We start from the raw sequence: 72,089 nt of genomic DNA, 5'->3' as shown, positions 1-72,089 counted from the left end.
AACCTAGCCCGGCTGGGCGCTTACTAAACAGGTTCTTCTCACCTATCTGACACTTATAAACACAGTGTCTTTCGCCTGGATATCGCAGGGTGGATTTTAGCTCCAGCAGTGGCTGTGCTTGCAGCTTCCTCAAACACACAGACTGTTCGTTTCCCTGGCTGAGAGCAATCACCTGCAGGCCCAGCAGAGCCTTTACCTTCCCAGGCTAATTAGGATCAAAGCTCACCTGATCCAAAACCCAGAACTGGATCGGGGGGTGTGGAATGACAGGTCCCTCTACCAAACCTACCTGCCATTCCATATAAACCCAGGCCCGGCAAAATTAAATAACAACTCAGCAGCATATCGCTGCTGAGAAACTGATCCATCCTGGATTTACCATCTCACACTGTGTAGCAACCTAGGTGAGATGTACACCCCCTCGATCACTTCTCCAGTGACATGTCTACATATCCCCCCCCCTCTTTTTCAGACCGGAGGGCTGAGCCTTTTGTCCCCACAGACAACTTACCCTTGACAATGCGTCAGCATTTGCCTGTAATTTCCCTGGCCTGTGTTCCACAGTGAAATTAAAGTTTTTGTAGGGAGAGAAACCATCTAGTCACTCTTGCATTTCTCTCCTTGTTTAACTTCATCCATGTTAGGGGGGCATGGTCTGTCACCAACTTGAATTTCCTGCCTAGCAAGTAATATTTTAAAGATTCTAGGGCCCACTTTACTGCCAAACATTCTCGCTCCACAATGGCATAATTTTTCTCGGCCGGGGTTAGTTTTCTACTCAAGTACGTCACTGGATGCTCCTCACCATTCACTACTTGTGAGAGTACTGCACCTAAGCCTGTGTTAGAGGCATCTGTCTGGACCAGAAATTCTCGCCTGAAATCGGGGGTAACTAAGACAGGTGGTTGGCACAAGGCAGACTTAAGGCTTTGGAAAGCCTTCTCGGCCTCTGGGGTCCACGTGACCATTGCTGTCTTTCCGCCCTTTGTCAAGTCAGTTAGTGGAGCAGCAACTGAGGCAAAGTTCGGCACAAATCTACGGTAATACCCCGTAATACCCAGGAAAGCTCTAACCTGTTTCCTTGTCAGGGGTCTAGGCCAACTCTGTATTGCCTCAATTTTATTTAGCTGTGGCTTAATCAACCCCCTCCCAATAATGTAGCCCAGATATTTGGCCTCTTCTAGGGCTAGAGCACACTTCTCGGCATTTATGGTCAACCCCGCATCACTTATGGCATTCAACACGGCCTGTACCTTACAGAGGTGACTTTCCCAATCAGGGCTAAAAATGACCACATCATCGAGGTAGGCAGCTGAGTAATCACGATGTGGTCGCAGAATCAAGTCCATCAACCTCTGGAAAGTTGCAGGCGCTCCATGTAACCCGAATGGCATCACTACATACTGGAATAGCCCATCAGGGGTGGAGAATGCAGTTTTCTCTTTAGCCTCACCAGAAAGTGGAATCTGCCAGTAGCCCTTTGTGAGATCGAGGGTGGTTATGTACCTGGCGTTACCCAACTTCTCAATCAACTCATCTACCCTGGGCATAGGATACGCATCGAACTTGGAGATCTCATTCAACTTTCTGAAATCGTTACAGAACCTCCAAGTTCCATTGGGCTTTGGGATTAGCACAATTGGGCTGGACCATTCACTCTGTGACACCTCAATTACCCCCAGAGCAAGCATACGTTTTACCTCGGCAGATACGGCTTCCCTACGTGCCTCCGGTATCCTATAGGGCTTAAGGTTTACTCTGCTTCTAGGCTCAGTTTCAATGTGATGATGGATGAGGTGTGTACGCCCTGGGAGGTCAGAGAACTTGTTTTTGTTTTTCTGTAAAAATTCCTGAGCCTCCTGTTTCTGTGACACTGATAGAGTATCACCTACCTTGACTGGAGGGATTGGTTGTGACAAATTATTAACAGTATTTGTCGCCACCAAGGATTCCCTGTCTTTCCAGGGCTTGATCAAGTTTATGTGATAAACTTGGAAAGGCTTCCTTCTACCTGGTTGGTGCACCTTGTAGTTCACCTCACTGATCTTTTCAACAATTTCATAGGGACCTTGCCACTTCGCCAAGTATTTACTCTCAACAGTGGGGACTAGTATAAGGACCCTATCGCCTGGGTTGAATGTCCTGATTCTTGCGGACCGGTTGTAAATTCTACTTTGGGCCTCTTGAGCCCTCTGGAGGTGTTCCCTTACCAGGGGCATTACAGTGGCTATACGGTCCTGCATTTGTGCTACATGCTCAATAACACTCTTGTATGGGGTGGACTCATTCTCCCATGTCTCTTTTGCAATGTCCAGTAGACCCCTAGGGTGACGACCATAGACCAACTCGAATGGTGAGAACCCTGTGGACGCTTGGGGCACCTCCCTAATAGCAAACATGAGGTAGGGTAATAAATGATCCCAGTCACGACCATCTTTTGCCACCACTTTCTTCAACATATGTTTCAAAGTTTTATTAAATCTCTCCACCAATCCGTCCGTCTGGGGGTGGTATACAGAGGTACGGATGTGTGAGATTTTAAATAGTTTGCATAACTCCTTCATTACTTTCGACATAAATGGCGTACCTTGGTCAGTTAGGATTTCTTTGGGGATCCCAGTCCTAGAAAACATATAAAACAACTCACGTGCAATTGTTTTAGATGCAGTGTTTCTTAAGGGTACAGCCTCAGGATAGCGGGTCGCATAATCCATGACTACCAAAATATACTGGTGTCCTCTAGCTGACTTTACAATGGGACCCACTAAATCCATGGCAATACGCTCAAAAGGCACCTCTATAATAGGGAGTGAAACCAAAGGACTGCGAAAATGTGACACTGGGGCACTAACCTGACATGTGGGGCACGACTCACAGTATTTTTTAATGTCATCATATATGGCCGGCCAAAAAAACCTCTGGAGAACCCTCTCTCGCGTTTTGTCAGTCCCCAAGTGTCCCCCAAGAACATGGTTATGTGCCATGTCAAGCACCTGACGCCGGTACGGCTTAGGTACCAGAAGCTGTTCCACAATCTCATCTTTAACCTTATTGACTCTATAGAAAAGATCATTAGTCACCGAAAAATGTGGAAATCTTTTTTCAGCATCTGGTTCCTGAGGTACCCCGTTCATAACAGCAACCTGCTCTCTCGCATTTTTGAGAGTGGGGTCCTGTAATTGTGCAGCCCCAAAATTATCGCTAGACACCTCTAAGTCTAGTATATTTTGCTCAGTGGGAGGAGCCTCCTCCTCCCCAGCCAGGACCTGCAAAGGAAAACAATCATTTTCATCCTGTACACTTTTATCATTCACAGTGGACAAGGCAACCACCTTAGAGGTATCCTCACTCCTTTTGGGGATTTTTCTTTTTTCCCAGAGAGCCCAGAATAATGGAAAATCGCGCCCCAATATTACATTATGCATGAGGTTTTTAACCACACCCACTTCATATTGTACGGTGCCTTGTTCAGTCCCGACTTTAGCCAGCACTATAGGGTACACTTTTGTATCACCATGTATGCACACAACACTCATATGCTTTTTAGACTCTAAGTCCCCAGTCACCAGGCTAGCATGCACCAAGGTTACGAGGCTTCCTGAGTCCATTAACGCTTTAACAGGAAAGTCATTGATTGTGATGTCGCAGATTTGCGGTTCAGTCTCTAGTCCAGGAACTGCAGCACAAGATGGTTCCGCAAATAGCGACTGACGCCGGCTAGCGTCACACTCCATGGGTTCAGTGGTAAGGGGGCAATGGGCAGACACGTGTCCCGCCTCATGGCATCTCCAACACTGGATAGGGCCTGGTCCCCTTGGCAAGGAGTCCTTTTTAGAGCCCCTTAGCCACCCGGGACCATCACCAGCCTTTTGTCCCTGAGACACCACTTGAGCCCTTTTCCCTCCATCAGCACCCCTCCACACTCCCCCAATAGATGGAAGTCTCTTACCAGCTGACGGCACAGATCTGGCGCTCCGGGGAGGTGAAGATGCTGCAGGAACATCACGGAGGTAGTCCTCAGTCGCCTGGAACCTCTCCACAAGGTTGACAAGTTCGTTTGCATTCTTAGGATCACCTTGTCCCACCCAGCGTTGCAGGTCAGTAGGAAGCGCTCGGAGGTAGCGATCCATCACGACCTTCTCTAGGATTTGTGCAGGAGTAGAAGTGTCTGGCTCCAACCACTTTCTTGCCAAATGGATTAGGTCATACATCTGGGACCTCGCTGATTTGTCCAGACTGTAGCTCCAGTTGCGTACCCTCCGGGCACGGACTGCAGTAGTAACTCCTAGTCGGGCAAGTATCTCCTCTTTTAGCCGAGTATAGTCCTTAACCTCTTGCTCACTGAGGTCATAGTAGGCCTTTTGAGGTTCACCTGTTAAATAGGGCGCAATTACCTCTGCCCACTCAGCGGCTGGTAACTTCTCTCGCTCAGCCACGCGCTCAAATACTGTTAGATAGGCTTCAACATCGTCCTCAGCAGTCATCTTTTGCAGCGCTTTCTGCACAGTCCTTCTCCCAAAAAAAATCTCTGGAGCGGCTCCCATCACTGTGGGTGGATTAGCAACCACAGGCGCCTCTCGAATTGCTATCAGGTGCTCGATAAGTTGTTGTTGTGCAGCCATGGTGTTAGGAACTTCAGGTATTGAGTCTGTCTTAGTAGAAGGGGACCTCTCTTACGGCTCTGGTTCTGGTCTCACTGGAATGGGAACAGGGAGACCGGAGCGCAGTGGGGTAGGAGAGTCCAGCCAGGAGCAGTAGCAGGTATCCGGAGATGAGGGTTCTCAGAAGCAGGGACTCTCTGTAGTAGGAAGGCTGAGGACTGCAGGCCACTGGATCAGGTTGGATGGGTCCTCAGGATACAGGGTAGCGATGCAGGAACAAGCAGAGGTGTCAGGTACAAGCAGAGTTCGGCAACAGGAGATCAGTTCAAGAAGGGTCAAACAAGCCGGGGTCGAAGCAGGAGAGGTCAACAAGGTCGGACGGAGCCGGGTCGGATATCAGGTAGGTATCAGGTAGACAAGCAGGTATACACAGGCACAAGCTGCAGACGAGACAGCACAGAGCTGCTGCAACTGTGCCTTTAAAAAGGGCTACTGGCGCCAATCGTGCTAACGCTCGCCCGTGCGTGCGTGTACCGCGCGCACACACGAACGGCGTGCACCCGCGCGCGTTGGAAGACGCTCGTACCTACGACGACCCGCTGCACGAACGTGCACGCGCGCACGGAGAGCCGATCGCGCAGGACGAGCGGATCCCTGACATTGCCCCCCCACAAGGGGCAACCTCCGGGTGCCCCTAGTAGCTCTTTTCTCTGGGTGTGCAGCAAAGAAGGCCTGTATTAGTCTATTGGCATGTATGTTAGTAGCAGGTTCCCATGAATTACTCTCTGGGCCATAGCCCTTCCATTTAATCAGAAACTGACCTTGTCCCCGTCGTCTTCTGAAATCCAAGATGGCCTCCACTTCGAACTCCTCACTGCCATCAATCAGCACAGGATCGGGTGGTCTTGTTCCTCTACCAGGGAAGGGGTCAGGTATGACAGGCTTAAGTAGAGCTACATGGAAGACTGGGTGTATTCTCATGGAATCGGGTAAAGACAACTCATAAGATACCTCGTTAATCCTCCTTTTAACAGGAAATGGACCCAGAAACTTTGGTGCCAACTTCCTGGAGGGACATGCTAATTTTAAATTAGAGGAAGACAGCCATACCTGGTCCCCGACTTGAAGGATCAACTCTCCCCTTCTTCCTTGATCGAAACTCTTCTTGCTGTCAGCCTGAGCCTTGGTTATAGCCTCCTGCAGGATCCGGTTGTTCTGCTGAAGAAAGGATACTGTGTCCTGAACTGCTGGTACATGCGATTCTGTAGGGATATCGGGAAGAAAAGACAGGTTAAAACCATAATTGGAAAAGAACGGGGACTGCCCGGTGGTAGCATGGCTGGCATTGTTGTAGGCGAATTCCGCCAAAGGTAACAGGGAAACCCAATCGTCCTGGACAAAGGAAGAGAAACATCTGATATACTGCTCGAGGGTTTGGTTGGTGCGTTCTGTTTGCCCGTTAGTCTGTGGGTGGTAGGCGGAGGACAAGGCCAATTCAATTTTCAGGGCTCCGCATAAGGCTCTCCAGAAACGGGAGGTGAACTGCACTCCTCTGTCAGATACAATGTTGGTGGGTACCCCGTGAAGCCTGATTATTTCCTTAATAAAAACGTGAGCCGTTTCGGTAGCAGAAGGAGTCCCCTTCAAGGGAAGAAAGTGGGCCATCTTAGACAGACGGTCACACACAACAAAGATGGCGGTACAGTTCTCAGAGGGGGGGAGTTCTACGATGAAATCCATAGTAATCATCTGCCAGGGGCGGTCGGGTGCAGGGAGAGGCTTAAGCAGGCCCCAGGCCCGATTCCTGGGAATCTTATTCCGGCAACATACTGGACAAGAGTTCACGTACTGCTTGCAGAACTCCCTCATGCCTGGCCACCAGAAGGAACGTTGTATCAGCTCTAAGGTCTTGCGGACACCAAAGTGTCCCGCGAGTGGATGGTCATGGAGGAGCCCCAAAACCTTAACTCTCACCTCCTCAGGAACGAAGATTAGGTTGTCTTTCCAGAGCAGGCCCTCTCTGGATGTTAATGAGATTCCTGGGGGACAGGAAGATGTGGAAGAGGCACTCTTGAGCAGAGAAACTAGGCCCGGTTGGATGAGAAGAAAGGAGTTAGCAGGGAGGATAGTGTCCGGAGGTGCAGAGTCCTTAGGATTGTCAAACATGCGAGAGAGTGCATCCGGCTTGGTGTTTCTTGATCCAGGGCGATAGGTGATGTGGAAACTGAATCGGGAGAAAAAGAGGGCCCAGCGGGCCTGCCGAGGTTTCAGTCGTTTAGCGGTGCGGAGGTATTCGAGATTTTTGTGATCCGTGTAGATGAGCACGGGGTGTACCGCCCCCTCCAGTAAGTATCTCCACTCCTCCAAGGCCGATTTAATGGCAAGTAGTTCCCGATCTCCTACATCATAATTCTTCTCCGCTGGAGAGAGTTTTCGGGAGAAGAACCCTACGGGGTGCATCAGGTCGTCTTTACCAAAACGTTGGGAGACCACCGCCCCTACTGCTATCTCAGAGGCGTCTACTTCCAGAATATAGGGTCTAGATGGATCCGGATGACTGAGGATGGGGGCAGAGGTGAACAAGTCCTTGAGTTTTTCGAAGGCGACCTGGGCTTCAGGACTCCAAAGAAAGCGCATATTCTGCTTAGTAAGCTGGGTGATGGGGGAGATAATGGCCGAGAACCCTTTAATAAACTTTCTATAGAAATTGGCGAAGCCCACAAAGCGCTGGACGCCTTTCTTGTCGGTGGGGGCTGGCCACTCGAGAACAGCAGCGACCTTTTGCGGATCCATCCTGACGCCTGCTGGGGAGATTTCAAGGCCAAGGAATTGGATCTCTTGTTGCTCAAACTTACATTTCTCGGCTTTGGCGTATAGTCCATGTTGCCTGAGCCGAAGTAAAACTCTGCTGACGTGCCCCCGGTGCTGTTCCAGGGACCTGGAGAAGATCAAGATATCGTCAAGATAAACGATGACAAAAATGTCCAAGAAGTCCCGGAAGACATCATTAATCAAGTGCTGGAAGGTGGCTGGGGCATTGCACAATCCAAAAGGCATCACCAGATACTCGTAATGCCCAAAACGAGTTCGGAACGCAGTCTTCCACTCGTCGCCTGCTCGTATACGGACCAAGTTATAGGCTCCTCTCAGATCAAGTTTGGTGAAGATAACAGCCGACCTCAATTTTTGAAAAAGTTCTGGGATCAGAGGTAGGGGATAGCGGTTTTTAATCGTGACTCTATTCAGTTCCCGATAGTCTACACAGGGTCGGAGGGTCTGGTCTTTTTTAGTGACGAAAAATATCCCAGCCCCGGCAGGGGATGTGGAGTGACGGATGAACCCCTTCTTGAGGTTTTCGGAGATGTATGCCTTCAGAGCCTCCTGCTCCTTCTCGGATAAGGGGTAGACACGTCCAAAAGGAATCTCAGCCCCAGGGAGGAGCTCAATGGGGCAGTCGTAAGGACGATGCGGAGGTAAGGAGTCAGCCCCCCGTTTACTGAAGACATCCAGAAACTGATGATAAGGCTCTGGAACCGATTGACATAGGTCCAGGTCTGGATCTAGACAGAGAAGTGTTCTGGATTGTGCAGGAGCCCCAGGGAGGCAGTGGTCTTGACAGTAGGCGGAGAGAAATCTTACCTCCCCAGAGGACCAGTCAATGGAGGGGTTGTGGGCTTGCAGCCATGGTATGCCCAGAATCACAGGAAAGAGTGGTGATGAAATGACATCAAGAGTTAGTAGTTCCGTATGTCGGCAGGAGGTGGAGGTGGGTAGAGGAAGGGTCTCATGGGTGACCCGGCCGGACTTGATCTGAGAACCATCGGCCAAGAAGATAGAAAGTCCATGAGATTTTGGCTGAAGTGGAATGGAATGCAGGTTGGTGAAGGCAGCGTCGATGAAGCAACCGCAGGCTCCGGAGTCAAGGATGGCGTTGACGTGAATCGTTCTTCCATGAAGCTGAAAAAAAAGCAGAAGGGCAACATGTAGAGAGTTGGAAGGTGAGTTAACGAAACTGCGGGACACAGAAGAGAGGCACTTACGAGGCTTCACAGGGCAGTTGGCCACATAATGTCCGGAGCCGCCACAGTATAGACACAAGTTCATATGTCGACGACGGGCACGCTCTTCCGGAGACAGAGTAGGTCGGAGTAGTCCAAGCTGCATAGGTTCCTCAGGAGCAAGAGAGGTACTGGCAGGCCCCTTTTGAGGGGGCGGAGAGAAGAACGGATTGGGAGACGGGGTTCTGGCGGTCATCCAGGCAGGTCTCAGAGGTTGAGAAGAGCGTTCGGCCTTCCGCTCACGGAGTCTACGATCGATCTGGATGGCTAGGGCAATTAAGTCCTCTAAGGCATCTGGGGTACCAACTCGGGCTAGTTCGTCCTTGAGGCCTTCAGACAGGCCCATGCGAAATTGGTGTCTAAGGGCCGACTCGTTCCATAAGGTATCTGCACTCCAGCGCCTAAAGTCCGAGACATAGTCCTCGGCCGTCCTACGGCCTTGCTGGAGCGCAGTTAATGCGGATTCTGCGGTGGCAGTCCGCTGGGGGTCATCATAGAGTTGTGCCATCCCTTCAAAGAAGGCAGAGAGAGTCTGTGTAAGAGGACTGTCATTCTCCAGGAGATGGTGGGCCCATGACTGAGGTTCTTCTTGCAGGAGAGAAATGACAAATCCCACCTTAGTTGCTTCCAGCGAAAAAGTCCTGGGCTGGAGGGCAAAGTAAAGCTGGCAAGCATTACGAAAACCCCGAAACTTGGAACGGTCCCCAGAGAATTTTTCCGGAATGGGAACCCTAGGCTCAGGTGGGAGCATCACGACTGCCGGATGAGTTGCAGGCTGGACTGGAGGAGACTGAGGTGCAGTGTCCGGGGATCCCGAAATGGAGAGATGTTGGACCCGCTCTTCCAATCTGGTGTAGCCGTCTTGAAGGGATTTCACGGCCTGGGTGAGAGCCGCAAGGTGAGAGCAAATCTCCTTCATGGCGGAGGCCCCTTCTGCAGACTCAGACATGGCTGTCTCGTACTGTTAGGAACTTCAGGTATTGAGTCTGTCTTAGTAGAAGGGGACCTCTCTTACGGCTCTGGTTCTGGTCTCACTGGAATGGGAACAGGGAGACCGGAGCGCAGTGGGGTAGGAGAGTCCAGCCAGGAGCAGTAGCAGGTATCCGGAGATGAGGGTTCTCAGAAGCAGGGACTCTCTGTAGTAGGAAGGCTGAGGACTGCAGGCCACTGGATCAGGTTGGATGGGTCCTCAGGATACAGGGTAGCGATGCAGGAACAAGCAGAGGTGTCAGGTACAAGCAGAGTTCGGCAACAGGAGATCAGTTCAAGAAGGGTCAAACAAGCCGGGGTCGAAGCAGGAGAGGTCAACAAGGTCGGACGGAGCCGGGTCGGATATCAGGTAGGTATCAGGTAGACAAGCAGGTATACACAGGCACAAGCTGCAGACGAGACAGCACAGAGCTGCTGCAACTGTGCCTTTAAAAAGGGCTACTGGCGCCAATCGTGCTAACGCTCGCCCGTGCGTGCGTGTACCGCGCGCACACACGAACGGCGTGCACCCGCGCGCGTTGGAAGACGCTCGTACCTACGACGACCCGCTGCACGAACGTGCACGCGCGCACGGAGAGCCGATCGCGCAGGACGAGCGGATCCCTGACACATGGACTGTTCATGTCGTCTATTGGCCTCTGTCTGAGCCTGCTGTTGTTGCAAACTCACTTGCATAAACTGCTTCAGCATCTCCTCCATGTTGCTGGACTGTTCTTGGAGTGTAGTTGCAGCTTTCACCCAGGACATCAGCAGCTGTAGCCAAGTCTGTCCACACCGTTGCCCCTAGCAACCGTGTTGCCCGCATTCTCCACCAATTGTAAGGGATCTTCCCGGGGTAGGGTGTGTTTGGACACAGTTCACAGCAGACTTGGACTTATAAAGCAGACCTTGGCGTTTATTCGTGGTACAAACAGTCCAACAAACAAAATATACAGCAACACCGTGCTTCTTGTGTATAACAGGAACAAAATAATAACAGAAACAAACAACCTAGCCCGGCTGGGCGCTTACTAAACAGGTTCTTCTCACCTATCTGACACTTATAAACACAGCGTCTTTCGCCTGGATATCGCAGGGTGGATTTTAGCTCCAGCAGTGGCTGTGCTTGCAGCTTCCTCAAACACACAGACTGTTCGTTTCCCTGGCTGAGAGCAATCACCTGCAGGCCCAGCAGAGCCTTTACCTTCCCAGGCTAATTAGGATCAAAGCTCACCTGATCCAAAACCCAGAACTGGATCGGGGGGTGTGGAATGACAGGTCCCTCTACCAAACCTACCTGCCATTCCATATAAACCCAGGCCCGGCAAAATTAAATAACAACTCAGCAGCATATCGCTGCTGAGAAACTGATCCATCCTGGATTTACCATCTCACACTGTGTAGCAACCTAGGTGAGATGTACACCCCCTCGATCACTTCTCCAGTGACATGTCTACAATATATATATATATATATATATATATATAATAACGATCCGGGATGATTAAGCTCTAGTGGTGCATCCAAGTTGAAGAAATCGTGTCAGTCCTGACTGCATTTTCAAGGGCATGGCAGCCCATTTTTATTCAAGAGAAATAAAGTTCAAAATTATACATCAGATTCCCTTGCAGGGGTATTCAGCATTACAGTCCTGCTTCAGAATGAGCATTCAGCCTTCCTGGCTAAAACAGAGCACTCCTGCTCAGGCCTTACACCTCAGGCCTTGGTCTGTCTTCCCCAGACCTGACGTTCAGCACCTCTCTGCTTGCAGCTTCGTGCTGCACTGGCTCCCTCCCGACTCCTAGGCCAGAACTCCTGTCTCTAAGGATAAGCACGATTCTTGGGATGTTTATGAACCCAGCCCACAGGTTGCAATTAGTATTCCTGCCAAAATTTAGGCATACACTGCTCATATTCGCCTGTGACACGGGGTCACATCTCCACAATTTATGACATATACATATTCATGCATGTACAGCCATACGAGTACACACATGCACGTACTTACAGGCATAGATACAGGTATACTTAAACATGGAAAAAAGAAAAAGAGACCCTCTCCATGTAATGGGAGTATAGCACTTTTGGAGGACCTATATACAGGCGACAATGACGCATACACAACATCTCACCCCCTCTCCACCAGTACAGCATACCTCCTTTCCGACCCAAATCTATTTTTAATCCCACTCGTGTTAAAGGTCCATATATTCAAAGTTTTTATCAAGTTGTTTTTTCTGATAATAAACGCATGTGCGAACAGGCCCCCACCACAACATTCAACCACAAACTTTCTCCTTCTGAAAGGTCTTCCCTTAAAGTGATTGTAAATACTTGCAATACACCTTATTATAGGCTTACCTGTAGCTACCCTGGATACCTTCTAAACCTGCACGGTTTAGGAGATATCCCTTGTATCAGCATGTGCCGATGTCATCGGCACATACGCACTGAAGCAATGGCTCATTTGTGCCATTGATTCAGCTGACATGCCGTTACCGGCAGCTCCCGTGCACATGCTTTGGAGTGATGTCATCGTGGCTCTGGCCAATCACAACACCTGAGCACGCGGGAGAGATGTCACCGGCCAGACCAGTGTACGGGGACTGCGGCGGGGGCTTCGATCTCAGGTTAGTATTTCATAATCATTATGCCTTTGTCTTGCAGGTTTTTCTTTTTTTCTTTTTTAGTGGAGTGGATTTACAACCACTTTAAGGCCTTAGCTGAAAATAACAACATCATCATAAAACCAGCTGGCAAGGGGGAGGGATTGTTATCCAAAATAGGGAAGCCTACTTAATAGAGACCCATAGACTCCTGTCTGACCAAAGTACACCAATACCTACACCAAGATATATATCTGTGTATGTGTGTATATATGTGTGCATACATAGGCATGCATGGACATAACTGTCATTGAGTTCCTTATCTACACACATTATTTGTAGATTTGTGTATGCAATAAAAATTCTTAAACCTTTTTATGAATAATTCATGAGATTTTTTATGGATATTTTTATAGATAATTTATTATATATATATCCTTTATATATATTTTCTACATGCCCTTTTGGTCATTAGTGATTGTCATGTTTCTGCAAACTCCGTTTGTAAGTATACCATGGTGGAAAAAATTATACAAGCAATCATGTTGATAATAATCAATAAGTTCCATTTTTCAACCAACTCATTAATTTTCTTGTTGATTTTATTATATTCATTTTTCGCCTTTTATATTCTTCAATTTGATCCCAATATAATTATTCTACTAATGAACTCAAACATGCTAACAGAGTGCAACATTACCATTATTGCTAGCACTATTACCCAATCAACTGCAAACCCGGCAACAAGTGACCAGCAGAAGATCCAGCGCTGACATTGGTCAGCTGTGAGTTATAGTCACAAGAACTGCCCCTCTTCAACCTCATAAAATCCCACACCAAAAATGGCTGATCCATATGCCTGATGAAGGAGCACGCATTCTCTGAATGCAAGCTCAACCTGTCCATCACCACTGACCTGATTGTTGTGTGACTGTCTTCAGCCTAGGAGCTTCGGGAGCCGACAGGAACTGCTGACCACTACCGCTGCCCAGCTGGAATCCAGGAGCCCAAGCTACTTATGCCATGCACATTATATCTTACCAAAATGTGAGCTGATCTTGGTTTTATTAAACATTGAATTTTAACTCACATACTGCACTCAGAGTAGCGCCGCCCCCCCTCTCTCTCTCTCACTTGCCACGTCACCTGCCAGTGCCACCAGATGTGGATTGTCACTTGCCACATCACCTATCAGTGCCACCAGATGTGGATTGTCACTTGCCACATCACCTACCAGTGCCACCAGATGTGGCTTGTCACTTGCCACATCGCCTGCCAGTGCCACCAGAAGTGGATTGTCACTTGCCACATCACCTACTAGTGTCACCAGATGTGGCTTGTCACTTGCCACGTCACCTACCAGTGCCACCAGATGTGGCTTGTCACTGCATTGGTGGCAGCACTGGTCTATTTAACACAGAGGTAGGAGGATAGTGATGCGGACCTCGCAGTGAGAGATGATGTCATCTCTTTGCTTCCCGCCACCCCTCCGTCATTGAAGAGGCTGACAGAACACGGGCTACGAGGGCAGAAGAGCGGTAATGCAGGTCTGGTGGAGATAGATGAGGTAATCTCTGCTTGCCTATCTGCCTGCTTCTCTCATGCTGCCTGCCCAGCTCTCATGCCTCCTGCTGGGCTCTCTCATCTGCCCGCCTGGTTCTTTCATGCCGGCTGCAGCCGCGTCCCAGCAGCAGAGAGACCATGGCCCGGCAGTGGGCTGCGGCCTAGTGGTTGGGGACCCCTGCAATAGAGCACCTTTGAGATGTGGTGAAGTGGGAGATTGGCATCATGGATGTGCAGCCGGCAAATCTGCAGCAACTGTGTGATGCCATCATGTCAATATGGACTGAAATCTCCGAGGAATTTTTCAAACACCTTGTTGAATCTATGCCACGAAGAATTAAGGCAGTTCTGAAGGCAAAAGGGGGTCCAACCCGGTACTAGCAAGGTGTACCTAATTAAGTGACCAGTGAGTGTATATCAAGGTACATCCAAGACAACAGTATTGTCCCATTAGAGTTCTCCATTTCAGCTATGGTGACAGCTTTACAAGGAAAGATATCATTTTTTTTTTTTATTTAATTTAAATGTAGACTTTAATGAAAGCACAAAATTCCTTAAATGGGTCTTCCTTGTGGTCATTAAACTATCAATTTACATCTGACTCATTCAGTAACCAAGGACAGCTCTAGCCATTTTGCTACCCGAGGAAAATTGTAATAAGTAAGTAGGGCATTTTTACAGTATGTATATTTGCTGCATTGCTGAATATCTCTATAAGCATACAGAAAAAAAATGAATGCTCCAAAAATTCCTTCCTTCTACATTCCTGATGAATACAGCCCACCGGAGATTGAAGTCTTTGTATTTTTCTCTGCAGGTGAGCTCACTTATTTTACTTGAGAGTAGGAGGCAAAGCGTCAGATCCACCATCATTATGAAGCCACGGGCAGCTCAATCTATAACAAAAATCAAACAGCACTATTCAAAGCAACAAGGGAAAGTTTTCAAAGGTTTTTTTTTTTTCAAGCAAATTTTGCCTAAGCAGAAAATATAGTGAAACTCTCTACTCATCCCTAGTGAGTAGTGTTAAAGCGGTTGTAAACCCGCTGATGTTTTGTTTTTTTTCTTCCCACCTGCAAAGGAAAAGGCATAATGAGCTAGTATGCACCGAATACTAGCTCATTATGAAATACTTACCTTAGAACGAGGCCCTGACATCTGGCGCGATCCACGCCGAGGGGTCCGGTGTCTGCCGGGCTTTCAGACGAGAATCCCCTGTGCGCATGCGCCGCTGCAGTCAGGCTCATTGCTAGGGGGATATCTCCTAAACCGTACAGGTTTAGGAGATATTTTTTTTACCTACAGGGGAGCCTTATTATAGGCTTTCCTATAGGTAAAAGTCCCAAAAATGCCTATGCAACCGCTTTAAGAACTACATTTTGGGTCCAATACAAATTCAATCAGAATTTCCAGAATGTGATCAACATTTTTGAATTTTGATTGAAATTATGGTTGTCAGATTTTTAGGGACCCAAATTCCCTGCACACCCAATGACTTAAGTCCCATACACCATCCGATTTTTTTCCGATGGAAAATCCACTCGTGTGTATGGGGCATTAGAGCAGCCAAGAAAACTTTTGATTAGCAAGACCCATCCCGATGACATTGCATTCTGCTAGACCTGATGGTGCTTCATGCAAATGTGACTGTTTCTGGTCAAAAAAAGTAATATTTTTATTTTTGTAGCACTAACCCCCGAAGGAGCTGCTGTTTATTTTTGGGCTTACCGTTACCTTCTGTTCTCCTTGTTGCACCTCTAGGGGATGTCCCGTGGTAGATGACACAGTAACTTGAGACTGACAAAAGATCCACTTGAATGGATTTTAATTGCAAAAACTCAAACCATTGAACAGTCTTTCAACTTGGGATCAGAGGGTTGGGAAGGAGGTTCAGGTACTCTCAATGTCAAAGTCTATAAACGTTAAAGAACTTGCTTACTTTGCATCCAGAGAATAGCCATTCGCAGCTGGATGATCACTCAGGTTGGACAGTCCCTCTCTCACAAGGCCTAGCAGCCAACAAGGTGCTTGTTCAGGAATAAAGTCTTTGTCACAGATGTTGTTGCAGAACACGTAGGAAACTAAGCTGTAGAACACTTGTAGGATACCTGGATCTTTCAGCCTGCTTGGCGATATCCACAAGACCGGATTCTCTTGGTTACATCAGCCCTTCCAGGCTCTTGTTAAGAAAACCAAACTCACACGTGGTTTTCTTCTAAAGAGTCCTCCCCTGGAATGCTTGAAGCACACTGGGTCTCTCCTGAACCGGAGATGGCACCCAACCACCTCAGAATTTTTCTTTAGTTTCCCTGCCTCGGGCTAGTCAACCCCCAGGCATTAAAGTCGGGTGGATCCGCACCCCAGGCCATAGCCTTCCTTAGGGCTGGCCAGGAGGACCAGAACCAAGTAGTCAGCACATCATACTGGACCGGAACCCCGAACCACGTGACGTCCGTATCTTAAATACCCTCTCCCAGAGGGCACAGCGAGAGGACCACTCCCACTGACCTGGCTCAGAAAAAGAGTAACTTAAGCGCATGACCAGACCATAGTTCCACGCCTGCCACAAGAGACAGTGCCCCCTGTGGCCAGGCTGAACATCTCACAGTCCAGTCAGGCTGACACAGAAGTCAAATTTAGAGAAATAGACCCAAACCAAACTGTAGTTTGGGTAAAGTTTTACTTTGAAAAACATACAGCACGTGCTCTTCAGGAGCCCGTCGCTACATTTTCATGCAAATTTTTCATGCAGAAAATGTGGTGAAATTAGAGACAATTTTTTCTGAAATTCTGGCAAAGTCTAAATCAATATAATCAATAATCTTACAAAAAAAGAATTTGTCCCTGGTTGGTAGTAGGAGATTCAAAATTGTGTTAAACACAGTTTTGACCAGGATTCCCAAAATTCAAACATGATTGAAAATTTAACATTTTGATTGACATCATGGTTGTCGTATTTTGGCATGGACTCATAATGCCCTAATTAGCCTTTAACACTGATCAAATGCTTCACAGCAGTCAATAAAGATTTTTTTTAGGACAGGGCAGAAGCTAAGGGGGGGTGGGGGGGTGGGGGGAATATGTGCCCTGGGTGCCACATCGGCACTGCTGGAGGGTATCAGTATCCAGGAGAAGGTCAGAAATTGGAAAGAGCTGGGACAGCTGAGTCCTTGCCCTGGGTGAAAGAATGTCCAGCTTGGCCACTGTTTAGGAAGACACCGCCCTGTAGCTTCCAACTCTGCATTTAGACGTGATAGGGATCCAAGCAGACATGACTATTTTAAGTCGCAAAAAAATACTTTTATTGCTATTAAAAGAATAGGGACTCATTTACAGTATCATGCTGCTGCAAAGCATGGAAAAATTAGCATTTTAACATGCATTATTGGAAGACATGGCAGCACATACTATTGGTAACTCGATGGACTTGTGTCTTTTTTCATCCAGACTAACTACAATGCCTTGAAAAAGTATTCACATCCCTTGAAATTTTTCACATTTTGTCATGTAACAAAAAAAAATGCATTTTATTGGGCTTTTATGTGATAGACCAACACAAAGTGGCACATAACTGAGAAGTGGAAGGAAAATGATAAATGGTTTTCAAATTGTCTTACAAATAAACATCTGAAAAGTGTGGCGTTCATTTGTATTCAGCCCCCTTTACTCTAATACACCTAACTAAAATCTAGTGGAACCAATTGCCTTCAGAAGTTATCTAAGTAGTAAATAGAATCCACCTGTGTGTAATTTAATCTTAGTATAAATACAGCTGTTCTGTGAAGCTTCAGAGGTTTGTTAGAGAAGCTCAGTAAACAAACAGCATCACGAAGGCCAAGGCTCGGCTTCCAGAATCGCCGTCATGGTACGTCGGTACCATTGATGGCCACTAGGGTGCACGTACGCGCCCCCCGCTCACCCCCGAGCCGATGCGAGTGCCTGATGGTGTTGATGACCGCCAGGCTCCCGCAATCGCTCGGGGCACGCCCCGAACCGGGAGCTGTGTGTGCAAACACACAGTTTCCGGTACTCTGAGGGGAGAACTGACAGATCCTCTGTTCATACAGAGTATGAACAGACCATCTGTTAGTTTCCCTGCACAGTCCCCATCCCCCTTCAGTTAGAACACTTCATAGGATACACATTAACCCCTTCACTGCCCCCTAGTGTTAACCCCTTCGCTGCCAGTGACATTTTTACAGTAATCAATGCATTTTTAATCGCACTGATCGCTGTATTAATGCCAGTGGTCCCAAAAATGTGTCAATATTGTCCGACATGTCTGCCATAATGTCGTAGTCACAATAAAAATTGTTGAACACCGCCATTACTAGTAAAAAAATAAAAATATTAATAAAAATGCAATAAAACTATCCCCTATTTTGTAGAAGCTACAACTTTTGCAAAAACCAATCAATATACGCTTATTGCGTTTTTAATTTTTTAATTTTTTTTTACCAAAAATATGTAGAAGAATACGTATCTGCCTAAACTGAGGAAACAAAATTTTTACAGACAAGTTGGAAAACTTGGTCCGTCGGAGTATCCCACTTGTCCGTAAAATTCTCCGACAAAATGCTCCGATGGGACATACCCCGATCATATGTAGCCTACTCCGACGGACAAAGTGCCACGCATGCTCAGATCAGATTCCTAGACCAAAGCTATTGGCTATTGGCTACTAGCCTGAACGTAGTCCCGTCGTAACTAAAAACGTCATCACGTTATGTACAATTGGATTTTCCGACAACTTTGTCCGACAGTGTGTATGCAACAGTTTCGGACAAAATCCGACGGATTTGGTTGCCGGAATCTCTGACCGTGTGTACAAGGGCTTAGTGGTGCACTCCACAAATCTGGTCTTTATGGAAGAGTGACAAGAAGAAAGCCATTGGTGAAAGGCAGTTGTAAGAAGTCCTGTTTGCAGTTTGCGAGAAGCCATGTGGGGGACACAGCAAACATGTGGAAGAAGGTGCTCTGGTCAGATGAGACCAAAATTGAACTTTTTGGTCTAAAAGCAAAACACTATGTGTGGTGGAAAACTAACACTGCACATCACCCCGAACACACCATCCCCACTGTGAAACATGGTGGTGGCAGCATCATATTGTGGGGATGCTTTTCTTTAGCAGGGACAGGGAAGCTGGTCAGAGTTGATGGAGCCAAATACAGAGCAATATAAGAAGAAAATCTAGTCTGTAAAAAACTTGAGACTTGGGTGGAAGTTCACCTTCCAGTAGGACAACGACCCTAAACATACAGTCAGAGCTACAATGGAATGGTTTAGATCAAAGCACAAGTATATGTTAGAATGGCCCAGTCGAAGTCCAGACCTAAATCTGTGCCAAGGCTTGAAAATTGCTGTTCACAAACGTTCTCCATCCAATCTGACAGAGCTTGTCCCTCTCTAGAGACATCCCCAAAAAGACTTGCAGCTGTAATTGCAAAGAAAGGAGGTTCTACAAAAGTATTGACTCCGGGGGATTGGATACAAATACACACCACACTTTTCACATATTTATTTGTAAAACGTTTTGAAAACCATTTATTATTTTCATTCTACATCACAATTATGCGCCACTTCGTGTTGGTTTATCACATAAAATCCCAATAAAATACATTTAAGTTTTTGGTTGTAACATGTCAAAATGTGGACAATTTCAAATGGTATGAATACTTTTTAAATACACTGCATTTAACTATGTAACATTAGACTCAGTGCGGTGTATTGTGGTGCCACTGATTTTCAATAATATCTCAACACAGCTAGTCAGTGCAGCACATAGCACTTGCATTGTAGCGCGCTGGAATATAGAGATTTGAACCATTTGTGCACCGCACCACAAAAAAAATATATAATGCACGTCCAATTGAAAAACTAAATTATAAGTGAGAGGCAGGACGCTGCATGCCCCTAATATGGCATAGATAGGAAAAGTTCCCCATGAAATTTTGAATTGCAGCAACAAATTACGAAATTAAGAAATATACACTTTTATTTAGAAAAATAGTTGCATCAGAGAAACATTTGTTAAAATTAAAACATGGGATCTGAGGCTGAATACATGTACATAAAAGTCCCAGAGACGAGAAGGAAGCAGGCAGCCAGCTCTAATTGGAATACATTTCCACTCATTGTCCTCCATTCCTCAGGTCCAGAATGTCCTTTGAGATCTTCTATGCCTTGCATCAGCATTGCATTCTATCCAACATCCTTCATTCTGAAAATTGGTTGGAAATGGTTGGCCAAACAACAGTTGTATCCAATCAGATGCAGCCACTTGTGATGTAATCTGATGGCTGCAAGTGCCAGCCATCATAATACAATCACCGGCAAGGGAGATCCTCCATCCACGTGTCAGGGATGGGCTCAGCACTTCCTTCTCTGTGCCGGCCACTCAGCTGTCGGCTAATTGCCAGCTCCTATCTCTCCAGAGTTACCCAGCTGTTGATGATATCCTGCTTGTTAGTCCTGCCTACTTAAAGAGGAGTCCCGTCTGGAAAAAAAATATTAAAAGTCAGCAGCTACAAATACTGCAGCTGCTGACTTTTAATAAATGGACACTTACCTGTTCCAGGGTCCAGCAATGTCGGCAGCAGATGACGAGCAATAGCTCGTCTCTCGGCTGCCCCCGCCGCCATCCTCTGTCAGTGAATCGGGAAGTGAAGCGCTGCAGCTTCACTGCCCGGTTCCCTACTGCGCATGCGTGAGTCGCACTGCGCGTCTTTACTGGTCCCCGCTGTGTCCTGGGAACTGTGTGTTTCCCAGAACACAATGGGTGGGGGGGGGGGGGGGGGCATCTGCGGCTAGCTGCGGCTAGCTATTCCTGGAAGTGGGTGCAGATACCTGGATTATACAGGTATCTGCACCCCCCCTCCCCCCTGAAAGGTGCCAATTGTAGCACCTTTGGGGGGGGGAGGGTTCCGATGAGCGGAACTTCCACTTGAGGGTGGATGTCCACTTTAAGCCGTCCAGCGCAGAGGATCTCTGCCTTTGCCTTAGTCAACATCACAGATGTTCTCCTGCATTCTTGTTTAAAGACTTGCTTGGCTGACATCCCTTCTGGCTCCAGATCCTGCTTGCTGTTTGACTACGCTCATCTCCGGCTCCTTGACGTTTGGCTTATCTGTTCCGGTTCCTGAACTCTGGCTATGTTTTGACTACGTTGGTTCTATTTACTTTTATTATTAAACAAGTGTGATTTAACTATACTTCTATCTAAGTCTGATTTCATGGTTTCTGACACCACGCAGTTTAGTATCCATGGTGAATTGAGAAATCTTAAAGTGTATGAACAGCTGCAGTCACCATGATTTCCAAGTACTTATCAAGCAAACAGACAGCGTCTATATTCCCCCTGCAAAATCTTTCATCTAAGAGACGTTCGTCTGGAAAGCAGCCTTGATTGAAGCTCCCTCTTTTTGGCGGCAGACACACATATACGACACTTCCAAACGTTCACAAAGCTCTAAAAACTCATTATCTGATGCTGCTTCTTGCGGCTTTGCAAAAGGACATCTTGCGCTTTATTAAGGATTTTTCTTCAGGCTGTTGAGTGTATTTTCTACTTTACTTTGGAGTTTGTTGCAAACTCACTTATATGCAACCAAAAAGAAAAAGTAAAAATGCCCTAAGTACCTCCAGTTGTAATGCTCGAGACATTAATACTTCCCCACTAGGGCCCAGAAAACAATACGCAGCAAGCGGCGCACTGAGATGAAATAACAGCTTCCCGTGCTATTAGTTTACAGCCCGCGGATTCATATTTCAGAGGCGGAGGGGGAAAAAAATCACTTATATAATTCATGTCACTGATAAACTGCTCCGTTGCTGGCACCATCCAGCCAGCAGGTATTAACTGTATTTTTCTTAAGGAAATTAAATTCACACAGTCTGTCTTGTCTGATGATAGAGATATCAAACGTCTTGAGCGGGATTTTTTGCATTGTCCTCTGTCATTGTCACTTTATCTTGTAGATGTTGTGCTTCTGCCTTATTTTATGGAGCTATTGACTCATTTGTGTTTCTAGGCTGTCGGAGATAAATTTCCATTCTAGACTGGAACAACGTCAAAGTGAGGTGAGCTTAATTGAAGGTAGCTAGCCCCAAAAATGTAATACATTGCAACTTACCATTCCTTAGATGGGGTGGCTGAATTCGTTTTCTTATTTAAGGGTTTTTTTTTCTATTATTTTCACCTGATAATCCTACCAGTAACATACTTCCTGTCTTAAGGGCAACGTTCACTCAGCGTACTGTAAGTAAGGAGGAGAAGCGTTGTCACCCTTGGGTGCTCTCCTAATTTGGACGACAAGCCATAAAACAGCATCCCTCTCCTCATTTCTATTATATAGAGTGGTGTTGCTTTGTAGTTCACTTAGTGATTCTCCCAGTAACCTACTTTATTTATTGGTGTATAACATGCACTTTTTCACCCTGAAAATCGGGTGCAAATAGTGTGTGTGTGTTATACGCCGATACTTCAATTTTAGCTACCTCGGAGGCAGGGCCGTCTTTAATATAGATTGGACCCCGGGCAAAATTTCTCTTGGGCCCCCCTCCCCCATGCAATTTCACTCTCCACCTAAGACATACAATAAATAGCAGCTATCAGGTCAGGCAGCAATTGCGAATGGTTGACAGCAGCTACAGCATTTTATTACTGCTTACTGACTGATTGCTAGAGGTTACAGCACACAGAGCTTCGGTATGGAACTCTCAGCGGTTTAGATACAAAATGTATTAAATAGAAAAGAAACAAAGTAAATAACATGTGGCTAATGAGTCAAAAAGAAAAAACAAAACATTTGAAACCTTCATCAATATTGCTAAAATGTTATGACCACGTTGTCACAATAAACATTAAACAGCCTGGTCATATTTCAAAGCTCATCCATCAGAATGCATATATGTCTTCTAATCTGAATTCTAATTCTAATCTAATCTGTCACGTTGTTACTTTTCTCCTACTGTTGAATTAACCAACTGCTGTCTCTTTAGACTGATATTCCTGGTTTCATGTTGTGACACCACCACCCAATCAGTTGATACAAGGGATCCTTGAACTTCCGGTATATTTATATTTGATGTCACCAGAGGCTGTTTTTAGACTTTCAATATCCAGTCAATTACCCCGTCTCTGCGTCTTGTGTGAAGAGTGTTTGTGTGCGTGTGTAAGTGAGCCCGGGCTGTTTCATTTATATTATGACAACGTTGTCATAATGTTTTAACAATATTGGTGAAGGTTTCAAATGTTTTGCTTTTTCTTTTTGGCTCATTAGCCACATGTTATTTAATTGGTTTCTTTTCTATTTAAAGTGGTTGTAAACCCTTACAACCAACTTTGACCTACAGGTAAACCTAGATTAAGGCTTACCTGTAGGCCCAAGGAATATCTCCTAAACCTACACGGTTTAGGAGATATTTGCCGAAAGACAGGCACTGCGGTCTATGGTGCATGCGCTGTAGACAGCGGCACGCAGGCACACCGAGCGCTGCGGTCAACGGCGATATGCCGCGAGTGGCGGCTCCCGTGCGCATGCGGGGGAGTGACGTCATCGCGGCTTCGCCGAATGACAGCGGTGAAGCAGCGAGACCCACCGAGAAGATGGATGCTCCGGACTACAGGGGACAGCGGTGACTTCGCTGGCTCCTGTGTCAGGTAAGTGACACATAATGGACTACTATGCAATGCACAGTAGTACATTATGCTTTACCTTTGTGGGGAATTAAAGAGGAAGTAAACCCATCAGGGTTTACTTCCTCTTTAACCACTTCAATACAGGGCACTTTCACCCCCTTCCTTCCCAGCCCAATTTTCAGCTTTCAGCGCTCTAGCGCTTTCAGTGACAATTGCGCGGTCGTGCTACACTGTACCCAAATGAAATTGTTATCATTTTGTTCGCACAAATAGAGCTTTATTTTGGTGGTATTTATTCACGACTCCGTTTTTTTTTTTTTGCGATATAAGCGCAAAAAAAGCGGAAATTTGGGAAAAAAACAATATTTTCTTTTTTCTATTTGAAAAGAAATCCAATAAAATCAAATTTTGTCATAAATTTAAGCCAAAATGTATTCTGCTACATGTTTTTGGTAAAAAAAATTCCGTTAAGTGTATAATAATTGGTTTGTGTGATCACGGACATATGTACGCAAATGATCATGTACATATGTGTGCAGGTGATCACGTACATATGTGTGCAGATAATCATTGGGACATGTGATTTTAGTGGGACATATGTGGGGGACATGTTTTTATTATTAGGGACATGTGTTTTTATTATTTGGGGACATGTATGTTTTGGGACATGTGTGTTTTGGGGACATATGTGGGGACTGTGTTTGTACTGTGTGGTGTGTTGTGTGTTGACACTACACTGATGATCAGTGAGTAAAAAGCTGTGAAAAGCAGCCCATACTCACTGATCATCAGCCGGCTGCAGCGATCCGCTCTCCTCTCCTCTGCGATGACTTCCGTGTGAGGAGAGGAGAGCCGATTGCCTAGCAACCGGCTGTTTGTTTACATCACATGACGGCCGTGATTGGACACGGCCGTCATGTGATCAGGAGGGCCAATCACAGAGCCCTCCTGCCGATCTGAGATGTGCCGTGTCCGGGTGACACGAGCACATCGGGATCGCGCCGCTGCGCGGGCGCGCGCGATCCCGCTACTCCTGAAGGACGTTCCTGAACGTCCTATCAGGAGCAGGCGGCTCCCACCCGGCCGTATATATACATTGGCCCGGTGGTGAAGTGGTTAATACATTTTGTATCTAAAGCCCCTTTTTTTCCAAACCTGCTGGTTTGTTTCTCTATTTTGCAAATTTTCATGGCTTCAGGACCCCAACCTAAAATAAATCAGTAATATAAATATAAACCAAATATCAGCGCTGGTCTTCCTCAATTTTAATCTTTATTTTTGGGGAGCATTGATGTCCCATCATTGATGTCAGTGGGAGGAAGGGTACCCCATTATTGGTGTCAGTGGGAGGAATTGTGCCCCGTCATTGGTGTCAGTGGGAGGAATAGTGCCCCATCATTGGTGTCAGTGGGAGGAATAGTGCCACATCATTGGTGTCACTGGGAGGAATAATACCCCATCATTGATACCAGTGGGAGGAATAGTACCCCAATCATTGGTGCTAGTGGAAGGAATATTGTGCCCCATCGTTGGTGCCAGTGGGAGGAATAGTACACCGTTGTTGATGCCAGTGGACGGAATAGTGCCCCATTGTTGATGCCAGTAGAAGGAATAGTGTCCTATGGTTGGGGCCAGTGGAAGGAATGGTTCCCCATTGTTTGTGCCAGTGGGAGGAATAGTGCCCCATCCATGGTGTCAGTGGGAGGAATGGTGCACCAGCATTGGTGTCAGCTGGAGGAAAAGTGCCGCAAGGGCCTGATAAACGCATGCAAAGGGCCACAATTTGGAGACCACTGACATAGAGGGATGTTGCTTTGTAGTTCCCTTGGTGTTTATTTATAGTTCACTTAGTGATTTTCCAAGTAACATGCTTCCTGTCCTAGAATGACATTGCTCACACACTGTACTGTATGTATGGCCCTAGGCTGCTCCCCTGATTTGGACTACCAACCATGAAGCAGCATCCCTTCTCCTCATTTACATCACATAGTGAGATGTTGCTTTGTAGTTCACTTGGTCATCCTGCCAGTAACACACTTCCTGACCTAGAAGGGCTAACTTATAGTGATGGACGAACTTCCGACGGGACGTTTCGCGAACGCGAAACGCGAACGGACACAAACGTTCGCGAAAACGACCGTTCGCCGCGGGCTCCATTGACTTCAATGGGAGGCGAATTTCGCAAACCTTTAGGTCGAATTTGCGGCCACGGGGTAATTATTAGGGGGTAGCACGTAGTCCCACCACCTGGACAATAGCATAATACATGTATGAGGTGAATTTGGGATCGATAACTACAAGCATTTTTTTTTTATTTGGGAAATTGTTCTGACAATTCAGGACTATGGAGCTAATGAAGGCAATGGAGGAGAGGGAAGGTCAGGGACCAGGGTAGGCAAACAAGAGGGTGCAGGAGATACAGAGCACTGACAGCAGCACCGTAATACAGAGCACTGACATCAGCACCGTGACATACAGCGCTGACAGCAGCTCCGTGACATACAGCGCTGACAGCAGCTCCGTGACATACAGCGCTGACAGCAGCTCCGTGACATACAGCGCTGACAGCAGCTCCGTGACATACAGCGCTGACAGCAGCTCCGTGACATACAGCGCTGACAGCAGCACCGTGACATACAGCGCTGACAGCAGCTCCGTGACATACAGCGCTGACAGCAGCTCCGTGACATACAGCGCTGACAGCAGCTCCGTGACATACAGCACTGACAGCAGCTCCGTGACATACAGCGCTGACAGCAGCTCCGTGACATACAGCGCTGACAGCAGCACCGTGACATACAGCGCTGACAGCAGCTCCGTGACATACAGCGCTGACAGCAGCTCCGTGACATACAGCGCTGACAGCAGCTCCGTGACATACAGCGCTGACAGCAGCTCCGTGACATACAGCGCTGACAGCAGCTCCGTGACATACAGCGCTGACAGCAGCTCCGTGACATACAGCGCTGACAGCAGCTCCGTGACATACAGCGCTGACAGCAGCTCCGTGACATACAGCGCTGACAGCAGCTCCGTGACATACAGCGCTGACAGCAGCTCCGTGACATACAGCGCTGACAGCAGCTCCGTGACATACAGCGCTGACAGCAGCACCGTAAGCAGCCCCAGGAGGAAGTCAGCACAGCACAGGGATGGTGTGATCCCCTCATAATAAGAACCCCCAGGAGGAAGTCAGCACAGCACAGGGATGGTGGGAGCCCCTCATAATAAGAACACCCAGGAGGAAGTCAGCACAGCACAGGGATGGTGGGAACCCCTCATAATAAGCAGCCCCAGTAGAAATATGACACCGCTCAACCTCTTCAAAGAGGAGGGTAGGGGCATATAGTACGGTGTGCTTTTTTGGGTCAGGGAAGTGAGCCAAATGAATTAAGAAGGTCTGTGTGCTTGATTCCAAAAATTGTTTATAGACATATACATGGTCTACTGATCACATGTGTTGAATTCCTCCGAGATCCATGCCTCATTCATTTTTAGAAATGTGAGGTAGTTAACACTGTGGTGAGCTAGGCGAGTACGCTTATCGGTCACAATCCCCCCTGCTGCGCTGAACGTCCTTTCGGACAGGACACTGGATGAGGGGCAAGCCAACAGTTCGATTGCAAATTGGGCAAGCTCTGGCCAGAGGTCAAGCCTGCCCACCCAGTAGTCTAGGGGTTCATCACTCCTCAGAGCGTCCACATCGGCCGTTAACCCAATGTAGTCGGACACCTGACGGTCTAGGCGTTCCCTGATGCTGGATCCGGATGACACCTGTCGATGGGTCGGCTGAAAGAATGACCTCATATCCGAAGTCACCAACACATCTTCAAACCGGCCTCTTCTTGCAGGCGCTGTTGGATTGGTACCCGCAAATCCTTCTCTGGGAGTGGGAATTGCTCCTCTGCCAGCGCACGCAAAAGCAGAATGCAGCATTTCTCGAAGCAAGGCCTGGAAGTGCTGCATTCTGACAGCCCTCTGCGACGGCGGTAACATTTCCGCCATTTTGTGTTTGTACCGGGGGTCTAAGTACGTTGCCACCCAGTACTGGTCCTTGACCCTCATGCTTTTTATACGGGGGTCCCTATTAAAACACTGGAGCATGAAGGCCCCCATTTGCACTAAAGTGGAAGCGGTGTGGTGGCCTGGCTCCTGCTCATCATCCAGGATAATGTCGTCCTCTTCATTCTCCTCTCCCCATCCTCGCACAACAGGGATCCCAGAAAGGTTTAAAGCATGCTCTTCTTGCTCCTGCTCATCCGCCCCGGCACCATCCTCCTCTGACTCCTCATCAGACTCCTGTTGTTGACTTGTCTCAGATAGAGTAGCCCCCCCTGGGAATTCATCCAGCATTGCGACTTCCTCATCTTCCCGCTCCTGCTCCTCCACAGCCTGATCAATGACACGACGCAATGCACGCTCCAGAAAGAAGGCATAAGGTACCATGTCACTGATGGCGCCATGGCTGCGACTGACCAGTTTGGTGATCTCCTCAAATGGCCGCAGAAGTCTGCATGTGTCGCGCATGAGCAGCCACTGGCGCGGTGAAAAAAAACCCAGCTCCCCAGAACCGTTTCTTTCGCAGAGTTCATACAGGTAGACGTTAACTGCACGTTTCTGCTGGAGCAGCCTATCAAGCATATAGAAGGTTGAGTTCCATCGCGTCGGGCAATCGCAAATAAGACGTCTGACCGGCAGATGGTGTCGCCGCTGAATGTCAGCAAGGCGAGCCATGGCCGTGTAAGATCTTCTGAAATGGGCCGAGATTTTCCTTGCCTGCCGCAAGATGTCCTGGACCCCAGGGTATTTGACAAGGAATCGCTGCACGACCAAGTTTAAGACGTGTGCCATGCACGGCACGTGCGTGATTTTGCCCTGTTTCAATGCGCTAAGCAGATTGGCACCGTTGTCACACACCACTTTACCAACTGTCAAATTGAGCGGTGTTAGCCACTCATCTGCCTGTGAACGCAAAGCTGAAAGGAGTGCCGGGCCAGTGTGGCTCTTTGCTTCCAGGCACAACAGACGCAGCACGGCATGGCAACGTCTCACCTGGCATGTGGAATAGGTTCTGGGGAGCTTGGGCGGTGCAGTGGAAGAGACGCTAGCAGCGGAAAAGGAGGAGGCAGCTGAGGAGGAGAGGGAGGAGGATGGAGTAGGAGGAGGAGAAGAAGAGTCAGGCCTGCATGCAATCCGTGGCGGTAAAACCAAATCTACACGGGTGCCACGGGTTACATGCTTGACGGCCGTCAGAAGGTTCACCCAGTGGGCAGTAAAACTGATATACCTTCCCTGCCCGTGTTTGCTAGACCACGTGTCTGTGGTCAGATGTATCTTGGCACCGACACTGTGTGCCAGAGATACATTCACTTGCCGCTGAACATGGCCATATAGCTCTGGGATGCCCTTCTCTGAGAAATACTTCCTTCCTGGGACCTTCCATTGTGGTGTTCCAATGGCCACAAATTTGCGAAAGGCCTCCGAGTCCACCAGTTTATATGGCAGTAGTTGGCGGGCTATGAGTTCTGACAAGCCAGCCGCCAACCGTTGGGCAAGAGGGTTATCCGGCGTCATCATTTTTTTACGCTCAAACATTAGGCCCACGGAAGCCTGCCTTTTTGCAGAAAAATGTGAGCTTGGCGTGATGGAAGGTGGAGTGGAGGACAATTGTGAGGAGAGAGGAGAAGGAGAAGTAGAAGACGAGGCTGGACGGTGAGAGCCTGCAGTGTGGCTTTGTGTGTTCCGTTGCTCCCACTGGGCTCGGTGATGGCTGCTCATGTGCCTTCTTAAGGCGGTCGTCCCTAGGTGAGTATTGGGCTTACCGCGACTAACGCGTTGACTGCAAAGATTGCAGATGGCAACGCTATTGTCAGCAGCGGACACGTTAAAAAAAGCCCACACTGCGGAGCCATGTGCCGGTGTCCTGGGAGCGCCAGATGTGACCGTACATGGTCGATGACTCGCTCCTGATACATTTGCAGTCTGCTTTGTCCCTGCTGTGCAATGTAAGTCATTGCTGCTTCTCCTCCCTATCTGCTGGTCCATATCTCCCTCTGAACTCCCCTCCTCTTCCTCTCTTGTGGGCACCCACGTGACATCACTAGACACGTCATCATCAACGTCACCTTCCCCACCGCTATAAGTAGAGTAGGCAGCAACACCGGGGACCAACCTCCTCCTTGGGCTGATCTGGGTACTGGCGTCAGACTGCTGAGTAGCGCTTGTTGCTACCTCCTCTTCCTGATCCAATACCAAGAGTGGCTGCGCATCAGAAATGTCCTCTTGATATGGATCGGAAAATAATTCCAGTGACTCAAGCGGAAGGTATGTGGTGGTGGTGGTGGTGGTCGTGTTGTTGGTGGTAGTGTCTTTGGGGGTGCACATAGCAGAGAGTGAAGAAGAGGGTGCAGATCGAGAGGATGAGGAGGGTGCAGAAGAGTAAGGCTGAGCGAGCCACTCAACCAAGTCTGGTGCATCCTTTAAAGTAATTGAACGCACCTTCTGCAACTTCCCACTTTGGCTCAAGCCTGTTGCTCCTGCCCTACCCCTACCACCCCTGCGGAAGGGCCTGCCTCTTCCTCTGCATGTCATTTTTTAAATGACCCTGTGACAAAACTCTTAGTCCCTATACCGCTGAAGGACTGCTGCAGTATAGGTGAGCGGTCAGCAGTGGTGCACGTCAACCCTATCTATTGTGGACCTATAGCGGTCCTTACAGAACAGCAGACTGTACCGCACTCAAGCCTATGTACCGTAGCACCCTATACCAAGTTACCAGTCCTTATAAGAACTTTTGTGGACCAAGCAGGTTGTGTATTAGTGTTTAGCAGACTGTACGTCAGTCCCTATACCGCTGAAGGACTGCTGCAGTATAGGGCAGCGGTCAGCAGTGGTGCACGTCAACCCTATCTATTGTGGACCGATAGCGGTCCTTACAGAACAGCAGACTGTACCGCACTCAAGCCTATGTACCGTAGCACCCTATACCAAGTTACCAGTCCTTATAAGAACTTTTGTGGACCAAGCAGGTTGTGTATTAGTGTTTAGCAGACTGTACGTCAGTCCCTATACCGCTGAAGGACTGCTGCAGTATAGGGCAGCGGTCAGCAGTGGTGCACGTCAACCCTATCTATTGTGGACCGATAGCGGTCCTTACAGAACAGCAGACTGTACCGCACTCAAGCCTATGTACCGTAGCACCCTATACCAAGTTACCAGTCCTTATAAGAACTTTTGTGGAACAAGCAGGTTGTGTGTTAGTGATTAGCAGACTGTACGTCAGTCCCTATACCGCTGAAGGACTGCTGCAGTATAGGTGAGCGGTCAGCAGTGGTGCACGTCAACCCTATCTATTGTGGACCGATAGCGGTCCTTACAGAACAGCAGACTGTACCGCACTCAAGCCTATGTACCGTAGCACCCTATACCAAGTTACCAGTCCTTATAAGAACTTTTGTGGAACAAGCAGGTTGTGTGTTAGTGATTAGCAGACTGTACGTCAGTCCCTATACCGCTGAAGGACTGCTGCAGTATAGGTGAGCGGTCAGCAGTGGTGCACGTCAACCCTATCTATTGTGGACCGATAGCGGTCCTTACAGAACAGCAGACTGTACCGCACTCAAGCCTATGTACCGTAGCACCCTATACCAAGTTACCAGTCCTTATAAGAACTTTTGTGGACCAAGCAGGTTGTGTATTAGTGTTTAGCAGACTGTACGTCAGTCCCTATACCGCTGAAGGACTGCTGCAGTATAGGGCAGCGGTCAGCAGTGGTGCACGTCAACCCTATCTATTGTGGACCGATAGCGGTCCTTACAGAACAGCAGACTGTACCGCACTCAAGCCTATGTACCGTAGCACCCTATACCAAGTTACCAGTCCTTATAAGAACTTTTGTGGAACAAGCAGGTTGTGTGTTAGTGATTAGCAGACTGTACGTCAGTCCCTATACCGCTGAAGGACTGCTGCAGTATAGGGCAGCGGTCAGCAGTGGTGCACGTCAACCCTATCTATTGTGGACCGATAGCGGTCCTTACAGAACAGCAGACTGTACCGCACTCAAGCCTATGTACCGTAGCACCCTATACCAAGTTACCAGTCCTTATAAGAACTTTTGTGGAACAAGCAGGTTGTGTGTTAGTGATTAGCAGACTGTACGTCAGTCCCTATACCGCTGAAGGACTGCTGCAGTATAGGTGAGCGGTCAGCAGTGGTGCACGTCAACCCTATCTATTGTGGACCGATAGCGGTCCTTACAGAACAGCAGACTGTACCGCACTCAAGCCTATGTACCGTAGCACCCTATACCAAGTTACCAGTCCTTATAAGAACTTTTGTGGAACAAGCAGGTTGTGTGTTAGTGATTAGCAGACTGTACGTCAGTCCCTATACCGCTGAAGGACTGCTGCAGTATAGGGCAGCGGTCAGCAGTGGTGCACGTCAACCCTATCTATTGTGGACCGATAGCGGTCCTTACAGAACAGCAGACTGTACCGCACTCAAGCCTATGTACCGTAGCACCCTATACCAAGTTACCAGTCCTTATAAGAACTTTTGTGGAACAAGCAGGTTGTGTGTTAGTGATTAGCAGACTGTACGTCAGTCCCTATACCGCTGAAGGACTGCTGCAGTATAGGGCAGCGGTCAGCAGTGGTGCACGTCAACCCTATCTATTGTGGACCGATAGCGGTCCTTACAGAACAGCAGACTGTACCGCACTCAAGCCTATGTACCGTAGCACCCTATACCAAGTTACCAGTCCTTATAAGAACTTTTGTGGAACAAGCAGGTTGTGTGTTAGTGATTAGCAGACTGTACGTCAGTCCCTATACCGCTGAAGGACTGCTGCAGTATAGGTGAGCGGTCAGCAGTGGTGCACGTCAACCCTATCTATTGTGGACCGATAGCGGTCCTTACAGAACAGCAGACTGTACCGCACTCAAGCCTATGTACCGTAGCACCCTATACCAAGTTACCAGTCCTTATAAGAACTTTTGTGGACCAAGCAGGTTGTGTATTAGTGTTTAGCAGACTGTACGTCAGTCCCTATACCGCTGAAGGACTGCTGCAGTATAGGGCAGCGGTCAGCAGTGGTGCACGTCAACCCTATCTATTGTGGACCGATAGCGGTCCTTACAGAACAGCAGACTGTACCGCACTCAAGCCTATGTACCGTAGCACCCTATACCAAGTTACCAGTCCTTATAAGAACTTTTGTGGACCAAGCAGGTTGTGTATTAGTGTTTAGCAGACTGTACGTCAGTCCCTATACCGCTGAAGGACTGCTGCAGTATAGGGCAGCGGTCAGCAGTGGTGCACGTCAACCCTATCTATTGTGGACCGATAGCGGTCCTTACAGAACAGCAGACTGTACCGCACTCAAGCCTATGTACCGTAGCACCCTATACCAAGTTACCAGTCCTTATAAGAACTTTTGTGGAACAAGCAGGTTGTGTGTTAGTGATTAGCAGACTGTACGTCAGTCCCTATACCGCTGAAGGACTGCTGCAGTATAGGGCAGCGGTCAGCAGTGGTGCACGTCAACCCTATCTATTGTGGACCGATAGCGGTCCTTACAGAACAGCAGACTGTACCGCACTCAAGCCTATGTACCGTAGCACCCTATACCAAGTTACCAGTCCTTATAAGAACTTTTGTGGAACAAGTGAGTTGTGAATGTTTAGCAGACTGCAGCAGAAGGGCAGCAGTCAAGTATAATATCCTTTCTATATTTGGAAGAAAGAATATTATACATGTACAAGCCTATTACTGTACCACTGATACCAGTCCTGAAAAGAACCTTTGTGGAACTAATAATAACAGCAAGTCTTTAAAATTACCCTCACTGCCTGACAACACTGCTTCCTTCCTGTCCCTATACAAATTGGCAAAAAAAGAGAACGATTAGTGGTTACTGGAACAGCTCTTTTGTGGACCTTGATAGTAACAGCTAATGATGATGATGATGATGATGATGATGAAAGACTAATCTGGCTGTCCCTGTAGCATACACCGTCCTTTCCCTTTCTCTAAACTAACAAAAGACACTCAGGCTGCTGCAAGAATCAGCAGCACAGCAAACCTATCAACACCTAACACCTATACCAGTCCTGAAAAGAACTTTTGTGTACCAAATAGCTAGTGGTTTATCTCTCCCTACTCCACACAGGAACCTGTCCCTATCTTAACAGAAGAAAGAATGTAAAATGGCCACCGGATCGGGTGTATTTATAGGTTAGGGGGAATGTACAAGTGTCCATGTGCTGTCATGTCTCAATTGGCTGTCCTGTATCACATGATAAACGTGTCACCAAAGGTTAAAGTTCTTGTATACATTAAACACGTAAGTCCGCCGCGGCGAACGACGGAAAAAGGCGTTCGAACGTGCGGACCGCGAATGTCGGAAATTCGCCGCGAAACGACCGCCGGGCGAACCGTTCGGCCATCACTACTAACTTACTCTCCCTGACCTACAAGGACAGTGAGTGTGTTCCTAGGTTACACTACTGACATCCTATGAGGATCAATTGTTCATGGTGAACTGATGAACACAAAGATAAAAAGGTGGCCCAATACTAGAATGCTCAGCTAGGGTCCTAAGATGACACAATGACACAAACAATGATACCATATGAAATCTGATGATATTAAAGCCATCCTTGGTGTTCTTTTAGGCTAATTGGATCCGCCTTGGACATTCGGGGTGCAAATGTTATGTGATTGTGTAGGTTGTAGGTTGTTTTTGAATTTTGGCTAGCTGTATCTTGACAGAAGTGGCTGACCTGGCTTATGAAACACATCAAGATCAATCCCTTTCATCTCTGGTGGATTTATTTTGATGTTTTTGTAAATTTCAAGTATATAACAATATGCAAGAGGGATAAAAGGGGTAGAAGGGATATATTAACAACTTCAGATACTGTATGTGTCTAAGCCCTTGTACACACGGTCGGAGAATCCGTCGGAATGTGTCCTATCGGACCGTGTCCTCGGATAATCCGACTGTGTGTGGTATGCATCGGACTGATTCCGTCTGAATATCCGTCGGACCCAATTTTCCAACATGTTGGAAATATTTCCCGACCAACTGGTTTGATCGGACATACTCCGATCATGTGTAGAGAATTTTGATCGGACCAACTGCCACGCATGCTCAGATCAAATTCCAACATCAAAGCTATTGGCTACTAGCCTGAACGTAGTCCCATCGTAACGAAATTATGTCATCACGTTCTGAATGATCGGATTTTTCGACAACTTAGTCCGACCGTGTGTATGCAACAGTTTCGGACAAGATCCGACGGACAAAATCCGACGGATTTGGTTGTCGAAATCTCCGACCGTGTGTACAGGGGCTAAGTGTGATGCCAGCTTCCATTTGCTTTATTTGGAAAAATATTTTATGACTAGATAAATACATTTATAAATTCTACTTGTTCCATTTTATTGGTACCTAAAAAAATCCCATTATAGTATATTATTGGTGTGGAAATTAATTTAGTACTTTTTATATAATTTACTTTTCCTTTAAGGAAGTTATTTTAATATATTGTGTCTTCCTGCCCTAGGAGGCAAAGTTCATTCACTGTAAAGATTGGCCCGAACCTAAAAAAAATAGGCCAAGAGCAAACATGACTAGGGGGAACATGGGAATTAAGGACATATAGTTATAGTTAACTTTAAATATCAGGAGATTTGAGCTTACTTACCAGTAGGGATGAGCCGAACACCCCCCAGTTTGGTTCGCACCAGAACATGCGAACAGACAAAAAATTTGTGTGAACATTCGAACGTTAAGGTCTATGGGACACCGAACGTGAGAAATCAAAAGTGCTACTTTTTAAGGTTTATATGCAAGTCATTGCCATAAAAAGTGTTTGGGAACCCGGGTACTGGCCCAGGGGACATGTACCAATGCAAAAAAGGTTTTTAAAACAACAGTTTTTTTTAAGAATTTAAGAATGCTTAAAGTGAAACATAGTTACATATAGTTACATTGTAGGTGAGGTTGAAAAAAGACATAAGTCCATTAAGTCCAACCTATGTGTGTGATTGTATCCCTATTGTGGGGTCACCAGTACGGTATTTGTAAATTAAAATCATATTCTCTCTCAAGTGTCTCTTCTCCGGAGAGAATAAGTTCAGTGCTCACAACCTTTCCTCATAACTAATATCCTCCAGTCCCTTTATTAGCTTTGTTGACCTTCTCTGTACTCGCTACATTTCCAGTACATCCTTCCTGAGGACTGGTGCCCAGAACTGGACAGCATACTCCAGGTGAGGCCAGACCAGAGTCTTGTAGAGTGGGAGAATTACCGCTTTATCTTTTAAGTTAATCCCCTTTTTAATGCATGCCGATATTCTGTTTGCTTTGTTAGCAGCAGCTTATCATCTACTAGGACCCCCAGGTCCTGTTCCATCCTAGATTCCCCCAGAGGCATTATTTTAAACTTTTCCACATTAAACCTCATTTGCCATGTAGTTGCCCTCCCCCCATTAATTTGTTCAGATTTTCTTGCAAGGTTTCCACATCCTGCGGAGAAGTTATTGCCCTGTTTAGCTTAGTATCGTCCACAAATACAGAGATTAAACAGTTTATCCCAACCTGCAGGTAAGTTATGAACAAATTAAATAGGATTGGTTCCAGTACAGAACCCTGGGGGACCCCACTTTCCACCACTGACCATTCCGAGTACTCCCCATTTATCACCACCCTCTGAACTCGCCCTTGTAGCTAGTTTTCAATCCATGTACTCACCCTATGGTCCACGCCAAGGGACCTTACTTTGTACATTAAACTTTTATGGGGAACTGTGTCAGATGCTTTTGCAAAATCGATATACACCATGTCTACAGGCTTTCTTTTATCTAGATGGCAGCTCACCTCCTCTCATAATTCCCTCCCTCCTTGTCACTGGAGCAAACTTGGCAGTATGCTGCAGCTTGGGGAACATGACTGCCAGTTCCTTGTTCTTCTGTGGCACCCCCTCTCTCTAGGCTCCTGTTACTCCCTTCCTCAACCTGGGAACCAACATCGAAGCCTTCAAATTGCTGGGCATCCTCCAGTAACATGGCCAGCAGCAGAAAAAAAGGAACGCTACATTTGGAGAGGAGTCAACAAGGCCTATGTTGAAAAGTACACCATTCCTACTGTGAAACACAGAGGTGGATCACAGATGTTTTGGGCATGTGTGAGCTACAAAGGCACAGGAAATTTTGTCAAAATTGTTGGCAAGATGAATGCAGTATGCTATCAAATAATACTGGAAGAACATTTGCATTCATCAGCCAGGAAGCTGCACATGGGACGTACTTGGACATTCCAACATGACAATGATCTAAAACACAAGGCCAAGTTGGCCTGTCATTGGCTACACCAGAATAAATTGAAGGTTCATGAGTGGGCATCTCAGTATCCTGACCTCAATATCATTGAGCCACTCTGGGGAGATCTCAAACATGCAGCTCACGCAAGACAGCCCAAGAATTTACAGGAACTCCTCCAGTTCCTGTAAATTCTTTTTGCCAAGAGGAATGGGCAGCTTTACCATCTGAGAAGATGAAGAGCCTCATCCCACAAATACCACAAAAGACTTCAAGCTGTCATTGATGTTAAAGGGGGCAATACACAGTATTAAGATCTGGGGTATGTAAACTTTTGATCAGGGTCATTTGGGTAGTTTCTGTTGTCATGATTTTAAAAGTGTAGACACAGTTGATTGATAATAAATGGCCTCAGCCAAACGCTAACCATGAGTGAAAGAAAAGTTTTTTGTGTTATCATTCATATTCTCTGAAAAATGGCCAATAAATCATAAATTCTGCCAGACTGCCTAAACTTATGAGCACAACTATATATGAATACATAAAGAGAGAACTCACTCAAGGCGTCTGTACTTGAATAACACCTTCCTTGCCAAGGGTACCGGCTCAGTATGTAGAATGCATATGAGCAAATAAAGATCCGGATAGCCGCACTCCAAAAAAATCGTCATTCCTTTTATTGTAGATACAGTCCGTACAAAAACAGATTAAAATTGCAAACTGCTAACGCATTTCACACCACTCTCACTGGCCTGTAATCATAGCTAATACAAACATAAAATGACATGGTATATTTACACATATTCAAAAAATTAAGATCCAATCAGGGGGGCAAGCTGACGCCCTCATTCGCATGCAAATATCCTTTTTCAATTAAGTTAATGATGTAGCTGATGCTACAACTCTTTGAGCAGTATATTAACCCTTTATGCATGGACATATCAGTCTTTCATGTTGAATTTTATGATTGAAAAAAGATTTTTATATTGAAGAAAGACACATTCCATATAATCTAAAAAAAAACTAAAAACAAAAATGAAAAATAAAACCATACCATAAATGAATGCATTAGTTTGCAAGTTTAACGAGTTGCTAGCCTAGATTGCATGATGTCAATATCAATATTTCAGTTTGTACAAAACATTACATATAACCAAGAAATAATCGATCGGCTACGTTTAAACTCGACTGGTTTAAGCAAACTTTTCTCACAGTCAGAGCATAAGGCCATGTTTTATCAAATGCTATAATATAGCTAAATGATTTATATACAACAAATTAAGCTTAAATCAAGCTAAAATTAATAACAATGTTATACACCGCTGTACCATCACTTTACAAAGAAATATGTGTATATGAATATGTTCTATAATTTTACTACTCGGCTAGTAGCGCTGTCACGCTTTCAATGACAATTGCGCGGTCATGCTACATTGTACCCAAATGAAATTTTTATCATTTTGTTCGCACAAATAGAGCTTTCTTTTGGTAGTATTTATTCACGACTCCGTTTTTTTATTTTGTGCGATATAAGGGAAAAAATTTACGGAAATTTGAAAAAAACAAACAATATTTTCTTTGTTCTATTTGAAAAGAAATCGAATAAAAACGAATTTTGTCATAAATTTAAGCCAACGTGTATTCTGCTACATGTCTTTGGTAAAAAAAATCCCGTTAAGTGTACAATAATTGGTTCAGGTGATCATGGACATATGTACACAGATGATCATAGGGACATGTAATTTTACTGTTAAATCTGTGGGGGACAGGTGTTTTTACTATGTGGGAACTTGTGTGTGGGGACATGTGTTTTGGGGACACGTGTGTTTTACATTGTGTACATGTTTTACATGTGTGCTTTACATTGTGTACATGTGTGTTTTACATTTGTGCTTTACATTGGTGATCAGTGTGTAAAAAGCTTTAAAAAACAGCTCATACTCACTGATCACCAGCCGGCTGCAGCGATCTGCTCTCGGTCCTAGAAACCGGCTCTCTGTTTACATCACATGACGGCTGTGATTGGACACTGCCGTCATGTGATCAGGAGGGCCAATCAAAGAGCCCTCCTGCCGATCAGAGATGCGCCTTCCTTGTCTGGGAGACACAAGCACATCGGGATGGTGCTGCTGCGCAGGTCCGCCTCCTTTCTGAGGGACGTTCCTGAACGTCCACTCAGAAGGAGAGAGTGCCCCACCCGGCCGTATATGTGCAGTGGCTGGGTGGGAAGTGGTTAACATTCTTCTTGTCTCCCTTCCTATGTTTATACAGTAGCTTTTCACGTGATGTTTTAGTGGCAATATTCATTGCTATATGTAAAATAGATTTGGGATAGCCTCTATTGACAAATCGTTTAAACATATTTAATGCTTCTCGTTGGTAATCACTTTCTTCACTGCAAATGCGTTTTAGCCGCAGAAACTGTCCCACTGAGATGTATTTCGGTGTGTGTTTGGGAAGGCTAGAATCTGCTTGTAAAAGCATATTCCCTGCAGTTGACTTTCTAAAAGGACTGCTAACAATTTTGTTTCCTTCTCCTTTTAAATGTACATTGAGAAAGTCAATTGACTCCGAATCGCAACAACCTGTAAATCTAAGATTTAAGTCATTATCATTTAGATATGATTGCCACCCCTCTAAATTGTTGGCTTCATTAGACACTATGAATAATAGGTCATCTATGTAGTGACAGTAGAATAGAGTGTCTGTTCATCGGGGACTGTCATATCCAAAAATGCAAGTCCTCTCCCACCATCCCATATAGATATTAGCTAGGGAGGGGGAAAATTTAGCTCCCATAGAGGCACCGCACTTCTGTAGATAACAATCTCCATCGAACATGAACTACCGTATTTATTTATTGGTGTATAACACACACTTTTTCCCCCTTGAAAATGGGGGGAAAATTGCAGGTGCCTGTTATACGCCGACAGTGTACCTCGGAGTGTGAGGAGTGCCTTCGGAAATCACAGAGCCGTCATCTCCTCTCCACTCGGTTCTCCGCTTGACTCTCACTCGACTCTAACTTGGCTCGCACGTCACACACACAGTCTCCCCTCCGCCACAGGCATTGGACCAGTGTTCTGTCTAACACACGCTTTTTTTTTTCCTGAATCTTCCCTCTTAAATTGGGAAGCAGGTACTCTAAACTCAACACAATAAACTCTTGGTGGACGAAGGAGTATTTGTTATATTTGGATAAAAAATCAGAAACTGCCCATAAACCAAAAGAATGAGGAATGGATGACTATAAACTGCAAACATCGCAGGTTATCCATTTTAAACTACTGTATAAACATTATAAACACATATGTAAACATGATTTAATATATGCAGATGTGTTTAGTTGTAGATGTATCAATGTGAAGTACTATAAAGAGCACAGCTTAGCTAGAAAGAATTGTCTTCATTATAACATAATAGGTCTAGCCGAGTAGTAAAAATTATTGAACATATGCATATGCACATATTTTTTTGTAAAGTGATGGTACAGGGGTGTATAGCATTGTTATTAAGTTTAGCTTGATTTACGTTTCATTTGTTGTATATAAATCATTTAGCTATATTACAACATTTGATAAAACACGGCCTTATGCTCTGACTGTGAGAAAAGTTTGCTTAAACCAGTTGAGTTTAAACTTAGCCGATCAATGGATTATTTATTGGTTATTTGTAATATTTTGAACAAACTGAAATATGATATCATGCAATCTAGGCTAGCAATTCGTTAAACTTGCTAACGATTGCATTCATTTATGGTATGGTTTTATTTTTCATTTTTGTTTTTAGTTTTTTTTGATTATGTGGAATGTGTCTTTCTTCAATATAAAAATCTTTTTTCAATCATGAAATTCAACATGAAAGTCTGATATGTCCATGCATAAAGGGTTAATATACTGCTCAGCATTAGGGATGAGCTTCGTGTTCGAGTCGAACGTACGTTCGAGTCGAACGTACGTTCGACTCGAACATTGGCTGTTCGGCCGTTCGGCGAATTCCGAACGTTTGGGCCGTTCGCGTCAAAATTCGAGTGACGCGCGCGCGGACCACAATGCACTGCGGTGGCGCAGTGCATTGCTGCCCCATGATTGGCCAAGCATGCACTGTGACCCCGCATGCTTGGCCAATCGCAGCGCCGGCAGCGAGGAGAGCCATGATTGGCCACAGGCATCCTGCCTGTGGCCAATCATAGCTCAGGCTGTGTAGTGCACGCCCCACACTATATAAGGCCGCCTTTGAGGCGGCTTCGTGTAGTGTGTTACTTAGCATCTGAAGCAGTGGGTGTTCTGTGTACCTTCAACACAGTACACATCAATCGTTTTTGGCTGATTTCCTATCTTGCTGCTGTGTAGTGGTTGTTGTCTGTGCCCTGACTGCAGTATACACCACTATATTCACCTCACCTATATAGCTAGTGATCTAGCTTTAACCACTTAACAACTGCCCATTGCCGATTAACGGCTTCAGGGGGGTTGTTTAACTCTGAGAGGCCGTTAATTAACGGCCTCCCAGAATTCTGCTCTCGCGTGCCCCGAGGTGTGCGCACTCGAGAGCATCCGTGACCGCCGGGTCGCATCACGGATCACGGTAAACGGCCGCTCATAGCGGCCGTTTACCACGTGATTGCTCCGTCAAATGACGGAGTGATCACTTGGAAACAAACCGGCGTCATGTTATGACGCCTGTTCCTCCCTCCCCTCTCTGTACCGATCGGTACAGCGGAGGGGAAAGAGATCGGTGTCAGCAGCGATGTGGGCTGCATCTGCAGTGCCCACATCGCTGCTCACCGAATTTAACCCCTCAATTCCCTGCCAATACTCTGCAATAACAGTGCATACTCTGCAGTACCCTGCCATTACTCTGCAGTACCCCGCCATTACTCTGCAGTGCAGTACCATGCCATTACTCTGCAGTGCAGTACCCTGCCATTACTCTGCAGTACCCCCCATTACTCTGCAGTACCCCCAATACTCTGCAGTACCCTGCCATTACTCTGTAGTACCCCCCAATACTCTGCAGTACCCTGCTATTACTCTGTAATACCCTGCCATAAATTGCCATACCCAGCCATACTCAGAGATACCCAGCCATACTCGGTGATACCCTGAAATACCCAGCCATAGACGCCCCCCACCCCTCACCACCCTCCGGTGCTTCTACCAACTCGCCAGTACGATCAAAGCCAGAATCTTTTTTTTATTTTTTATTTCAGGCTTCCCAGCCTAGAGGTGAGATGTGGGGTCATATTGACCCCCCAGATTTCACTGTAAAGAGGACCTGTCACCCCATATTCCTATTACAAGGGATGTTTACATTTCTTGTAATAGGAATAAAAGTGATCAAAAATATATTTTTGGGGAAAAAAATGTCAAACTAACATAAATAAAGTAAAATGAACAATAAAAAAATAAAATAAAAATTAAAGCGCCCATGTCCCCATGTGCTCGCATGTGCCACACATGTGAGGTATCGCCAAGAATGTTAGAGCGAGAGCAATAATTCTAGTCCTAGACCTCCTCTGCAACTCAAAACATGTAACCAGTAAAAAAAAAATTAAAGCGTCGCCTATGGGGATTTTTTAAGTAGCGACGTTTGGCGCCATTCCACGGGCATGTGCAATTTTGAAGAGTGACATGTTTGATATCTATTTACTCAGCATAACTTCATCTTTCACTTTATGCAAACATTGGGCTAACAAGTGGTTAATAATAGAGCTTGCAGTCAGTAGTGTTAGGAGATAGTGCGTGCTGTCTGCGTGCTCTGTACCCAGTACATACCGCTATAATATAGGGCAGGCCCCTACTTTCAAACATCCAACTTACAAACATCTCCTACTTGCAAACGCAAGGAGACAGCAGCAAGTGAGATGAAAAAAGATGGACGACAAAACAAATTATACAGGGGTGATAACCCTTCCCTATGTTTTCCAAAAAGCTTAAAGATAGTTTTTTTGACTGGAGCTACACTTTAAAAATGTACCGGTTGAAAATGACAAACAGATTCAACTTAACACAACAAACCTACACAGTCCCTGTCTTGTTTGCACCGCCTGTATACTGCTGTTCTGATTATATAGGGCCTGGGGGCCACACGCATTTCCTTTTTTTAATATGGGTACGGGGTTCCCCTTAATATGCGTACAAGACCCAAATAGGCTGGTAATGGGCAGGGAGGGCTACCCATGCCATGTTTCTCAATGATTTTCAACCATATTGCAGGAACCAGATATAACATTAAAACCGCAAGCAGTTTTAAATGGTGTTATTTCCGTTTAATGTCATTTTGTGCAGGGACTGTTCTAAACACGGGAAACACGTGGCACTTCACAGGCATACTACAGACACCCCCCAGGCACCATATTTAAAGGAATATTTTACTTTTTTTTTTTCACTTTAATCGTCATTAAAATCAGTGCTCCCGCCAAAACGGCAGTTTTTAAAACTTTTTTTTGCAGTGACCCATGTCCCCTGAGGCAGGAGGCAGGTCCCCAAACCCTTTTTAGGACACTATCTTGCATATTAGCCGTTAAAATTAGCACTTTCCAATTCGAACGTTCGAGTCCCATAGACTTCAATGGGGTTCTAACGTTCGTACCGAATGCGGGGGTCGTTCGCAAGTTCTGGTGCGAACCGAACCGGGGGGTGTTCGGCTCATCCCTACTCAGCATCAGCTGTGTCATCAACTTAATTGAAGATGAATCTTGGCATGTGAATGAGAGCGTCAGTTTGCCCCCTGATTGGATCTTTATTTTTTGAATATGTGTGTACATACCATGTCATTTTGTGTTTGCCTTAGCTATGATTAAGCACCAGTGAGAGCGGTGTGAAGCGCGTTAGCAGTTTGCAATTTATAATCTGTTTTTGTATGGACTGTATCTTCAATAAAATAAATTACTATTTGCTATCCGGATCTTTGTTTGCTCATATGTATATGAATATACTGCCAGAATATAGAGTATATACTGAATATATAGTCTACGCTAAATGCAGAGAATATATATATATATATATATATATATATATATATATATATATATATATATATATATAAGCTATCTATAAATTTGCTGGCATTATCAATGCCCAACACTATGGGTCTACCAAGGAGGCGGTCGATATTCTTATGTGTTTTGGGTAAAATATAAAAGATGGATGTTAGATGATACTTAGAATCAAAAAATTAAGGGTGTACTTGTCTAGCAAATCATTCCAAAAAGCACAGAGTACAGAGTACAAAGCGGTACAGAGTTCTCTGAATTCATTAATGAATCCATTGATAATAGTGGTGACTGGTGAGGATAGGTTGATACCAGACAAACTTTCTGAGAAACTCGAGACACATTGTCTGGTACTGTACATGTGACATAACAATCTTTCCACCTTTATCGGATGGTTTAATGATGATATCTTGATATGATAATGATGATAGGATAATGATGATTTCTTTTTTGCAAACGTTTAAGTGCTAGTGATTGGTTGGGTGTGAGGCTGGATGAGAAATCCTACCAGTGATTTTGTTTAATGTCTTTAATAGACTGGTGGAGAAATGCCCAGATTGCTGGGCAAGTCATTAAATAAGGAAAATTACGTGATTTTGGTTTGAACTTTTTAGGGACATTAAGTGAATTGGAAAGTAAAGTGGAGGAGGGTTTCAACAGTATAGCCCAGTCAGGGCCAGGAAGGTCCTCAGTGTTCCCCTCATCATAGAGAAGCATCAAATCACAGCGCGTGTGGAATTCCTCCATGGTGAATTGCTTTGTGCACTCAGTGAGTTCACGCTCCAGATTGGTGTTGTGACGATCTTTATCAAAAATAAATTTAAAGGTTAAATTTTGTGCAAATAAATATAAATCCTTAATTGTTTCAGTGACGTGTAGTGAAGCAAGAGGGCAGAAGGCTAGACCGAGCTCTAACGCTGACAGCTCATCATGTGTCAATAAAGTAGAGGTAAGGTAATAACATTTAGTTGGGTTGTGGCATGGATGCGCTGGGTAGGGGTGCAGGCAGGGATTGTTTGCGTATGAATGTGTCTATTTTTGTCTGTTGTTTTTTCAGATCTGGTGAGGTCAGATCTAAAAAATCAATATCAAGTAAAGGTTGTTTTTTTGGATTCACAAGAGATGATCCCAGTACTTTGGGGATAACATTGTGTAATGTGGACACATGAGCACTGCCAGTCACTTGATAAGCTGGGGACAAGGAATCTCCTGGTGTATGTGCTGATTGGTGTTTCGAAGCTTTTTACACTTTTTGGGTGCTACTGGGGGGGGGGGGGGGGTGTGCCGCCTCTGTGTTTTCCCCCTTTCCTCCATCCCTTCCCCCCCACTCCTTCTCTCTCCCTTTTTTCCTTTCCTTCTCCCTTTTTATCCCAAATACACAAATCTTCTTTCTCTCTCTCCCCCTCTTTTCTTTTCATCCACCTTTTTCACCCCCTTCCCCCCCTCTCTCTTTTGTTGAATGACCCTGTTATATATATTGGTCTATCTCCAACTATTTATTATTTCTAGATATGTCCAGACTTTGCACGTCCTCCCTAGTCGCCACGGGGGAACTTTTATTGGCACAGTGGCCTTGGCTGAGCATGGTTACGGGTAAATGTGAAAAAAAAGTGTCACTGGTGCAAAAACTATGTATACATACAACTGACTGGACGAATGCCAGGATAGTGGAGTGGTTATCCCTATATGAACCAAAGGCAAAACTTTTTCTGGGCTCTGGTGAGTGACCATTTTAGAAGGTGGTGGTGGCACAAGAAGTGGTGTAAAATCATGGTTAGGCAACACAGATGAAATTTAAAGCACAAGCACTTTGAATACACATGTCAAAACAGCAAGAACTTTGAATAATTATGATGTATGTATATGGTTTAGAATTGTGATTCCTGTTTTCACTTTACAATTTTTTTCATTTTTTATACATTTTAATTTTTTTATATTTTGTCATGTTGCACTTTAAAAGATTGAGGTTGACACATATAAATATAATAGCTGCAATACTACTTTAGTGGTAATAATATGCACATATATGGATTAGCGCAGTCACACTATTCTGAATACAGTGGTTACGGGTAAGCAGCACCACTCTCTCCTCTCCCCTCCTTATGTTTTTTTTTTACCCCTGATTAATCTGTTTACTTTTTATTTGTGTTAATTATTGTTTAAAACCTATCTGCAGAATTTCTCCTGAAGAAGCGGCCTTGAGACTACAAAACTAGTTAAGATATGTCAGCTGTGAACAATCATCCCAATGTGATCTTCCCCTCTTGGGGACCATTATACTGGTGATATTTATTGCTTGTTCATCATGCAATATTTTATGTACCTATAAATGTATGCCTGATTTTATATTGATTTAATAAAATTCCACAATGTTCTTACCTATGTGAATTCATATCAATTATACCTGTACCGCAATAGTCCATATTTCCCTTTCTTTGTTTTGAGGACCAGTTGGGGACTGGTCTCTTGATAGAGACCAAAAGACCAAAATTGCCAAAACTGTGATAGCTCTTATTTAACGTATGGCATCCTCTGTTGAATCCCAGTTAATGGTGGGTTTACTGGGAGGTTGGAACATGGAGAGATGGGATTGTCCCCAAGCCTGTGTGGGGTGACTGAGGACCTTTATGTGGCTACACAAAGATACAAACTGGATGTTGGTTCTTTTGTGCCTCCAAAGATTGACAACCTGTATGATTATTGTATTTATAATTATTGTTTCTGTTATGAGAAATGTTTTATATTTTGGTTGTTAATAAATGGTCTGATCATTTTAGATGGGTAATAACACATATTTACACATTTTCACTCCAAAGTGGTGTTGGTCTGATCATTTTAGATGGGTAAGAAGGTTGTGCACAGTGGTCCTTATACATTAGTGAGTGGCTGATGACATCTGTTGTGCCCTAGTCATGTATGTATGGAGGAGCAGCGTCGTCACCCTAGGCTGCTTTTCTAATATGGACTACCAAATACAAAGCTGCAAAAAGCTAATATCATTGTTTGAATCAATCCACAGGAATTTACAAGGACCCTGGATTTCTTGCAGAATCAACAAGTACTGTATATTTCTGTACTTGTAGAAAATGTTCTTCTTGTTATAGGGTGACAGCACTCTATTCCTGTCTTCCAGTTGCTCTTCTGTGTTGTCACCATCAAATGCCCTTTCTTTGGAGACTATACGTAAGAGGCTATGCTAATGATCAATGCACAAGCCTGTTTCACTGCTGTCACTATGAAGAAGCCTGCCCTGAGAAATTTCCAGCCTTAACTGAAGTGCATGTAGACATAAAGTGGCTGAAAGTCAGGCCTGAAGGAACATATGGCAGCATCCAAACAAGGCCTGACAGGGTTTGGAGTAGGATTAAGGAGTAGGAGTCAATTTATCTAGGCAGAGGTGAAGTGGGAAGATGGACACTTAACAGATTGGTTGAAAGGGCCGGGGTAGCTGTAGGAGGGCCAGGGTGAGAGAAGTTCCAACTTCAACTTAGCTGTATATATACAGTATCTCACAAAAGTGAGTACGCCCCTCACATTTTTGTAAATATTTTATTATATCTTTTCATGTGACAACACTGAAGAAAGGATACTTTACTACAATGTAAAGTAGTGAGTGTACAGCTTCTATACAGTGTAAATTTGCTGTCCCCTCAAAATAACTAAACACACAGCCATTAATATCTAAACCCCTGGCAACAAAAGTGAGTACAGTGAGTGAAAATGTCCAAATTAGACCCAAAGTGTAAATATTTTGTGTGGCCAACATTATTTTCCAGCACTGCCTTAACCCTCTTGGACATGGAGTTCACCAGAGCTTCACAGGTTGCCACTGGGGTCCTTTTACACTCCTCCATGATGACATCATGGAGCTGGTGGATGGTAGAGACCTTGCGCTCCTCCACCTTCCATTTGAGGATGCCTCGCAGATGCTGAATAGGGTTTAGGTCCGGAGACATGCTTGGGCAGTCCATCACCTTTACCCTCAGATTCTTTAGCATGGTAGTGGTCATCTTGGAGGTGTGTTTGGTGTCATTATCATGTTGGAATACTGCCCTGCGACCCAGTCTCCATCAGGAGGGGATCATGCTCTGCTTCAGTATGTAACAGTACATGTTGGCATTCATGGTTCCCTCAATGAACTGTAGCTCCCGTGTGCCGGCAGCACTCATGCAGCTCGAGACCATAACACTCCCACCACCATGGTTGACTGTAGGCAAGGCACACTTGCCTTTGTAATACTCATCTGGTTGATGCCACACATGCTTGACACCATCAGAACCAAATAAGTTTATCTTGGTCTCATCAGAGCACAGGACATGGTTCCAGTAATGCATGTTCTTAGTCTGCTTGTCTTCAGCAAACTGTTTGCTGGCTTTCTTTTGCCTCATCTTTAGAAGAGGCTTCCTTCTGGGATGACAGCCATGCAGCCCTATTTGATGCAGTGTGCGGTGTGTGGTCTGAGCACTGACAGGCTGACCCCCACCCCTTTAACCTCTGCAGCAATGCTGGCAGCACTCACACGCCTATTTTCCAAAGACAACCTCTGGATATGATGCTGAGCATGTGCACTTAACCTCTTTGGTCAACCATGAGGAGGCCTGTTCTGAGTGGAACCTGTCCTGTTAAACCGCTGTATGGTCTTGGCCACCGTGCTGCAGCTAATTTTCAGGTTCTTGGCAATCTTCTTATAGCCTAGGCCATCTTTATGTAGAGCAACAATTCTTTTTTTCAGCTCCTCCGAGATTTCTTTGCCATGAGGTGCCATATTGAACTTCCAGTGACCAGTATGAGAGAGTGAGAGCAATAACACAAAATTTAACACACCTGCTCTCCATTCAGACCTGAGACCTTGTAAAATGAATGAGTAACATGACACTGGGGAGGGAAAATGGCTAATTGGGCCCATTTTGGACATTTTCATTTAGGGGTGTACTCACTTGTGTTGCCAGTGGTTTAGACATTAATGGCTGTGTGTTGAGTTATTTTGAGGGGACAACAAATTTACACTGTTATACAAGCTGTACACTCACTACTTTACATTGCAACACAGTATAATTTCTTCAGTGTTGTCACATGAAAAGATATAATAAAATATTTACAAATATGTGAAGGGCGTACTCACTTTTGTGAGATACTCTATATATATATATATATATATATATATATATATATATATATATATATATATATATATATATATATATATATATATATATATTAGTCTCACTGTATGTGTATATATATATATATATATATATATATATATCAAATACACTGCCTGTACTGACTGAATGAATATATATATATATATATTGTAGACAGGTCACTGGAGAAGTGGTTGAGGGGGTGTACATCTCACCTAGGTTGCTACACAGTGTGAGATGGTAAGTCCAGGATGGATCAGTTTCTCAGCAGCAATATGCTGCTAAGTTGTTATTTAATCTTGCCGGGCCTGGGTTTATATGGAATGGCAGGTAGGTTTGGTAGAGGGACCTGTCATTCCACACCTCCCATCCCTCGATCCAGTTCTGGGTTTTGGATCAGGTGAGCTTTGATCCTAATTAGCCTGGGAAGGTAAAGGCTCTGCGGGCCTGCAGGTGTTCGCTCTCAGCCAGGGAAATGAACAGTCTGTGTGTTGGAGGAAGCTGCAAGCACAGCCACTGCTGGAGCTAAAACCCACCCTGCGATGTCCAGGCGAAAGACGCTGTGTTTATAAGTGTCAGATAGGTGAGAAGAACCTGTTAGTAAGCGCCCAGCCGGGCTAGGTTGTTTTGTTTTGTTTTGTTATTATTTTGTTCCTGTTATACACAAGAAGCACGGTGTTGCTGTATATTTTGTTTGTTGGACTGTTTGTACCACGAATAAACGCCAAGGTCTGCTTTATAAATTCCAAGTCTGATGTGAACTGTGTCCAAACTCACCCTACCCCGGGAAGATCCCTTACAATTGGTGGAGAATTCGGGCAACACGGTTGCTAGGGGCAACGGTGTGGACAGACTTGGCTACAGCTACTTATGTCTTGTGTGAAAGCTGCAACTACACTCCAAGAACAGTCCAGCAACATGGAGGAGATGCTGAAGCAGTTTATGCAAGTGAGTTTGCAACAACAGCAGGCTCAGACAGAGGCCAATAGACGACATGAACAGTCCATGGCGGCACAACAGCAGATGCATAAGGAAGAGTTGCAAGCTTTGCGCCAAAGCCAACAACAACTTATCGAGCACCTGATAGTAAATCGAGAGGCGCCTGTGGTTGCTAATCCACCCACAGTGATGGGAGCCGCTCCAGAGATTTTTTTTGGGAGAAGGACTGTGCAGAAAGCGCTGCAAAAGATGACTGCTGAGGACGATGTTGAGGCCTATCTAACAGTATTTGAGCGCGTGGCTGAGCGAGAGAAGTTACCAGCCGCTGAGTGGGCAGAGGTAATTGCGCCCTATTTAACAGGTGAACCTCAAAAGGCCTACTATGACCTCAGTGAGCAAGAGGTTAAGGACTATACTCGGCTAAAAGAGGAGATACTTGCCCGACTAGGAGTTACTACTGCAGTCCGTGCCCGGAGGGTACGCAACTGGAGCTACAGTCTGGACAAATCAGCGAGGTCCCAGATGTATGACCTAATCCATTTGGCAAGAAAGTGGTTGGAGCCAGACACTTCTACTCCTGCACAAATCCTAGAGAAGGTCGTGATGGATCGCTACCTCCGAGCTCTTCCTACTGACCTGCAACGCTGGGTGGGACAAGGTGATCCTAAGAATGCAAACGAACTTGTCAACCTTGTGGAGAGGTTCCAGGCGACTGAGGACTACCTCCGTGATGTTCCTGCAGCATCTTCACCTCCCCGGAGCACCAGATCTGTGCCGTCAGCTGGTAAGAGACTTCCATCTATTAGGGGAGTGTGGAGGGGTGCTGATGGAGGGAAAAGGGCTCAAGTGGTGTCTCAGGGACAAAAGACTGGTGATGGTCCCGGGTGGCTAAGGGGCTCTGAAAAGGACTCCTTGCCAAAGAGACCAGGCCCTATCCAGTGTTGGAGATGCCATGAGGCGGGACACGTGTCTGCCCATTGCCCTCTTACCACTGAACCCATGGAGTGTGACGCTAGCCGGCGTCAGTCGCTGTTTGCGGAACCATCTTGTGCTGCAGTTCCTGGACTAGAGACTGAACCGCAAATCTGCAATATTACCATCAATGACCTTCCCATTGAGGCGTTAATGGACTCGGGAAGCCTCGTAACCTTGGTGCATGCTAGCCTGGTGGCTGGGGACTTAGAGTCTAAAAAGCATATGAGTGTTGTGTGCATACATGGTGATACAAAAGTGTACCCTATAGTGCTGGCTAAAGTCGGGACTGAACAAGGCACCGTACAATATGAAGTGGGTGTGGTGAAAAACCTCATGCATAATGTAATATTGGGGCGTGATTTTCCATTATTCTGGGCTCTCTGGGAAAAAAGGAAAATCCCCAAAAGGAGTGGGGATACCTCTAAGGGGGTTGCTTTGTCCCCTGTGAATGATAGAAGTGTGCAGGATGAAAATGATTGTTCTCCTTTGCAGGTCCTGGCTGGGGAGGAGGAGGCCCCTCCCACTGAGCAAAATATACTAGACTTAGAGGTGTCTAGGGATAATTTTGGCGCTGCACAATTACAGGACCCCACTCTCAAAAATGCGAGAGAGCAGGTTTCTGTTATGAATGGGGTACCTCAGGAACCAGAGGCTGAAAAAAGATTTCCACATTTTTCGGTGACTAATGATCTTTTCTATAGAGTCAATAAGATTAAGGATGAGATTGTGGAACAGCTTCTGGTACCTAAGCCGTACCGGCGTCAGGTGCTTGACATGGCACATAACCATGTTCTTGGGGGACACTTGGGGACTGACAAAACGCGAGAGAGGGTTCTCCAGAGGTTTTTTTGGCCGGCGATATATGATGACATTAAAAAATACTGCGAGTCGTGCCCCACATGTCAGGTTAGTGCCCCAGTGTCACATTTTCGCAGTCCTTTGGTTTCGCTCCCTATTATAGAGGTGCCTTTTGAGCGTATTGCCATGGATTTAGTGGGTCCCGTTGTAAAGTCAGCTAGAGGACACCAGTATATTTTGGTAGTCATAGATTATGCGACCCGCTATCCTGAGGCTGTACCCTTAAGAAACACTGCATCTAAAACAATTGCACGTGAGTTGTTTTATATGTTCTCTAGGACTGGGATCCCCAAAGAAATCCTAACTGACCAAGGTACGCCATTTATGTCAAAACTGATGAAGGAATTATGCAAACTATTTAAAGTCTCACACATCCGTACCTCTGTATACCACCCCCAGACGGACGGATTGGTGGAGAGATTTAATAAAACTTTGAAACATATGTTGAAGAAAGTGGTGGGAAAAGATGGTCGTGACTGGGATCATTTATTACCCTACCTCATGTTTGCTATTAGGGAAGTGCCCCAAGCGTCCACAGGGTTCTCACCATTCGAGTTGGTCTATGGTCGTCACCCTAGGGGTCTACTGGACATTGCAAAAGAGACATGGGAGAGTGAGTCCACCCCATACAAGAGTGTTATTGAGCATGTAGCACAAATGCAGGACCGTATAGCCACTGTAATGCCCCTGGTAAGGGAACACCTCCAGAGAGCTCAAGAGGCCCAAAGTAGAATTTACAACCGGTCCGCAAGAATCAGGACATTCAACCCAGGCGATAGGGTTCTTATACTAGTCCCCACTGTTGAGAGTAAATTCTTAGCGAAGTGGCAAGGTCCTTATGAAATTGTTGAAAAGATCAGTGAGGTGAACTACAAGGTGCACCAACCAGGTAGAAGGAAGCCTTTCCAAGTTTATCACATAAACTTGATCAAGCCCTGGAAAGACAGGGAATCCTTGGTGGCGACAAATACTGTTAATAATTTGTCACCACCAATCCCTCCAGTCAAGGTAGGTGATGCTCTATCAGTGTCACAGAAACAGGAGGCTCTGGAATTTTTACAGAAAAACAAAAACAAGTTCTCTGACCTCCCAGGGCGTACCCACCTCATCCATCATCACATTGAAACTGAGCCTAGAAGCAGAGTAAACCTAAAGCCCTATAGGATACCGGAGGCACGTAGGAAAGCCGTATCTGCCGAGGTAAAACGTATGCTTGATCTGGGGGTAATTGAGGTGTCACAGAGTGAATGGTCCAGCCCGATTGTGCTAATCCCAAAGCCCAATGGAACTTGGAGGTTCTGTAACGATTTCAGAAAGTTGAATGAGATCTCCAAGTTCGATGCTTATCCTATGCCCAGGGTAGATGAGTTGATTGAGAAGTTAGGTAACGCCAGGTACATAACCACCCTCGATCTCACAAAGGGCTACTGGCAGATTCCACTTTCTGGCGAGGCTAAAGAGAAAACTGCATTCTCCACCCCTGATGGGCTATTCCAGTATGTAGTGATGCCATTCGGGTTACATGGAGCGCCTGCAACTTTCCAGAGGTTGATGGACTTGATTCTGCGACCACATCGGGATTACTCAGCCGCCTACCTCGATGATGTGGTCATTTTTAGCCCTGATTGGGAAAGTCACCTCTGTAAGGTACAGGCCGTATTGGATACCATAAGTGATGCAGGGTTGACCATAAATGCCGAGAAGTGTGCTCTAGCCCTAGAAGAGGCCAAATATCTGGGCTACATTGTTGGGAGAGGGTTGATTAAGCCACAGCTAAATAAAATTGAGGCAATACAGAATTGGCCTAGACTCCTGACAAGGAAACAGGTTAGAGCTTTCCTGGGTATTACGGGTTATTACCGTAGATTTGTGCCGAACTTTGCCTCAGTTGCTGCTCCACTAACTGACTTGACAAAGGGCGGAAAGACAGCAATGGTCACGTGGACCCCAGAGGCCGAGAAGGCTTTCCAAAGCCTTAAGTCTGCCTTGTGCCAACCACCTGTGTTAGTTACCCCCAATTTCAGGCGAGAATTTCTGGTCCAGACAGATGCCTCTTCAACAGGCTTAGGTGCAGTACTCTCACAAGTAGTGAATGGTGAGGAGCATCCGGGGATGTACTTGAGTAGAAAACTAACCCCGGCCGAGAAAAATTATGCCATTGTGGAGCGAGAATGTTTGGCAGTGAAGTGGGCCCTAGAATCTTTAAAGTATTACTTGCTAGGCAGGAAATTCAAGTTGGTGACAGACCATGCCCCCCTAACATGGATGAAGTTAAACAAGGAGAGAAATGCAAGAGTGACTAGATGGTTTCTGTCCTTACAAAACTTTAATTTCACTGTGGAACACAGGCCAGGGAAATTACAGGCAAATGCTGACGCATTGTCGAGGGTGAGTTGTCTGTGGGGACAAAAGGCTCAGCCCTCCGGTCTGAAAAAGAGGGGGGGGATATGTAGACAGGTCACTGGAGAAGTGGTTGAGGGGGTGTACATCTCACCTAGGTTGCTACACAGTGTGAGATGGTAAGTCCAGGATGGATCAGTTTCTCAGCAGCAATATGCTGCTAAGTTGTTATTTAATCTTGCCGGGCCTGGGTTTATATGGAATGGCAGGTAGGTTTGGTAGAGGGACCTGTCATTCCACACCTCCCATCCCTCGATCCAGTTCTGGGTTTTGGATCAGGTGAGCTTTGATCCTAATTAGCCTGGGAAGGTAAAGGCTCTGCGGGCCTGCAGGTGTTCGCTCTCAGCCAGGGAAATGAACAGTCTGTGTGTTGGAGGAAGCTGCAAGCACAGCCACTGCTGGAGCTAAAACCCACCCTGCGATGTCCAGGCGAAAGACGCTGTGTTTATAAGTGTCAGATAGGTGAGAAGAACCTGTTAGTAAGCGCCCAGCCGGGCTAGGTTGTTTTGTTTTGTTTTGTTATTATTTTGTTCCTGTTATACACAAGAAGCACGGTGTTGCTGTATATTTTGTTTGTTGGACTGTTTGTACCACGAATAAACGCCAAGGTCTGCTTTATAAATTCCAAGTCTGATGTGAACTGTGTCCAAACTCACCCTACCCCGGGAAGATCCCTTACAATATATATATATATATATATATATATATATATATATATATATACACACATACTAGTCTGACTAGTTTGTTAAGGTGACCTCATCCCATGTACAATACCCTTGTCAAGGGGCTGGAGAAGACAAGCAAAAAAAGGTGATAAATCGTGTTTAGTAATAGAAAGTTATTATTAAAGTGGTTGTAAACATCAGTCATGAAATCTAAATAAAGCACACACAGTATATCTACAGTGTTTACTTGTCTCTTGCCAAAGCTCTAAGTGTGGTTTCTCTCTGGTGCTTTGTTCCTCTGTTATCATCATGGGACACTTCTGAGCAGTTTCCGGACACATGAGATAACATTTGTGTCGGGGGGGAGAGCTCAGAATGCAGCTTGTCTATTCACAACACAGTTCTTCTGCCGTGTGTGAAGGGGGTGTGTGCCTTTCCTCCAATCTCTCCAAGCTCTCACTCACTGTAACTGTAGTTCTCCACCCCCTCCTCTGTGATACTAACAGATGAAGGATTTTAACACAATTCTGCCCTTTTGAAGGGGTGTAGGGAAGAGAAGACTGCAGATAAACAAATAAAACCTATGTAGCAGGATTTGTTTTATCTCTGTGTATTGTTTCATAGTTTCATAGTTAGTCTGAGGCTGTTCACTTCACTGGGTATATGTGAGGGTTTACATCCACTTTAACCAGTTCCCGACTGGCACATGCCGATGTACGTCGGCAGAATGGCACGGGCAGGCATATTGGCATACAGGTACGTCCATTTCTATATGCCGCCCTGCCATCGCGTGCGCGCCACCGGCGGCACGCTCGCGTGACGGTCGGGACCCCCGTGAGTCCGACCGCAGGTCCCGTGGACTTGATCGCCACGGGGATACCCATGATCGTCTCACGGGGAGGCTGAACAGGGAGATGCCGTTGTAAACAGCATCTCCCCGTTCTGCCTAGCAACAAGTGACGCTGATCTCTGCTCCATGTGATTGGAGCAGAGATCAGTGTTCACTAACACAAAGCTCAGCCCCCCACAGTTAGTAACACTCCCCTAGGAACACTTAACCCCTACACTGCCACCCCTGGTTAACCCCTTCACTGCCAGTGTCATTTACACAGTATTCAGTGCATTTGTATTGCACTGATTGCTGTATAAATGACAATGGTCCCAAAAATGTGTCAAAAATGTCCGATGTGTTCCGCCATAATGTCACAGTCACAATAAAAATCGCTGATCGCCGCCATTAGTAGTAAAAAAAAAATTAATAAAAATGCCATAAAACTATCCCCTATTTTGTAGACCCTATAACTTTTGCGCAAACCAATCAATAATCGCTTATTGCAATTTTTTTAACCAAAAATATGTAGAAGAATACGTATCGGCCTAAACTGAGGAAAAAAACTGTTTTTTTATATATTTTTGGGGGATATTTATTATAGCAAAAAATATTGCGTTTTTTACAAAATTGTCGCTGTATTTTTGTTTATAGTGCAAAAAATAAAAACCGCAGAGGTGATCAAATACCACCAAAAGAAATCTCTATTTGTGGGTAAAAAAGGACGTCAAATTTGTTTGGTAGCCACGTTGCACGACCGAGCAATTGTCAGTTAAAGCGAGGCAGTGCCGAATCGCAAAACGTCGTCTGGTCTTAAGCCAGCAAAATGGTCCGGTCTGAAAGTGGTTAACTTGGCATTTGTTACTGATACACAAAGCAAACTAATGTCACCCGGTGACGGTTTACATCTTTTGAAATATACACATATCATCTAGTTCACTGATCTATATCTTATCTTTTTTTTATATATGGGAATTTGTCCCACCCTCAGCTTCCCCGTTTGTTCTCCTAGGATAGGGTTCTCCGCATTCAGCCCGCTACAAGATTTTACCTGGCCCACAGCAACTTGTCTTGTATTTGCTTCATGTGTTTCCTTAGTGCAAGTGGATCACTGCTCAATATACCCTCTTGGATCTCAAGCTCAACCATACTTTCAAAACGTTTGCCATGTACTTTCACAAACAATCATGAAGGCCTGAAAAATGCCCTTTGCCTGCTGGAAACCAAGTCTAGGATCAACAATGTCCTGCTACACAAAAAAATACAAGCGAAACTCCCTGGTTAAGTTGAGAAATTCCAAACCATGGGGCGACCATTGGCATCTCACTGCCTTCCTGCAGTTTTGACTCTTTTGGCTTTTAACAGATCAAGCAGATCTGTCCACTTTAGGAATCCCCCTTTGCACCTTCTTCTCCCTTCCACCCCCCATCTCCACTCGCCATTTTTTTGGTGACTCCCTCTCCTCCCCTCCACTCGCCATAGCTTGCTGCTTTTCCCTCGCTTCCATCCAGGCCATCTCCTGTTTGTTTACTCCATATAATTCACACTTTTTGGTTACTGCAGATTTTATTTCTCTCATACAGCATTTATGTTATGTTCATCTACAAATTCAAATGTATAAAACTTTCTACTGTATATGCCTAAAAGCAAAAAGAAAAACTAAGATTGAAGCAGAAAATACAATTCTTGTAATGCAAACCTATTAGAAATTTGGGCCATTCCAATTGAACATATAATAAAAAAATACATAAGCAAAGGTTGCCTTCGGTGAAAATTTTATGTCAAAATATTCAGCAAATCCAGGCAAACTGACAGCTGAGTTTATATGCAAATCTTGGCTTTTCCTGTAAAAGAAAGGTTATAGAAGAGGGGAGATAATAAAGCATTAGCGATCACGCCCTGGAGGGGCCGCTTGAAACAACGTAAGGTCTCCCTTAGCTGTTTATAGGCTGTCAGGAACAGGTACCAGTTCCAGAGCACACCGAAAAAGACTGACTCAGTGTAGAAGAGCATTTTATCAACCAGGGTGCCTTCAGACTTCTTCAGGGGGGCCTTGGTAAAATGCCTAAAAATTGCCTGGATTTTGTATAATTGTATGCAAACCAACTGGTGGTTAAAGCCTTTTTTACACAAAGCCACAGGTTTTCATTATGCACCATTACAACCTGGCAGCTGCCAGAGTCAGGGCCATCTTTAATTATGACTGGACCCTGGGCAAACATTTTCTTGGGCCCACTCTTCCATGCAATTTTGCTCTCCGCATGCTCTGAAACATACAATAAATAGCAGCTAGACTCAAAATCGGTTTACTGAATCAGATCAGGCAGCGATTGCGATTGGTTGCAAGAGGTTACAATGTATCATTACTGCTCACTGACTGGCTGCTAGAGGTTACAGCACACAATATGGCTCACTGTTTATTTTCTAGAGGTTACAGCACATGACTTCTGCTTTTTGATTGGTTGCTGGAGATTACTGTACATCAATACTGCTCACTGATTGATTGCTAGGGGTTACTGGACATCTATACTACTCACTAATTGGTTGTTAGAGGTTAGTGCACAGCATTACTGCTCACTGATTGGTTGCTAAAGATTATAGCACATCATCTCCTTACTGCCTGCACACCATGGAGTGGGGAGGTGAGGGGACTCGTCAATAGACAGAAAACTCCTAGGGATCCTAGGCTCCTGGGATCAGTGGCAATGCTGGGGGGTTGATGGGACCAGTGGCAGTGGTGGGGATGGTATTAGTTAGGAGACAGTACACTGTGGCAAATTCTGAGTCATGTAGAGCAAAGCTGGAAACCGTTGGCAAGTATATAGTGGGGGATTCTTTTTTTTTTAATTATTTATTTTTTGTTTTCTTTTTGGAGTGGAGTTACCCTTTCAAGAAAGCCTGTTTTGCCCCGAGTGCTTTAATGTGCTACAAAAGAGGTCCTATGCAATTAAGGTCCTATTTTTCCACTCACATCCGCATATTATTTATATGGGATCACGTAGCACTATATATCCTAACACATATTTTCAATTTCTGTACAAAGCTCACACTTCAGCCTGAAAGAGAGCATACAGTATATACCTTTCAGCTTTGTAAACAATCCATTGTATACCACTGACTCCCATTTTTATGGTGCAGTGAGATGGATGTGAATGTAGGCCAGATGGGATCTATACAAAATATATTACTCACATGGGTACACATGCTGTGTATTGATTATATGCATTTACAGAAACATATTGCAGAAACAGCGGAGTGCTCCTTGGCGGCTGTATTGAGTGTTTGCTATATGCAGGCATTGCATGTCTCCAGAGTGGATAAAAGAAAACAATGGATATGAGCGTTGCAGGAGAGGCCGTATAGATGGCTGAAATATCCCATAGATAAGTAGAAAGTTCTGTCTTAATTGCACTGAGAATTCATCCCAATCTTTTCTTAGTGCAGGTTGTTGTTTTTTTCTTTTTTCTTTTTCTTGTTTTCTTTTTTTTCTTTTTTCATTTTGAAAATAATAAACTACAGAATGAGGTTAGAACTGGCAGGAAGTCAAAAAGAATATTCTGCTAGTAAATGGTGAACAAATCAATCCGAGCTTCTGATTTATCTGCCGGATAAACAATGCACATCCCACGTTGGTTTATCATTTTTCAATGGATACAAATACAGTCACAGATTTTAAAAAAAAAACTTGTTTGCCCAAAATGTATTTTGATGGATTTTACAAACTGTGTATAAACAAAGTATTATATAATAGTCCTGTCCATAATAATGCACATGAATACAATATTACCTGAGATATACAGTGGGTATAGAAAAGAATCTCCTTCCTTCAAAATAATCACATTTTGTTGCTTTGCATCCTGAAATGAAGAGTTTTTGCTTTATACAGCTGTGTTTACTAGTGCAACCTATAACATCCAAGTGAAAGATATAACACCAACATGTCAGAAAAAATATTAAAAATTCAAAAACAGAATCACTGAGTTGGAAAAAGGATCACCCCCTTATGTCAGTATTTTGTTGAACCGCCTTTTGCTTTATCTACCGCCTTTAGTCTGTTGGGATTTGTCTCTACTAACTTTGCACATCTAGACTTTGCAATATTTTCCCTCTCTTCTTTGCAGAACTGCCCAAGTTCAGTTATAGTTGATGGTGACCATTTGTGGACTGCAGTCTTCAAGTCATTCCACAGATTTTCAATGGGGTTTAAAGTGATTGTAAAGGCAGAGACTTTTTTTTATCTTAGGCCCCTTTCACACGCTCTGTTGTCCCCGCTGAGCCGGCGGCGGACAGGGCGGTCTCTGCACACTGTGCATGGACCGCCCTGTCAGCTCTCCGCTCTCCTCTATGGGGGATCGGATGAGCACGGACCGTCTGTGAAACATGTAAATCCACATTTGGTGATATAAAAACTGGATTGTGTATCTCACCTTCGTTTAACACCTTTAAATGTACCATATATACCATATAATAAATTTCAATAGATGATCTGGTCACCTCCGATTCCAAGTGTTATCCCCAGAATGGACTGTTCAAAATGGGGTACTGATACCTTTAAGGCACTGTTTACCACGCTCATCAACATGTTTGGTCAACACATCTATAGTGCCCCCCATAGTGTAGTATTTTAAATAACACAAGTTTATTAGGTTAAAATAACACTTAAATCAAACAAGTTGTTAAAATGCATCCAAAATGTTCAATATACAACAGCAGTATTCGCTCTTCACATCACTTCCAGTCCTGGGCGCCCTACACGTTACGTCACACCACGTGACTTCTTCACGTGTTGATTGCATAATCACTGTTTATATACATGTGCATGCCTTACATGTATCTTTGCATTTGGATATTTGCGCTGGGCGACAGGGGAGATTTTCATTTTTATTTTTATTTAACCACTTCAAAACCAGGCACTTTTACCCCTTTCCTGCTCAGACCAATTTTCAGCTTTCGGCGCTGTCGCACTTTGAAAGACAATTGTGCGGTCATACAACACTGTACCAGTAAGAAATGCTATAATTTTTTTCAGACAAATAGAACTTTCTTTGGTGGTATTTAATCACCACTGGGGTTTTTCTTTTTTGCTAGATGAAAAAAAGACTGAGAATCGAGGGAAAAATGATTTATTTTTTTAGTTTCTGTTATAAAATTTTGCAAATAAATAATATTTCTTCATAAATTTAGGTCAACATGTATTCTGACATATTTCTTTGGTGAAAATAACCTAAATCGGTGTATATTATTTAGTCTGTAGGAAAGTTATAGTCCACAAACTATGGTATATATACAGTATCTCACAAAAGTGAGTGCACGCCTCACATTTTTGTAAATATTTTGTTCTACCTTTTCATGTGACAAATGACACTTTGCTACAATGTAAATACATACCAGGCCCTTCAGGTCTGGTATGGAAATTAAGGGGAACCCTGTGCCAAATGTAAAAAAAAAATGGCGTAGGGCAAGATCCATACCAGACTCTTCAGGTCAAAAAAAGTTAAAACAAAATAAATAATACAATTAAAAAAAAAAAAAACATCAGAGCGAGAGCAATAATTCTAGCTCTAGACCTCCTGTGTAACTCTATATTGGTAACCTGTAAAGGCTTTTAAAGTGTCACCTATGGAGATTTTTAGGCGCTTTAGTTTGGCGGCGTTCCATGGACATACTCAATTTTAAAGTGTTACATCTTTGGTATCTATTTACTGGGTATAACCGCCTTTTTCATGAAAAAGTGGGTATTATATTGTGTTTTTGTGCATTAGCATTCATTAAAGGGATTGTAAAGGCATTCTATGCATTAAGATAAAAAAAAAAAAAACTTCTGTGTAGCATGCCCACCAGCACCCCCAACACTTATCCTGAGCACCTTCTCTATCCAGCGATGTCCACGATTCGCTTGGTCGTCCGGGACTCTCCTCCTGGTTGGCTGGGGCACAGGGGAGAGAGGGCGGGGTCGAACGGCAGCTGCGTGCCTGAATGGAGACACAGGGCTGCAGCTCGAATTGGGTGCCCCCATAGCAAGCTGCTGGCCTGCAGGAGCACTCGTTAGGAGGTAGGAGCCAAGAGCAGCAAAGAGGGGGATCCGGGCTGCTCTGTGCAAAACCACTGCATAGAGAAGGTAAGTATAACATGTTTGTTTCTTTTTGTTTTGTTTTTTAAAGCAAGACTTTACAATCACTTTAACCATGTGCCTGCTGGGCACTTTCACCCCCTTCCTGCTCAGGGCAATTTTCAGCTTTAAGCACTGTCACTCTTTGAATGACTATTGCACGGTCATGTTACACTGTACCCAAATTACATTTTTATTGTTTTTTTTAAAAAAGCTTTCTTTTGGTGCTCTTTAATCACCACTGTGTTTTTTATTTTTTGCCAAACGAAAAAATACCAAAAAATTGCAAAAAGAAACTTTTTTTAGTTTCTGTTTTAAAATTTTTGTAAATATATAATTTTTTTCCTTCACTGATGTGCGCTGATGAAGCTGCACTGCTTAGGCTGCACTGATAGGCTAGACTGATAGGCACTGATATGCTGCACTGGTGGGCACTGATAAGCGGCACAGATGAGCACTGATGGGCGCCAATGATAGGCGGCACTGATGGGTACTGTTAAGCGGTACTGATGGGCACTGATAGGTGCCAATTATAGATGGCACTGATGCGCATCACTTACAGGCAACACTGATGGGCACCAATTGGCAGCACTGGTGGGCAGAACCCCAACATGTCATGAAATAATGTTTTTTTTTATCTTACAAACACAAAAAGCAGGTACAGCTTTTTAGTTGTAGCCAAGAGGGGGGAGTTTTGGGACTTTAAATGAGGCACAATAAATGTACCTCCATCCCGGGTTCAAGTACATAAGAAGGGAATGTGGGACTTTAAATGTATATCTTTTATACATTCGAAATGATTGAGTATTATGTAACTATTAATGTGTATGTGTACCTATCTTATAGCAGCTCTTTTGCATATGGTGCACCAATACCTGCTAATAAGAAATACCTTGTATTACATTCATCAATGCTTGTTTACTATCTCTCATGTGCTGCCAAGCTCACATAAATGTATCCATTATGTTTATACCATGTGTGCATGTATATATATGAAAATACTTTACTAGTATTACAAATAAAAAATGTTTACTAAATACTCTGCCTCCACAAGTCAATTGCCTCATTTAACCCCTTCCCGCCGAGCGTACACAGATGTGTGTACTCGGCTTCTGGGGGGTTATACTGGGATGATGCCCGCACCTGCAGGCATCATCCCGGTACTGATTTTTAGAGCGGGCGATTGGCTTTCCATCCATAACAACCAATGTGGCTAAAAGCCGGAGGAGCAGGAGGGGATGCCCCCCTCCCGCCGCCTCCCGCCGCCTCCCGCCGCCTCCCGCCGCTCTTACCAGGGCTCCCGTTCAATCGGGAGCACCGATCACAATCCGATGCCTCCGGCGACTAGGGAGGGTTAATTCCAGTCTCCTAATTGTAAACACGGAAGCAACGTCATGACATCACTTCCCGTTTACTCGGCTGCCATTGGCGCCGGATTTAAAAATATATACAGTATTCAGAATCGCCGAAAACGGCGATCTGAATACTTTGAAGTGTAAAGTGTATCCCTCCATAAATAGTACCTGTCACCACCTATTACTGTCACAAGGGATGTTTACAAAGTGATAAAAAAATTTATTTTTTAAATTTATTAATTTTAAAATAAATAAGAACATTTTTTTTTTAAAGTGCCCCCTGTCCCCGCAAGCTCACACAGCAAAGAAAACGCATACGGAAGTCGCGCCCGCATATGTAAACGGTGTTCAAATCCCACATGTGAGGTATTGCCGTGATCGTCAGAGCGAGATCAATAATTCTAGCACTAGACCTCCTCTGTGACTCTAACCACGAGTGTGTGCAATTATAAAGTGTGACATGTTTGGTATCTATTTACTCGGCATAACATTATCTTTCACATTATGCAAAAAAATTGTGCTAATTTTACTGTTTTGTTTTTTTCTCATTCATGAAAGTGTCCCTTTTCCCAAAAAGTTGCATTTAAACACCGCTGCGCAAATACCGCGTGACATAAAATATTGCAACATTCGCCGTTTTATTCTCTAGAGTCTCTGCTAAAAAAATATATATATATAATGTTTGGGGATTCCAAGTAATTTTCTAGTAAAAAATATGGATTTTATCTTGTAAACACCAAATGTCAAAAATAGGCTTAGTCATGAAAGGGTTAAAATCCCACATTCCCTTCTTATGCAGCTTTGGTTCTGTGGCTTGCCCGAAATTCTCTTTTAAATCTAAACTCAGGAATAAGCAAATATGATTTAAATACATTTGGCCTGTGTATTCTTCCTTGAATCTCAGTGTGCTTTGTGTATTTCTTCCAGGTCTGCGCAGTAATCCAGTGTGAGACTTTCCCTCTGTGCAGTAATAAAGACCGCTCACTGATTCTCTCTCTCTTTGTGCAGGATGACTGGTCTTGTCTCCGCCCCCTCCTATAGTTTTCAATAGTGGGTGGAGCCTACTGGGTCCCTCCCACAGCTCTGCTCTCTGCACAAGTTGTATACGACAGTGATGATGTCACCCGCTACTTATACGAGACAATATCTGGGTTTGCAAAGGCATTTTATTCACACAAAGTGGATTTATACCCTTTGTGGTTATTGAAGAATACATTTAAGCATTCAGCATCATATCGTCACCATCTAACGCAGCGACGACCTTGCCACATCCTTTTCACGGAACGCACTTGCTGCCACCGGTCTGACTAGCTAATGACGTCCTTCAGCTCACCCTGTGTTTAATACGCTAAAAGGTTACAAATGAAGATACGGAGGGGGAAAAAAAATGATATACAGTTTTAAAATAAATGGGATTGTGAAAAAAAAAAACAATTTCCAGACATGCGCTACAGCAGACGTCTGACCCGCGGAGGAGACAGGAATACAGACAGACGGTCTTGTCCTCTAAACGTTTGACATTGTGAGTGATTTTGTTTCGAGGAGACATCCACTAATGTTGAGCCGCGCGGGGACAAGCAGGACTTCAAAGGCAGAGAACAAAAGACGCCGTCGCCGTGGTGTTCTACCCAGAGGCTTTAATGCATTCGGGGGGCTTCGCCATACGCCGAGACCGACAAAGTCACTAAGTGATGGAAGGACGGTGTCACCGGATGGCACTGTCACTTATACTTGTGTTCGAACTTTGTTAGAAACATTCATATCTGTACTGTACAAGGAAGCTTTATGTAAAAGTCTGCACCATGTACATTTGTTTTTTCACTGTGGTTAAAAGAGGCATGCCAAACTCACCCGGGGTGAAGGGCCAATCACCCCAATTCACCAATGGGAGAAATGAAAGCAGAACTCCAGGCAAACAGCTAAATGTACAAATAAAACACGTATCTGGGGGGAAATTTTAACCGATTGAGCCCCGGAAGCATTTGCGCTCCTTCCTGACTAGAGCACTTTTTGCGATTCGGCACTGCATTGCCTTAACTGACAATTGCGCGGCCGTGCGACGTTGCACCCAAACAAAATTGACGTCCTTTTTTGGTGATATTTGATCACCTCTGCAATTTAAATTTTTTGCGCTATAAACAAAATAAGAGCAACAATTTTGAAAAAAAAAAAAAGAAATATTTTTACTTTTTGCTATAATAAATATCCCCCAAAAACATATAAAAATAACAATTTTTTCCTCAGTTTAGGCCGATATATATTCTTCTACATATTTTTGGTAATTTTTTATTTTTTTTTGCAATAAGCATATATTGATTGGTTTGCACAAAAGTTATTGCGTCTACAAAATAGGGGATAGATTTATGGCATTTTATTATTATAATTTTTTTATTAGTAATGGCGGCGATCTGCAATTATTATCGTGACTGCGACATTATGGCGGACACATCGGACACGTCTGACACATTTTTGGGACCATTGTCATTTATATAGCGATCAGTGTTATAAAAATGCACTGATTACTGTATAAATGACACTGGCATGGAAGGAGTTAAACACTAGGGGCAATCAAGGGGTTAAGTGTGTCCTTGGGAGTGATTCTAACTGTGGGGGGGTGGGCTACCTAGGACATGACAGCGATCGCTGCTCCCGATGACAGTGATCTCTGTCTTGCCACTAGGCAGCATAAAGAAATACCTCGTTTATATAGGCATCTCCCAACTCTGCCACTCCGTGACACGATCGCAGGACACCGGTGGACATCGAATCCACGGGTCCCACAGGTACGGTCACGGGCGCCCACAATGCCGCTTCTTAAAGGGGATGTACCTGTACGCCCATTTGCGCAGCCGTGCCATTATGCTGATGTATACCATTGTGCACTGGTTGGCCAGCCATGAGATTTACACAGCTCTGTTCTGGCACGGGATGAGACTTCCTCATTCTCTGTTGCAGTTTCACTTTCACTTACAGGTCTCCTCTCATTATTCACCAAAGCAGGGGTCTCCAATCTTTCTAAACAAAAGACCTCTTTCCTGTTGTTCAGACATTAGGGGGGCCGGACTGTGGCCAGTGGGTTAGAAAACATCTCAGCGTCAGTGGGAGGAATAGTGCCCCATGTTGTATGTATTAGAGGAGGAGGAGTGCCCCATCATTGGTATCAATGGGAGGAATGGTGAAAAATCATTGGTATCAGTTGGAGGAATAGTGCCCCATTGTGTGTGTCATTGGAAGCAATAGTGGCCCAAGGGCCGGATAAAGGCAAGCAGAGGGCCGCATCTGGCCCCCGGGCGGCAGTTTGGAGACCACTGTACTAAGGCAGTGGTTCTCAACCTCAGTCCTCAAGTTTCCCCAACAAGCCATGTTTTGTGAATTTCTCTTATGCCGCGTACACACGTATCAGACTATCCGGCAGACTTAGTCTGGCGGACTTTCCGCCGGACTGTCTGCCAGACTTTCCGAACGAGCTACCTGCCCACACACGGTACTTTTGCGGCAGACTAGGTACGGCGGTCTAAGTCCGCCAGACTATCCTCCATACTTTTGAAATGAACGGACTCGCCCACACACGCGGTCGAAAGTCCGCTAATTGAGTGTTCTCTGTATTAGCCGACAATTCATTCATTCATTGATAAAAACAAAACAAAAAAAAGCGTGGGGGTTCCCCTAAATTCAATTACCAGGCCCTTCAGGTCTGACATGGATATTAAGGGGAACCCCGTGTCAAATTAAAAAAAAATTTACGTGGGGGTCCCCCTAAATATCCATACCAGACCCTTTATCCGAGCACGCAACCTGGCAGGCCGCAGGAAAAGAGGGGGGGACAAGAGAGCGGCCCCCCTCCCTCCTGAACCGTACCAGGCCACATACCCTCAACATTGGGAGGATGCTTTGGGGGTCTGTGACCCCTCAAAGCACCTTGTCCCCATGTTGATGAGGACAACGGCCTCATCCTCACAACCCTGGCCGGTGGTTGTGAGGGTCTGCGGGCGGGGGGCTTATCAGAATCTGGAAGCCCCCTTTAACAAGGGGACCCCCAGATCCCGCCCCCCCCTGTTTGAAATGGTAAGGGGGTACAAAAGTACCCCTACCATTTCACAAAGAAAGTGTAAAAATGGTTAAATAAGACAAACACACTTTTGAAAAATTCCTTTATTAAAAATAAAAAAAATAAAAAAAAGATTCCAGCGGTGCTAATCCACTCTTGCTATCCAGCGATATTTTTTTTAATAAAGGAATTTTTCAAAAGTGTGTTTGTCTTATTTAACCATTTTTACACTTTCTTTGTGAAATGGTAGGGGTACTTTTGTACCCCCTTACCATTTCAAACAGGGGGGGGCCGGGATCTGGGGGTCCCCTTGTTAAAGGGGGCTTCCAGATTCTGATAAGCCCCCCGCCCGCAGACCCTCACAACCACCAGTCAGGGTTGTGAGGATGAGGCCCTTGTCCTCATCAACATGGGGACAAGGTGCTTTGAGGGGTCACAGACCCCCAAAGCATCCTCCCAATGTTGAGGGTATGTGACCTGGTAGGGTTCAGGAGGGAGGGGGGGCCGCTCTCTCGTCCCCCCTCTTTTCCTGCGGCCTGCCAGGTTGCGTGCTCGGATAAAGGGTCTGGTATGGATTTTTAGGGGGGCCCCCACGTCAACTTTTTTTTTTTTTGACGCGGGGTTCCCCTTAATATCCATGTCAGACCTGAAGGGCCTGGTAATTGAATTTATGGAAACCCACACGCTTTTTTTTTTTTTTTTTATCAATGAATGAATGAATTGTCGGCTAATACAGAGAACACTCATTGAGTGTTCTCTGTATTACGGGAGCCGAAAATTTAGCCGCAAGTGATTTTAAAAGACTTTTTTTCCTGCACAAATGACACTTTGTGCAGGGACAGTTCTAAGCACCAGAAACATGCGTCTCTTCACAGGCATACTATAGATACCCACCAGCTACGAAATTTAAAGGAATATTACACTTTTATTGTTTCACTTTAATCCTTATTAAAATCACTGCTCCTGAAAAAAACGTCAGTTTTTAAAACTTTTTTTTGCATTGATCCATGTCCCCTGGGGCAGGACCCAGGTCCCCAAACACTTTTTAGGACAGTAACTTGCATATTACTCTTTAAAATAAGCACTTTAGATTGTGAACGTTCAAGTCCCATAGACTTTAATAGGGTTCTAAAGTTCACACGAAGTTTAGGTCTGTTCGCAGGTTCTGGTGCGAACCGAACAGGGGGGTGTTCGGCTCATCCCTAATTAGGAATGAATGGGGTGTCTCAGCCAATGGGCAGGGATTTTCTTGGGTCATGTGGCCTGTTGGAAGAACCTATTTATTCGGGGGTAGAGGGGAAGCTGACGCCACAAAGGTATCATCCACCTTGCTACTGGAGACCACAGTGAGTGAGCTAAGGCCAGTACCAGAGCAGACTTGTGTGCCAGTACACTCGCAGCCGGGGACAGTGATGAAGTGGGAAAGCATCAGCAAGTGCCAAGTCAGGGGTGATGCTTGTGGCGTGTCAAGCCAGGGACCTAACATGTCAGCTTGAGGAGTATCTGTGAGTGCCAAGCTAAGGACCCAGCAGTGAAGCAGGGGTGACGCTTGAGAAAGATACTGAGTGCTAACAGTAAAAGAGCTCAGGGGATCCAGTGGCGAGTGGATCCGAAGTCTAGTGAGAGAGACTGGGAGCTCGTTGAGTAAAGACCTACAGTGAGAGTGAATGTGGGGTAAAGAGAACTGTTTGTGTTGCAGTTAGAATACATTTACCTTTAGTAACAGCTACAAGATTATTGCCATAGGGGACAGTGGTTCTACCTATACAGAAGCGATGTCCGGCTGGAGGCATTCAGCTGTATAGCTGTTGTCAGAAACTATGAATCAGACTGAGACAGAGTACAGTTAAATCTCACTTGTTTAATAATAATAAAAAAAGACAAACAGAGTAAACATAGTCAAAACATAACCAGAGTTCAAGAACCGTCGTAATGGATAGTCAGTCAGACAAGCCAAAACATCAGGGAGCAAGAGATGAGCGTAGTAGAACAGCAAGCAGGATCTGGAGCCAGATGGAATGTCAGCCAAGCAAGTCTTTAACAGGAACACAGGAAAGCGTCTCTAGAGATGTGACCAAGGCAAAGGCATCATCTAGGCTGGATAGCTTAAGTAGGCAGGACTGACTAGCAGGATATCATCAACAGGTGAGTCACTGTGGAGAGATAAGAGCTGGCAATTAGCTGACAGCTGAGCGGCCAGCTCAGACAGCTTTCTACCTATAGAATTCTTGGAGTCTGCCAATTAACATTGCATCAATCTAAGGGTGTCCTGGCCCTAATCCTCTCTCCCACAGTTCTGTTTAAAAGACAATAAATCTCTTTGCATTCAAAATGTGTCTGGTGCCCTCCTGTTTATCTTGCATTACACCCACCATGCCTTGTAACCCACTCTACCCTGAAGGATGTCAGCTGTCCTTAACTCTGGAGGTCACCATTGAGCTTCAGGGGCCCCGGGACTTTGCTACGTTTAATTATAGTGTTTCAAGCACTGCGCTGTGCAATCCTCACTCCCTTTTTTAACATATAGTAGCACATAAGAATTTATATATTGGCTATCAAATAACTACTTCAATATTGGTTATTTCCACCCCCTTCCTGCCCAGGACAATTTTCAACTTTTAGCACTGTCACACTTTGAATGACAATGCAAGACTGTACCCATATGATTTTTTTTCACACAAATAAATCTTTCTTTTGGTGGAATTTAATCAACACTGGGGTTTTTTTGTATTTTTTGGTAAAAAAACAAACAAAAACAAAATAATACCAAACGTTTTGAAAAAAAAGTTTTTTTCTTCATTTTGCAAATAAATAATCTTTCTTCGTAAATTTAGGCCAAAATGTATTCTGCTACATTTTCTGGTGAAAATAACCCAAATCAGTGTTTATTATTTAGGCCGCGTACACACGGGCGGACTGTTCGCCCAACCTTGTCCGCTGAACAGTGTTTGGGCGGACAGTCCGCTCGTGTGTGGGCTTTCAGCGGACAGTTTCAGCGGACAGTTGGACGGACAAAGTCTTTCGGAAATTCCGAAAAACTGTCCGCTGAAACTGTGTTTGAGCGAACAGTCCGCCCGTGTGTGGGCCTGTCCGCTGTACTTTCGAAATGAGCGGACTGTTCCCGCTCGGAAAGTCCGCCCATTTCGAGCGCGTGTACAGGTAGGCGGGGCCCGCGAAGGAGACGTCGCGGGCTCCGCCGCCTGGAATGGGCTTAAAGGGGAACCCCAACGCCGAAAAAAATCGGCGTGGGGGTTCCCCCAAAGTCCACACCAGACCCTTGTCCGAGCACGCTACCCGGCCGGCCAGGAAAGGGGGGCGAGCGAGCGCGCCCCCCCTCCTGAGCCGTACCAGGCTGCGTGCCCTCAACATGGGGGGGTGCCTTGGGGAAGGGGGGGCCGCGCGGCCCCCCCACCCCAAAGCACCTTGTCCCCATGTTGATGAGGACAAGGGCCTCTTCCCGACAACCCTGGCCGTTGGTTGTCGGGGTCTGCGGGCGGGGGGCTTATCGGAATCCGGGAGCCCCCTTTAAGAAGGGGGCCCCCGGATACCGGCCCCTCACCCTATGTGAATGAGTATGGGGTACAATGTACCCCTACCCATTCACCTGTGAAATAAAGTACAAAAAAAAACACAACACAGGGGAAAAAATATTTTATTGCACAGCTCCGGGGGTCTTCCGTCTTCGGGGGTCTTCTCGCCGGACTCCTCCGCTATGTGTGTGTAGCTCTTTTACTAGCGGAGGAGTCCGGCTTTCTTCCTCCCCGCCGCCGGCCTCTTCTCCCGACTTCGGGGGTCTTGTCCCCCTCTTCGGTTCTTCTGCCGGGCCACCGCGCCTTCTTGTAGCTCTTTTGCAGGCGGTGGCCCGGTCTTCTGTCGCCGCTGCCTTCCGTTCTTCTGTCGCCGCCTTCGGTTCTTCTGCCGGGCCACCGCGCCTTCTTGTAGCTCTTTTACAGGCGGTGGCCCGGTCTTCTGTCGCCGCTGTCGTCGCCGCCGCCGCCGCCTTCCGTTCTTGTTCTTCTTCTTCTTCTCCTGGAGATGTTGACTCGACGAGCTCTCCGGCCGGAATGCCAGAGCCGCGCTGTGCGGTCACTTATATAGTGACAATGGGGCGGTGTCACATGGTATATGTCACATGGGTTGGTCACATGGTGACCCCGCCCCCTTACGATGTCATAGTCCCCATGTGACATCAACCCATGTGACCAACCCATGTGACATATACCATGTGACACCGCCCCATTGTCACTATATAAGTGACCGCACAGCGCGGCTCTGGCATTCCGGCCGGAGAGCTCGTCGAGTCAACATCTCCAGGAGAAGAAGAAGAAGAACAAGAAGAAGAACAAGAACGGAAGGCGGCGGCGGCGACGACAGCGGCGACAGAAGACCGGGCCACCGCCTGTAAAAGAGCTACAAGAAGGCGCGGTGACCCGGCAGAAGAACCGAAGGCGGCGACAGAAGAACGGAAGGCAGCGGCGACAGAAGACCGGGCCACCGCCTGCAAAAGAGCTACAAGAAGGCGCGGTGGCCCGGCAGAAGAACCGAAGAGGGGGACAAGACCCCCGAAGTCGGGAGAAGAGGCCGGCGGCGGGGAGGAAGAAAGCCGGACTCCTCCGCTAGTAAAAGAGCTACACACAGATAGCGGAGGAGTCCGGCGAGAAGACCCCCGAAGACGGAAGACCCCCGGAGCTGTGCAATAAAATATTTTTTCCCTGTGTTGTGTTTTTTTTTGTACTTTATTTCACAGGTGAATGGGTAGGGGTACATTGTACCCCATACTCATTCACATAGGGTGGGGGGCCGGTATCCGGGGGCCCCCTTCTTAAAGGGGGCTCCCGGATTCCGATAAGCCCCCCGCCCGCAGACCCCGACAACCAACGGCCAGGGTTGTCGGGAAGAGGCCCTTGTCCTCATCAACATGGGGACAAGGTGCTTTGGGGTGGGGGGGCCGCGCGGCCCCCCCTTCCCCAAGGCACCCCCCCATGTTGAGGGCACGCGGCCTGGTA

Source organism: Lithobates pipiens, unplaced genomic scaffold, assembly GCF_037356315.1.
Source record: "Lithobates pipiens isolate NorthernLeopardFrog02 unplaced genomic scaffold, aLitPip1_a1.2 Scaffold_22, whole genome shotgun sequence".
NCBI lineage: Eukaryota > Metazoa > Chordata > Amphibia > Anura > Ranidae > Lithobates > Lithobates pipiens.
The sequence above is the reverse complement of the archived record's forward strand: the minus strand, read 5'-3'. Positions refer to the sequence as shown.